The sequence below is a fragment of the Herpailurus yagouaroundi genome, unplaced genomic scaffold (genome assembly GCF_014898765.1).
Source record: "Herpailurus yagouaroundi ecotype Mexico unplaced genomic scaffold, PumYag 142, whole genome shotgun sequence".
Lineage (NCBI taxonomy): Eukaryota > Metazoa > Chordata > Mammalia > Carnivora > Felidae > Herpailurus > Herpailurus yagouaroundi.
This window is the reverse complement of record NW_024412397.1, coordinates 45,228,466-45,300,554: the sequence shown is the minus strand read 5'-3', so window position 1 is coordinate 45,300,554 and position 72,089 is coordinate 45,228,466. Positions and strand designations below refer to the sequence as shown.

Genomic DNA, 72,089 nt, shown 5'->3' with positions numbered 1-72,089 from the left:
GAATCCTTATTAAAGTGAGAAACATTGTCGTTCTATGACAAAAGCCAACCTTATTTGTGAAGGTGACTTATAATTAAGTCCTTTGGTACTGATGCTAAGAAGAGGAAATTCAGGGATGTATGGAAATAAATGAACTACACAAATGAGAACAAACAAAAGCTATGTACTCTGAACTTGTTAAAAAGGGGTTCAGCCATCATTTGTGCTTGGCAGAAACTCAAAAGCAGAAAGGGGTGTGGCATGGGGAAGTCATACAAAAAAGTGGAAGGTTTCATGTATGCTCTGACAGGAGGCTATTGGCATGGGGAAGCTGGAGGTGAATTAGCTGGAAACAGAGCATCTTATGTGATCAATTTTGGGAACATCTTTGGCTTTTTCTTACTGGCCATGAGTTAGAAGCAAGGACAAAAAGATAAGGAAGCTGGCAGTCATGCCCAAGTCCTGATTGTTTGGCGCCCATTGTTGAGAGATTAAGGTTTGGCTTCCTGGGCTGGTGGGTTAGAGTTTTGTTGTCATGTATGTTCTAGCCACTGTCTATTTTTATATTTGTCTCCAAGATGGCATTCTGAGGAAAAGACAATGGAAATTCTCTGGACATATGAGTAGTCCTCAGCCAGCTAAACACAAAAGGAAAGAATATTCTAGGCATAAGGTACAGCATATGCAAAAAGAGAATCCTGTTTTATGTCTTGAAAGATTGATTATAAGTTCTTCACACCATATAAATGGTGCAGTGTTACACAGCATATATATTATAAAAATTTAACCAATTAAATATTTTATCAGTATAAAGCACTCATTTTTTTACATTTTCCTTTGTATTTTCTTATTTTGAGATTGAGATTGCTGCTAGGGACTTCTAAATTCTACTTTTAATCCCCTCCACACATGGACGATACTTTTCTATTCGAACAATACTGTCAGTCATTTGAATTTATGAAGGTCCCTGCTCCTCTCCCCACACAGGAGTTGTTTAGTCCACACAAAAGCTAGCTCAACTGTCAAGTTCTAAAAGAGCTATCAAATGGTCATCAGGTTCTCTGTGGCTTTACTTCATAGAATTAGGCAGACAATAATCAGTTCTATTGTATATTATCAAAGGCAAAATTTGATACTGGATTATGTGCCATTCTCCATAATGAGGAATAGTTATGAAGGCTGCTGGTTAGAAGAATTATTTATAGTAAAAAGACAGACTGCTCATCACTTGGAGAGCTTGACAGTTGCTATTTCTTCTGTTCAATAGCTTTTGAGATATTTCTACTTTGATTTCTTCTCATGGCTTGTTAACCTTTTATTTTGAATCTCTTATGACCCTTAAAAATTTTTCTGCAGATTCTCATGATCTATTTAAAATATGAGATAAGTAAGTTAATAATGTGGCTTTCATCTTAAGGAGGTGAGTAAATTCTCTATCATTACATGAAAATTGAAAGATACTTGATGATTTTTTTTTTTTCTTACAGGACCTGTGTTAGCCAAAGAGAGTGGAAGCTCTTCTGTCTCCTTTGGCCCAGTTTATTGACTTACCTTGTTTTCCAGCAACACCTTCCAGGTTAACTTTTCAGTAACTGCCTCCCTCCCCACCACAGAGGTATATAGCATCTAGCTCATGCTTAGACCATTTCATTTAGGAAATCAACCTGGAAGTGAAGTGACATCCTGGCCTTGGGTAACCAGGGTTTGCACCTTACTTTTTCATGCTGCCAAAACATCAATCAGACACATATGCTGATTATCTACAATCCTTATAATCAAAGCCACAGTTGAGGTTTTCCAATGCATACATTGGGAATAACAGGAGAGTAGAACTTTGACGTGCTGTTAGATGTGGCTATAGTCAGACACTCAGCCATACCCATGTTCAGGCTCCTCTGTAGTGCATTTCAATGCCTGGGTCCTTCCGTGCTTCTAGAGTTGAGGCCAAGCCACTTCCATAAATGAGCAACTTCTGTGTATGCCCCTGGCTCAGATTTCATGTCCAACTCCTGGGAATTCTCCATGTCTCCAGTCTGAGGTCCTTGCTTCATGTCCAGGTGTAGCATCTTCCCAGGGTGTCTGACAACCCCAGCATCGAGTCCGTTCAGGGAAATGAGAAGCTTGTGCTGTGGACATGCAGTTTTCCCTTATGGCCCTCACTAGGACAATAACCGAAGAACATCATTCATCGTCAGTGCGTCTTGGGATATTCACTTTTCAGTACACATGTGGAACACCAGCAAAACACTCTGGGTTGAGTTTGACAAAATCCTACAGAGTTCTACTTTATGGTGCTTCTGGTAGCAATGACTGAAAGTCAAATTTCCTGTCATCTTCCAGGTCTTGTTAACTGATCTCCATGCACAGGTGCTTTAATGAGATCACACCTGTCTCCACATTAACAGAAAATAACTTATAGTTTCCTCATAATCTAAATCTATACTTAGATAAAAACACATTTTTTTGTTTCTCATGGAAAGTTTAAAGGAATATAACTTTGCCTAAAATAGGGACCAAGTTGTATGTCATTTGTCATATCAAGCAGCTCTCATGAATCACAGTGCTCTAAACATCTGTGTTTCAGAAGAGGACTCAGGCTTTTATATATAGGATTATAAATCTTGGTCTGATCTTTTCCCTCAAACAATAGAGCAGTTTGTCTTAGAAATGAATTGATGACTCCAATCTGAAATAAGAGCTATTGTACCTTTTAAACTCTTAGCTATGGAGGTTAAAACAGCAGCAACAACAAAAACAACATCAACAACTTATGCCACCAACATCACCACCACCACCACCAACAGCAACAACTTAAACTAGGGCATATTCACACTATAATTATTTGCTTATGTCTGTGGCACAATCATATTCTAAAGGGCAAGACTGTGTTGAATTTACAGTTGTGTCCCCTGAATCCAGTCACAGTACAGAAGAGACTCTTAATAAATGCTTATGGAATAAATGAATAAGTTAAAGTTCTTTCCCTCAACATTGGATCCTTCCTTTCCTTTATCCAATCATTACTTATCTTAGTAAGCCCACAGTCTTTTTCCTAGTTGATCTTTTCTTTTCCCAAATGCTCTCTCTGGTGGAAACCCTCAATGTTTTGTGCCTGTGCTACAGTGACAGTCTCCTACCCAGCTTCTTGGCATCTTCTCATTTGAGGGTGTCCTGCCCTGTTATCTCGCTCTAATGGAAACCCGACCTTCTTACCTCTGGTCTTAAAAACCTTCCAAAATTTCCCCACGGTCCAGACGCTAATTTCAAACCTGTTTTTTGTTTGGTTTCATTTTGTTTTTCAGAACACTAGTACTTCATAGTAATGATTTCAGCCTTCCATATTTGATTCAAATTTAATCATTTTAAACATATGTGGTATTTTTTAAAGTGATGCTGGAATTACCCACTCTTGGAAGATATTTATTCTAAGAACAACTAAAAACCCTATACATATATCTAAAACAAACATAAGAAGACTCAGAAGAGAAAGAAAAGAAGTAGGACAGACTAGAAGCCTTAAGACACTCTAATTAGCATTGTGGTGAGTTCCCTGGGCTTCCCTTTTGCCTTGTATATCTCACACTTGGGGCTAAAGAAGTTGGCAACCTTGAAATGTCAAAATGCACAGGCAAAAAAATTCTCAAACAAAGCCTGCTCTGTCTAGCCATAGGACCAGGAAAGGGAAAACCTAGATAGATGAGATAAAACAAACAAACAAACAAAACTTTTGGAAAATAATATATCTGCTTTAGCAAGATGTCACAGAGAAAGACATGGTCCCTCTCCAATCCATGCCAGCAAAGGCCAAATGGGAGCTCAAATGTCAATCCTCATAAGCCTGTAATGAAGCACCCCAAATACCAAAGACTGTGATGGGTGATGTCAGAGGGTAAAGTAGGATGCCGGGACTTTAATATCCACTGGGCAACAATGACTTCCTCCAAGACGTCAGTGGAGTCCACATGGGGAGCCTGGAATTTTTTCTCCATTTGGTAGTAAGGATGCAACTCTCCCAGTCACCACTAGGGGGTTAACACCTACTGGAGAGTTAGAGCTTTCAGCACCACGCAGCTGTAATGAAGCTAATGCCCTTTCTCCAGGAGTCAGCGTGGGCAATGTGGGCAGCAGCACCAAAGCATTCTGACGTCTCCCAGTCCGGAAACTATCAGTGGAATTCCCACTTCCACCAGGCAGTCCCAAAGGAATCCTCACCTCGGGTGCCAATGGGTACAGAGCAGGGAATCTGGACTTCTGCTTTGACCTGGCAGTAATGAGGCAGAGCCACCCCCAACCATTTCCATGCCAAGGCAGTGTCAAAGGAGGTAAGTTCAAACATTAGTTTAAATAAGAACCAGAAATCATTATGTAATAACCAAAAAGTTCAGGTTTCAGTTGAAAGCCACTTTTTATACTGTGAACCAGGAAGACATCAAAAATGAATGAAAAAAAAAAAAAGCCAATATAGATAACATAGAAATGACAGAGAAATTAGAATTTCTGATGAAGCAGCCATCATAAAAATACCTCCGTAAGCAATTCCAAGCATTCTTGAAAGGTGAAAAAAATAAAAGGTTTCAGCAAAGAAATAGAAAATATAAGGAACCAAATGGAGATTTTAGAACTGAAAATACAATAAGAAAAATAAAACACTCAATGGATGGTCTTAATAACAGAGTGTACTGGACAAAAGAAAAAAATAATAAGCTTGAAGATAAAACAATGGAAAGTACACAGTCTTAATGAAAGAGAGAAAATAGGCTGAGAAAAAAAAAAATCCCAAAATAACAAAAGAAGAGAGCTCCAGGGCTCATGAGACTACAACAAAAGATGTAACATGTGTGTAATCAAGGTATGAAAAAAGATGAAAAGAAAGAAGGTGGGGCCCCAAAAGCACTCATAGAAATAATGGTAAGAATTCCACAAATTTGGCAAAATACATAACCTACAGATTCTTGAATCTAAGCAAATGCTAAACAGGATAAGCCCAAAAATCTATACTAAGAAACATTATAGTGAAACTTCTGAAAACTAAAGAGATAAAAAACAATTCTTGAAAGCAGCAAGAGAAAAAAAAGCATCTCACCTACAGGGGAGAAACAATTTCATTAGTTGTGGATTTCTGTCTTGGAGCCATGAAAGCCAGAAGGAAGTGACAGACATTTATCAAGTGCTTCAAGAAAGGAACTTTCAATCCAGATTCCTATATCCAGCAAAAATGTCATTTAGGAATGAAGTAGTACTCAAGACATTTTCAAGCGAAGAAAAACTAAGAGGATTTGCCACCAATAAACTTTCCCTAAAGGAATAGGTAAAGGAAATTCCAAAAAAGGAAACAAGACAACAAAGGAATTTTGGACCATAAATAAAGGTGAAAGAAAATGGTCAACAAAAATAAGGGTAAATATAATACTCTCTCATTTTCTTCTTCCTTCTCTTGAGTTCTAAGGCAACTATATTACAAACAAGGGAGTTAAGGGAATATAAAGGAAGATATGCTTTCCTTTCTTAATTTGAACTGTAAAATGATAAAACCATATGTATTTTCTATGTATATGTTTTACATACATATATTATCTAGAGCAACTAGTAAAAAAAAAAGAGACACATTCATTATAGAATATAGATAAACATTATAGACAAATCAAAATAGAATTCTCAAAATGGTACAAGCAACCCACAAGAAGGCAAGAAAGAAAACCAGAGACACTAATTGTACACCAGCAGATAAAATAATCTGGGTTATTAAAGACTTGAATTAAGACCCCAAACCATGAAACTCCTAAAATAAAACACTGAAGGTAAACTCTTTGACATTGTGCTTGGCAATTATTATTTTGGATTTGACACCAAAAGCAAAGGCAACCAAACCAAAAAGAAACAAGAGGGACTATATCAAACTGAAAAGCTTTTATACAACAAAGTAAACCATCAACAAAAGAAAATCTGTGTAATGTGGGAAAATATTTGCAAATCAGGGGCATCTGGTTGACTCAACTAGTTAAGCCTCTGTCTCTTCATTTTGGCTCAGGTCATGATCTGGCAGTTGGTGAGTTTGAGCCCTGCATTGGGCTCCTCTCTGGCAGTGCAGAGCCTACTTGGGATTCTCTCTCTCCCTCTCTCTTTCACCCATTCCTGCTCGCTCTCTCTCTCTCTGCCCTTTCCCTTCTCTCTCTCTCTCTCAAAATAAATAAATAAACTTTAATAATAAACCATTTAAGCAGAGTGAAAGTAAGAAGATGAAGAAAGGCACATCATAGGAAAATTTATCGAAAGAAAGTAGAAAGTGGCTTTCTACTTTTATATTATCACTCTTACTACTATTATTATGATATTAATAATAATAAAGTGGACTTCAGAGGAAAGAGAATTACCAGAGAAACAAAAGGACATTATGTAGTAATACAGGATCAATCCATCAAGAAGACAAGCAATCCTGAATGTGTCTGCAGCAAACAACAGACTCACAAAATATGTGAAGCAAAAACTGATAGAACTGGAAAGACCAATAGACAAATCCACAATTATAGTTGGAGACTTCAATCTCTCTCTCTCTCTCTTTCAGTTTTGATAGCACTATATCAAAAACCAACAAGGATATAAAATAACTCATCAACCTATGGGATTTCATTGGCATTTATAGAACATTCCACCCAATGACAGCAGACTACACATTCTTTTCAACTGTCCAGAGAACATGTATCAATGTAGATCACATCCTGAGCAATAAACAAACTGAAAATTAAAATAATTGAAATTATACACTGTGTTCTGTAATCACATGGAATCAGACTAGAAATTGGTAACAGAAAGATAACAGGAATATCTCCAAGCACTTGGAAACTAAACAGCACATGTAAATGATCCATGAGTCAAAGAGGAAATCTCAAGGGAAGGTAAAAAAGGCATTAGATTGAATGAAAATGAAAATATACTATATCAAAATTTGTGGGACACAGCAAAAGCAGTCCTGAGAAGGAAATTTATAGCACTAAATGGATACACTAGGAAAGAAGAAGAGTCTCTAATAAATAATCCCAGCTCCTATCTCAAGAACCTAGAAAAAGAAGATCAAAATAAGCTCAAAACAAGCAGAGGGAAATGTTGGCTCAAAAGTTCCCTAGCAGCTTCCTATGTAATCTGAAACTGGTCCCCATATGCAGAGGGAAGGGAGAGACCTAAGAAAGAGGCAGGTCATTCCAGATTGGTAGGTGGCAGTTTAATAAGTAAGAGAACTTACATACAAGGCTTGGGTAGCCACAGAGTGAGTAGATTTCTTTACCCACTGGCCACATCTTAAAAGTTCATATAAAGGCTTTTCCATGGGTTCAGTCATGTATACCATTCAGATGTTCTCAATATTGCATCATTAATTATCTCAAGGGTATGTCCTTGGAGCAGCCTCTGAGAAGGGAAAAAGCAGAGGGAACCCACATCCCAAAGGGAGGGAGGAAGGAGTCTCTGATTGCCAGGGTCCAACTGGCAAGTCAAGCAGAGCTTACATCTCCTAAGTGGCCTCCTCTAGAAGGAAGGGAATAATAAAGATAACAGTAGAAATCAATGAAACTAAAAAAAAAATTAAAATGGAGAAAACAATGAAGCTAAAAGCTGGTTCTTTGAAAAGATTCATAAAATTGACAAATCTCCAGACTGACCAAGGGAAAAGAAAGAAGGCACAAACTATTAATGTCAAGAAGAGTAACAAAGAAGGTATCACTAGACACTATTCAGACATCAAAGGAATAATAAGAGAATACTACATACAACTGTATATGCATAAATTTTACAATGTAGATGAAATGGACCAATTCTTCAAAACCACAAAGCACCACAATTCATCCAGTAATAAACTGATCATATAAATAGACCTCTACTATTAAGGAAATTGAGTTTGTTATTTTAAAACTCCCAAAAAAGAAATCTTTAGGCTCAGATTGTTTCACTAAAGGATTCTATCAAACATTTAAAGAATTAACACAAATTTGACAATATCTTTTCCAGGAAGTAGAAGAAGAGAACTACTTGTATTAAGCTAGTATTAACCTGATATCAAAACCAGATAAAGCAGTATTATAAGCAAATAAACAAAGAAAAAAGAAAACTAAAGGCTTCAAACACAGAATTCAGTGATATAAAAAAAAGTCATCGTATAGATGACTAAGTGGGGGTCATCGCAGAGCTGGTTTGATATGTGAAAATCAGTTAATATAATCCATCATATTAACAGATTAAAGGAAAAAAGTCATATCAATTGACATAGAAAAGCATTGGACAAAATTCAACAGGCTTTCATGGTATAAAAAAAATTCTCTGGAAACTAAGAATAGAGGAGACAGTCCTCAACTTGATAAAAACATTACTAAAAACCTACAGCTAACATTATAGTCAATGGCAAAAGGCTGAATAATTTCCTTCTGAAGTTGAGAACAAAGCAAAGGTGTTCACTCTCATCACATTATTCATGAAAGTACTAGGAATCTTAGAATAATAGGCCAAAAAAAAAAAAAAGGAGATATAAAACCATCTAGATTGAAAGGAAAGAAATACAACTGTCCCTATTTGAAAATGTCATGATTGTCATGAAAAAAACCCAAATAATCTATTTAAAAAAAAAAAAAAAAACCTCTTAGAACTAATAAACTAGCGCAAAAAAAGGTCACAGGAGACAAACACATGAAAATAAAGCAATCACATTTCTATATACTAACAGGAACACGTAGAACCTGGAATTCAACACACAATACCATTTATAATTGCTCCAAAGAAAATGAAACACATAAGCATACATCTAACAAAACACGTACAGTTTCTGTGCCCTAGAAACAAGATGCTGATGGAAAAAATCAAAGATCTAAATAAATGGAAAGATATACTGTGTTCATGGATTGGAAGACTCAGTATTATAAAGATGTCAGTTAACCCCAATTGATCTGTAGGTTGAATGCAATTCCTACAAAAATCCTAGGAACATTTTGTTTAGGCATAGACAGGTTTATTCTAAAATCTATAGGGAAAGCAGAGAGTTTAGAAGAATGGAAACAAATTTGAGTAACACAAATAAAGTAGGAGGACTCAATCTAATTGATTTCAAGACTATATAATCAAGACAGTGTGATATTAGTGAATAGGTACATAGATCAATGGAACAGCATAGAGAACCAAGAAATAGACCCCACAAAAATTTCCCTAATTGGTTTTTGACCGAGATGCAAAAGCAATTCAATGGAGTAAAGACAGCTTTTTCAACTAATGATGCTGGAGCACTTGGACAGTCATAGGCAAAAATTAACTTGAACTGAATCACAGATTACTGAATTAAGTGTAAAATGCAAAACTATAAAAGTATTGTGGGAAAAAATGGGAGAAAACTTCAGGAGCTAGGACAAGGCAACGAGTTCTCACACTTGATGCCAAAAGCACAATCCTTAAAAGAAAAAATGATGAATTAGACCTCATCAGAATTGAAATTTTGCTTGTGCAAAAGACTCCGTGAAGTGAATGAGAACATGAGTTATAGGTTGAAAGAAAAATATTTGAAACCCATATATCTGAGAAAGGAATAAGATCTAGAATATATAAATAACTCTCAAAATTGAGCAGTGAAACCCCTGACCATCCAATGAGAAAATGGGCAAAAGACATGAAGGGACATTACCCTGAAGAGGATATACTTCAGGTGTACTTGAAAAGATGTTCAACACTATCATCCATTAGGGAACTGCAAGCTACTTTGACTACAAGTCTTTGGGAGGATATGAGGTTTCATTACATACCTATCAGAACAACTGACTGTGATAACACCAGAAACTGCTAAGGATGAGAAAAAAACTGGATCAGTCATACATTACTAGTGGGAATGTGAAACGGTATGGATATTCTGAAAAAGAGCATGAAGGTTTCTTACAAAAATAAAGTGCTTATTATACAACCCAGCAATTGCACACTTGGGACTTTATCACAGAGAAATGAAGGTTATGTTTTCACAAAACCTCAACACTAATGTTCACAGCAGAATTATTCACAATCATCAAAACTGAAAAACCTAGGGGTCCTTTAATGGCTGCTTATGGTTAAACCAACTGTGGTACCTCCATACCGTAGAATATGACTCATCAATAAAATGGACACCTTGACAACCTGGATAAATCTCCAGAAAATTATGTGAAGTGAAAAAAAAGGGAAACCTCAAAAGTTTAGATAGTGTATGATTCCATGTATATAACATTCTCGAAATGACAAAATTATAAAAATGGAGAACTGCTCAGTGTTTGCCTAGAGTTTGGGAGAAGACTGAGGTAGGACAGACAGGGTAAGGGGATGTGTATAAAACGGATCCTTGTGGTGATGGAAAAATATTGTATCGTGACTATATTAATATTGATATCCTGGTTGTGATATTGTATTACACTGTAGCAAGATGATCTTATTGTAAGGAATTAAATAAAGGGTACGTGGGATCTCTTTGTATTATTTCTTACAACTGTGTAACAATCTACAAATATCTCAAAATAAAGATTTTAATTTAAAACCAACATACAAACAAAAAGAGTGATAGCAAACAACACTCATACTCAATATGTCACCTACCAAAGATCATAATGCTCCAGATTGCTAACGAGTTACCTAGTATTGATGGGGAAGTTAGTTTCATACAAAGGACAAAATTGGCATCTGTGTACATATTTTGATTTTTATAAATATGTAATTGTTCACACATGTTATAATTCTTTATTATTCTTCCAATAAACACTGTAAAATTAAACCAACAAAGAACAAATATCAAAACTCTAGTTTGTGCATGTCTCTTAGTGCAAAATTGTACATTTGAGACCCTGTCCACAGCATGAAGTGTATGTGGTGTGAAATTAAATACCAAGAATGCAGGCACACTTATCTGTGCATATATTTGATCACTTGTAGAGGGTATTGATCAGTGTCACATCCCAGTGTTTCAGGGATTGTTTCATGATTCTATGATGGTTTTGGTTTTGTGATAAGTAATTATAGCAGTTATTAACTATTTGTAGTAAGTAAAATCTAAAACAAAAATTACTTGTTTCTAGTCCAGGTTATTTTAATTCAATAATATCCCAACACTGCAAGACAACCTTAGGATGCGATAGACCATAGAGGTAAAAAACATAAGCTGTGGCTTCGAGAAGACCTGGATTCTAACTCAAGCTAAACCCAGGCACCAGCTCCTCCACTTGAAATGCTGACATAGTGAGTCCCGCCCTAATCATAGGTGCAGCTGGAAGACCAGGCCTCACCTCCAGATTCCATCTTTGTCCACTGACTTACCTTAGTGCCTTGTAGGAAATTAATTGAATGTATATGTGTAATACATATGTGTACATGTAAGACAATACATTAGTTGAATGTATATCTGAAATCTCTATTTGGTTTAATTGATCTATTTGTCTATCCTTAAACCAGTACAACACTGTCATAATTACTGTAGGTTTGTACTAACCCTTGAAATCCACAAGTGTTTGTTCTCCAATTTGGGTCTTTTGTTTTGGCTATCCTAAGTCTTTTGTATTTTCATGTAAATTTTAGGATCATAATTTTAATTTCTATGTAACGGCTTGCTGATACAATAATAAATTTCCATCCATAGATCAATATTTTAAGTGGACATCTTAAAAATATGGAGCAGTTCAATCCATGAACCTCTATTTACTCAGGTCTTTAATTTTTCTCTGAGCTGTGAGCACAGAGCCTGACTGACGTGGGGCTCAAACCCACAAGCCGTGAGATCATGACCTGAGCCGAAGTCAGACGCTTAACCGACTGCAGGTGCCCCTAAAATGGTATTATTTTCAATTGTTTTTTCCTACTATACAGAAATACAATTAATTTTCAGGATTAAGTAAATTCCAGCTTTATCATTGCTATCTTTGTCCATGCCTGAGATTCTCTGCCATTATTTTACTAAGAGCATCACAAAACTTTAGGGTTCTTGCAATGATTGAATGAGTTATTATCTATAAATTATTGCTCAAACATTGTCTAACCTAGAGTAAATGTTCAACAAATGTTGATCATTGTTGCTTTTATTCATCTTCCAGAATAAGTGCTTTCAGGGAAACATTCTCATTATCAAGGACTCACATCAACTGTGGTCTTCAGTTGGCTCTCTTTCTGGAGGAAAGTGATCTTTACTGAGGTAAGAGCCTCTTGCAGACTAAAGGTAGTTACAGTGTCATATCCTTTTTCAGAATGGGGTCCCTGTGTCTCTGCCTGGTCTGGAATGAAAGGACAGCTCCAAAGTTAGAGTGTTCCTTTCCCCTTAGCATGGCTTTGCCCTCAAAAGCTGAATTATTCTGTAAAGGGCTAATAGACATCAAGAAATGAATCTGCTCTGCCAAGCAAGATCAGAACATTGCCAGATGTCTATAAGGCATCTGTGATTTTACATGTCTTCTAACTATGGAGATAGGAGCTAAGAAGAGGTCCTGCTCCTCATTTGACATTTAAGACAAATCCGCAAACAGTGAACAAATTTGAAAGCCAATACAATGCTATAGAGAGAGTGTATATTAGAGATTTCCAAATATAGAAAGACTTCAGGTAAGTGACACAACTTCATCCTCACCTCTGAAGACATTTTAAAGCCCATATGAGAATTTATAGTTTTTCACAAGGGGCACCTGGGTGGCTCCGTTGCTTGAGCATTGACTCTTGGTTTCGGCTCAGGTCAGCATCTTACGGGTCTTGAATTCGAGCCCCACAGAGGGCTGTGCCCTGACAGTGTGGAGCCTGTTTGGGATTGTCTCTGTCTCCTCTCTGTCTGCTCCTCCTCTGCTCACCTACTCTCTCTCTCTCTCTCTCTCTCTCTCGCTCTCTCTCTTAAAATAAATAAACCTTCAAAGAAAAAAAGAACTTAGTTTTTCACAAAACATGAGATTTTAGGATTCCCAGGATGTTGGCTTTATTTTGAAGTAAGCTGAGTATTTGGACTCTACACTGGAATGAGTGTGGAAGAAACCTAAGACTGAGTTAGCTTTCCTCTCTCAGAAGGGATCCTTAAGTGTCACTGGAACATTTACCTACTCAATGTGCTGCTTCTTCCCGGTAGCCCTGGCTTGCTTTTCTATCTTAAGCAAAATGTGTATTTTGTGGAGCTGTGACATTTTGTCAATTAAATCTGAAATGATAATGATTAAATATTATTGTCTGCTACAGATTAGTATCCCACATGCATGATTCATGATAGAATCACTTTTCCAAACATGACTGCAAAGCATAAACTCAATGTTAAAGAAAGAAAAAGGGCTGTGATACAAACATCAAAAATAGATCATTATCTGAATTCGGCAGTTTGGTTACTTCCTTTCTTTTATGGACTGATTCACACCAGTAGAGAAAGAAGTAAAAAGAAGAAAGGCAACTGTTATCTGAGAACGTATTTAGAAGTTATATATTACTTTAACTTAGAATTCATTTTTTTCTTCTGATTGAAAAGCATGACTTCGTAATGAAATTTGGAAAAAGAAGACAACAGTGAAGAATAAAGTGAAAATAAATTGTATTTTTTTTGATCTAGAGAGATCTGCTATTGACATGTTAGTCTTTCTCTCTCTCTCTCTCTCTCTCTCTCTTTCTCACACACACACACACACACACACACACGCATGCACACAGAGTTTGTGTATCCCTATTAGTTCATGCATTGTATACCCTGGTTCAGTCATGGACATTTTCTCATGACCTTGAAGTACACTTCACTAGCATGGAGCTAAATTAATAATGTATTAAATATAACATATTAAATAATATAATAAATAATATTACTACATGAATACTATAGTCATAAGGAACACATTATTTTACTTAACCATTCTCACATTATTATCATTTAGGTCGTTCCAGTGTTTCACTATCACAAATAACTTGGCAATTATATAGAATAAATTCCTAGAAGGGGAATTAGTGGGCCAAAATTGTAATTTCTAAAGGCTTTTGGTCCTAATTTGCTTTCTTTAAGGTTTATCAATTTGGGCCAGCATCAACCATAAACGAAAGTAAACACTGCACTTTGCCCTCATTAGCACTGAGAGTTATCATTAAGGAAAGCAAAAACAGGCCAGTTTTAGACCTGAAAAATGATCTCTCATTATTCGTTAAATCGCCAATTTTTATTACATTAGTGAGATTGGACATATGCTGTTAATGTGGGCCAGCAACATTTAAATTTCTTCTTTCATTCATATATAACGGTGCTCTTCTCCTATTTTCCCTAAGTTTTAATCATTTTAAAAACAGATTTTAAGATCTCTTTAAATATTAAAGAAATTAACCTGGCTATATTTACAAAAAATACTTGTCTCCCTTTTTGTCTTTTAATTTAAAATGTGCATGTACACACATAGACATATATACATATAGATGTTTATATATATAAACATGGATGTTTTTAATGCAGACAAGCTACTGATATTTGTATTTGCTATGTCTGTCGGTACTCTAATGTTTTAGGAAGTATGTACATGATATAAATTAAATATTTACCAACTTCAAGTTGTTTTTTAGTTTCATCTTTTACATTTAACTAGAATTTACTTGGATTACTATATGGGATAGAAATCTTTACCTTTTTTGAATGACTAAACAATTTTCCAGCACTGCTTACTGAATAATCATTTATTTTACCACTGATTTGTTAACTCACTTTTATCTTAAAATACACTCTTATATAGGCCAGCATAGAGTTCAGGGCTCTTTTGTTCTATTGTTCTGTCTAGCTATTCTCGGATCAGCATGTCCTGGTTCTCAAAGTAATTGGAGAGGTAAAAATACATCCTAATCTTGTAATCTCAGTGTCGCTTATAAATGCAGTGTTTCATAATAAAAATATACATGGCTAGAGGTTGGCTTAACTGGAAATATCTAAATCTGATTATCAGTGACCACAGGTCTCCTAAACTGTTCACTTCCTCCCATCCTGCCCTAGGTGAGGCTGCCTGGATGAATGGGTCTCAGCCCTGGGTGCACATTGAAATTACCTGGAGTTTCATGGAATTACCTGGAATCATGGAATGTCCTCATGAATGAGCCAAGCAAGTCAAGAAAGTATATTATGAAAAGTCAATCCTCTACTCTTCTTTTTCTTGTTGTGTTTAAGTAAAAGTTGATGTTAGTTTTATAACACATTGGGTAGACTTCCTATGCTCTGGAACTTTTGTAAAAGGCTGAGAACTAAAAAAGTTGAGAAAAATCACTTAATCATTGGCCTAGGACTCTTTTATGAATGTATTTATTTGAGGAGCTGAAATTTGTTCCCTGATTCATTTATTTGTTTATTCATTCTTTAGTTTGTTAGCTCATTCAGGAAATAATTATTGAGCACCTCTTATATACCAGACAAGACGCTAGGCACTCAGGACAAAATTTTAAACAGACCAGCAATGTCTTCTGCCTCCAAGGGTGTATAGCCTAGGGGAGAGATGCACAATGATCCAGTTACAACAAATGGGGATAAAATTGCAGCTCACACAATGTAGTGCTAGGTAGGAATAGCCAGGGGTTTTGTAATAGGCAGGTAAATCAGAGAATGATTAGCTGAGAAAGTGAAATGTGAGCTGGGATATGAGTGATGAGATCTTAATTAGGGAAAAGAGGAGTAGGGGCATCCAGGCCAAGACACAAGCACATTCAAAAGTCCTGTAGTGGTAGGTGTCTGGGTTGCTCAGTCAGTTGAGCGTCCGACATCGGCTCAGGTCATGATCTCATGGTCTGTGGGTTCGAGCCCCATGTCGGGCTCTGTGCTAACAGCTCAGAGCCTAGAGCCTGATTCAGATTCTGTGTCCCCCTGTTTCTCTGCCCCTCCCCCATTCACATTCTCTCTCTCTCTCTCTCTCTCTCTCTCTCTCAAAAAACAAACAAACAAACAAAACATTAAAAAAAAAAAAGTCCTGTAGTGGAAGGAAACAGGGTGGTAGAAGGGACTGAATGGAAGCCCATGTCTGGAGCAGGTAAGGACAGACAATTCAGGGCCTTGTGGACTGCCTTATGAACTTCTGCTTTTATCTTATGTGCAAGTATATTTTAAAATATTAAAGGCAAATCAGGGGCTTTGTTACTTAATTAGATTTGCCTTTCTGAAGTGTGAAGGACAGATAGGGTGGGGTGGCTGGTTTGCAGAGTAAATGCAAGTGAATTAGTTGGAAGGCTACTGACATAATCCAGGAGAGAGATGCTAGTCATTTGCACTAGATTGAGAATTTGCAAACTGTGGCCAGCAGGCCAACTTTGGCCCCCAACATGTTTTTGTAAGTAGTTGCAACACAGACTATATGTCTATGCAATATAGACAACAAAGCCAATATATTTTTTATTTGACCCTTTGCAGAAAAAAATTGCCATCATAAATATTGAGAGAACTATATAGATTTGAGATAGTTTTTGGATTAGTCACATTTTCCGCTTCTTGTATCAGCTTTGGGATTCTACATCTTTCTAGAGAATCATTTGTATCAATGATATGTTATAATTTAATGCTAAATATTCTAGTCTCTCATAATTGCTTTAATTTCGTCAGATTCTACTTATGTGACCTTTTATATTTTGATATACACTTAGATTTTCTGAACTGATTGATGAAACTTGAAAGTCTTAAAGTATTAAAATGGAAACTGCAATCATTTTATAATTTTTCTGTTTTCTCTTCAATGGTTTCTATCTACTTTTCTATTGAACTTTTATGCTTACTATAGTTTTATTTTTCTAACTTTTTTAGTTTAATGCTTACTTCATTTATTTTCATTCTATATTGCTTACTATTAATACTGATATATGTACAAGGCTATATATTGTCCTTTGAATATTCCTTTGACTAATATATGTGTATAATAATATAAATAATAGTTCAAAATAATATTTGTGTATGGTTTCAAATTATTGTTTCATAGTCTATTTTATTTTAGTAATTGCTACTTTATTAAGATTTTACTCTTTATCAAGTGGTGTACTGTTTCATCTCATTTAATTTTTACCATAATGCTGCATAAAAGTCTTACTATTCTCTCCATTTTACAGAACAGGGAATTTAGAAAGGTTGGTACCCAAATTAACACAGTTTATAATTAAAATTTTGCTTTTATGCTTGTCCCAAGCATCCAGTTCACTTTAAGCCAGGTGGAAAAATTATAGTAATCATACTCAGGATTTTGAGAGTCTAGCAAAAATGTGTTAAAAGAAGAGCATGATATTCTACTAGTTGTAGTAAATCCAGTGAGCCAAAGGCTCTTGTTCCTGCCTGGAGTGTTAACTGTAATTGGACAGGAGAAAATGATCTGAAAATATTTAGGGGCTTCATGTCAGAAATGGAGTTGAAATGAGATCAGGGAAGAGAGGCTGGTCAAGAGGGATTTTCATGAGTGCCTGAAAGGTTTTCACATAGCAGAGCTCCACCTGAATTGAGGCGGGTTTTCCTAAATCTCCTGGGGATGATTTTTCTGGTAATCTGAGCTAATGAAGCCCACAAACATTTACAACCTCTGACATTCACTGCTACCAAAAATCCTATCATTTCTAGCACTGACTGTGGGATTTTACACATTCAAAATACACTTCTCAGGAATAAATGGGTGACTTCCTGTTTTCTTCTACTTTCTGCCTTTTAGTTTCTGTGCCTTTTGATGCATGAGGAGAAACAGAATGAAGTCATCATGCGTTTGGCAAAGGAATGGGCACCTTTTGGGTCCCTTCAAAATACATCACCTGTATGTAACAGGACGCTATAGTCTGCCATGTTTCTACCTGGTCCAAATACTGATAGGGTGGTGGCTGGGGAAGGAAGATGTGGCATAGAGGTTCTGTCTACCTTCCTCCAGACTGTTAAATTTGCTACAGTAGAAAAAGATACATTAGCCACTGACATGATCTTCGTAGTTCAAATTGTTTAGTTCCCTATTCAGAAAGTAGCCTTTCTATTTTTCCTTATTGTTACCATATTCTTCCTCTTCTGATTGTTTTCTTTTTTCCTCCCTACAGAGTAAGGCAGGGATTATCTGCCAGCCACAAGCTTACAATGAAAGCCAGACAATGGTTTTCTTCACTGGTAGACTCCAAAATGACTAACAGTTGCCCCTTAAAGGTCTACTTGCTTCAGGGCGCCTGGCTCAGTTGGTTAAGTGTTCGACTTTGGCTCAGACCATGATCTTACGGGTTGGTGAGTTCGAGCCCAGCATGGGGCTCTGTGCTGGCAGCTTGGAGCCTGGAGCCTGCTTTGGATTATGTGTCTCCCTCTCTCTCTGCTCCTCCTCCCCCTGACACTCTGTCTCTCAAAATAAGTAAACATTAAGAAAAAAAGAACAAAGATCTACTTGCTTCATTTTTATTTCTGTGAATATTACACATCTTGCTGATCATAAGCCAGGAATGCATGGCCAAATGCCATAGTATAAAATATCTAAATGCCCCAAAGTGGCAAATTGAATTATATCTTAAGACCCTGTAGTTTACTCTCTTTTAAAAATCAGGACACTACAATTATGAAGATAAGCTCCACAGAGGAGTTGGAATGAAACCCTTGCTCGTTTTTACTCAGCGGCGACATTTTTATGTTTCCCCTGTCTACCCGCAAAGCAGTAACTCTACAATCCGTGAGCTCTCTAAGTTCATTCTTTCCCAATTACAGTGGCTAATGGTACGTAAATGGGAGATCATTTTTACCTTCTTCTTTTTAAAATTGGCAGAGTTGTATAGTTGATCAAAATTAGTCCCCAAAAGTTTCCCCAGCATCTTAAAAATTTTTTTTTCAACGTTTATTTATTTTTGGGACAGAGAGAGACAGAGCATGAACGGGCGAGGGGCAGAGAGAGAGGGAGACAAAGAATCGGAAACAGGCTCCAGGCTCTGAGCCATCAGCCCAGAGCCCGACGCGGGGCTCGAACTCACGGACCGCGAGATCGTGACCTGGCTGAAGTCGGACGCTTAACCGACTGCGCCACCCAGGCGCCCCTCCCCAGCATCTTTAAATACCAGTATTATATGATTGTCCAGTAAGTTAATAATATCATTTCACAGTATTGGCACATTAGAGATTTACCTCCTAAATCATTAGATGCTTCCTTTCTGAGAGAAAATGAGATCATTTCCCCAATGTATGAGCGTGGGGAAGGCATTGGTATCTTTAATATTTACTGTTATCTTAGGAACTTTAAAGCTGTGTCTACTCCATGCATTAGAAAGATAGTTCCCAGCCTGGAAGGACTGTTTTTCTGTCTCTGGTTTTCATTTGATGCCAAAAATAATTGTCTTTTTGCTGTCTTACCAAAATGGAACCTACTTGCTTTGAAATATCTATTAAAGTCATTCTTTTGTGAGAGAAAGCCACAGGGAGAGTTGCCTTCAGAAGACCACTGCTCGAATTCATTTTTGACTTGGAAGGGAAGGACTGATGGCCTGTGGGCTGTGGTCCCTTGGGCTTCTCCCTTCAGTCCATTTGCAGAAGTCAGCCTCTCTGGGCTGGGTGGCTCAGTTGGTTAAGCGTCTAAGTTCGGCCTAGGTCATTATCTCACAGTTCTGAGTTCTAGCCCCCCGTCGGGCTCTGTGCTGACAGCTCAGAGCCTGGAGCCCGTTTCAGATTCTGTTTCTCCCTCTCTCTCTGCCCCTCTCCCACTCACTCTTTCTCTCTCTCTCAAAAATAAATAAACATTAAAAAAAATTTTTTTTTAAAAACAAAGAAGTCAGCCTGTCTGGCTGTGTAATGTTACCTGATCAAACAAAATGTACAAAGCTGTGGGGAGAGAAGGGCCAAGTGAATTGTAGGAGGAGCTAGAAAGGGAGCCAGAAAAGATAGGGCATGACTGTCTAGAGGCAGCAGACAACCTTCTGGGAGGATGGAAATGTCAAGATCATGCTCCAGTGGGCCTCGAGAGCATCAGAAGAGTTTCATAGAGATTTCTGTACTGAAAGTTTGGATTTGGGGCGTTTAGAAGAGAAGTTAGTTTTGCCATGAGTAAAGAAGAGATTTCCTGCCAGAGAGAGAAATGAAAGTGTGGATTATGAAAACAAACTTCTCTTGTTTCCCAGCTGTGCTGAGGGCCAGCTCAAGGTTAAAGAAATGTTGCTGTTAATTGAAGAGACTGTTCCCTTTTGCTACACTTTCTCACTTTTTGCTCTCTGACTTGCTCAACTGCCTGTCTATTACTGGATTTTGTACACATGACCTCTGGAAAAAACTCCGGAGGGCTTTTATGGGTTTCAACCTTCTAATAGGGCCTTTTCTCCTTCTGTGACTGATGCCATTCTTCTTAAATTGACTAAGTTTATAGGCAGCAAACAGGACGAGAATATAGCACGTCAGAAGCTTATTTCCATTGCCTGGGCTCCCCTTCTTCCTTAGTTGATCTCTCTGACCCTGTTGGAAAAGTTGTGGTTCTCCTTCACATTATATTCTTAATGAGGCTATTTACCCTGCATACTAAATGAGATCATGACTATGTAATAAATTCTCCACTCTGAGCTAAGCTTGAAGTCAGCCTTACAATTCAGCTGCTTACAATTGAACCTTTTCACTGGCAAGAACCTTATTGCTGTACAGATTGCATATTTTAATATTGTCATGATTAAAGAATCAGAGCCACCTAGAGCTTTTTTACATATGGTTAAAAACAATTTTTTTTTTAATTAAAAAAAAAATAAGGCTGGTTGCAACTGCTTTTTTTTTTTTTTTTTTTTTTTTTTTTTTTTTTTCCATTCTGGGAAACAATCTGGGCAAACCATTGGAACTGGTAAATATCCATGAAGAGTCTCTCTTGATGTGACATGTACACACAAACACATATACAATCAAGAGTTTTACATACACAAAGAAGCCCAAATTTCTAGTTCTTAGCTCACAGTTTGGCCTATTTTATGTGTAACAGAAAGCCCTCATTGTCTTCTGCATGAATCCGGGGTATTTGGAAATTTTTGTTGTCAGGGCAGAGGGGTGAAGGTGTGCAAGTTTGGAGATTTACAGAAGGGACCGAGGTGTATTTGCGGAGGATTGAGAACAGATGTCAGATGTGGACTTTTGAAGTAAACATTGCCCACTGGGTAATGTGAAAACCTGCCTCCACATTTTGCACATTGTTTAGGAGCACCTAGTGAAGGGATTATTTATGGTAAATGAGAAGAAGTGTGCTATCAACTGAAAATGTGTGACCCCTCAAGATCTTACATTGAAAAGTAACGTGATAGTACTGAAAGATGAGGCTTTTAGGGGGTGATCAGATGGTGACGATGGACCCCTCATGAATGGGATTATTGCCCTTATAAATGAGACCCAGAGAGCTTATCCCTTCTACCACATGAAGACACAGCACAAAGATGGCTGCCTTTGAACCAGGAAGTGGGCCTTCACTGGACACCAAATCTGTCAGTGCCCCAATTTTGGACTTTCCAGCCCCCTGAACTGTGAGAAGTACATTTCTGTTGTTTATAAGCCACCCAGTCTATGGTATTTCTTCTACAGCAGCCTGAGTGGACTAAGGCAAAGTGCTAACCCTGCTTCACATTTGAAATGGGTTAAAGCAGAGGTGGTACCTGGGTACCTCTGTTTTCTCACCCTCGGGGATGGTCTTGACTTCTTAAAATGCCTTCTCCACTAAAGCTGGAAATCCTATCATCAGCATGGTTACCTCTTGCAGCAATCCTTTTTCCTTTTACAATGAAAGACAATCAGAGGGAGTCCTCTGCACTTTCGGTCGGAATGGATTTGTGTTTCCCCTGAGCACTGCTGAGCAGACTGGCCACAGGAAAACACAAGGTGGATAGGGAGGCGAGGGCCAGGCAGGCAGGCACCTCACTCACTCCTGGTCCTGCCCTGCCAACTGAGCCAGAGGCTGTCCATGAGCCGGAAGGTGGGGGGAGGAGGGTGTTAGATGAGAAAAGAACCTCTGGTTTTGTTTCCTATCAGATTCTATCCTTCCCTACAATTTCCCTAAACAGTGAGGCTTCTGAGTCTTGGTCTCGGGCAAGCTGCAGAGAGCCTGGTTGAGACCCACAGGAGTGATAGCTGTGCAAGAATGAGGAGGCAGCAGAATGAGCAAGGACTCTAGCAGAAACAGAGTTGATGGCAGTGAGAGAGATGGCTGAATAGGTCTCTAGGGAGAAATGTAGGGGTAGGGTGTGTGTGTGTGTGTGTGTGTGTGTGTGTACATACAGAGAGGGAGAGAGGGATGGAGTGGACATTCATTCGCTTGTTCATTCATTACTAATGCATGTGATAATCACAAGATTACTATGTGTCCAGCATCACCCTCAGTCTCATCAAATCCTCTATCTCTGGCAAGAGCAGTCAAGTATGGAGAGCTACAGTGCCAGAAGAAATGAGTTCTAATGCAGTAGAGCCGAAACGTACACATGACAATGGGACCGCAAAACAAGGGGGTGGTCAGCAAGCAGCAGCAGGAGGCATGGCTCCCTTCTGTGGCTGACACGGGGGCATCCGTCCTGGTGGCTGCAGCCTGCAGCTCACATTGTGTCTCCCTCATTGACAGACTAGATCTCCTCACCCTCCCCTCCCCGGCCCATGTCTTAACAGGCTGGTTCAGCCTTCTCTCCATTGCTTCACTTTGAAAGATGGAAGCAATTTCCATCTTGCAGAGAAAATTTTCCATGACTGAAGACACACCCAAGGTAACTGTCACTTCAGCTGCCACATTTTGCAGTATTTATTCACAAGGAAGATGCATTTTTTAAAAAGGCTTATTTATTTTTGAGAGAGAGAGAGACAGAGAGACAGAGAGACAGAGCACAAGCCGGGGAGGGACAGAGAAACAGGGAGACACAGAATCCAAAGAGGATCCAGGCTCTGAGCTGTCAGCACAGAGCCCGATGCAGGCTCAAACTCACAAGCCATGAGATCATGATCTGAGCTGATGTCGGATGCTTAACCAACTGAGCCACCCAGGCACCCCAAGGGAGATGTATTTTTAAAAGGGAAACCTTGAAATGCATCTTTAAAAATTAACCCTGAAGGCCAAATAGCTCTTAGAAAACTTGCTTATTAAGAACAGTTAAGGAGAGAAATGAAATAGCTATAGAGAAATTTCATTGAGATAACTTTCTCTCTCATACATATATAATGTATACTTATAATAATATACAATAAAATACATTATATTTTAAATAAAGTGGCTATATATAATTGTATACACATATCTATACCTATCTATTGACCTAAGCTATAAAACTAGCATCATGTTGAGAGGCTAAAAAACTCATTTCTCCTGCTAAACATAAAACAATGTTAAAGATAGAGAAATTCTGCTGCTTTATGAAATTTTTACCTAATGGCCACCAATCACCTCCTCTACCTCTCCCAGAAGTCTCTATTCCTCCTTATGTTCTCTCCCTTCCTCGCTCCCTAAGGATCAGGTGTGCAAAATTTTATTTATCCAATACTCCTTAGTTCATGAATCACTATTGTCATCATCTATCAGAGTGTCTTTTAAAAAAAAAAATCTGATGATTTTGGGGCACCCGGGTGGCTCAGTAGGTTAAGCGTCTGACTTCAGCTCAGGTCATGATCTCACGGCTCATGAGGTGAAGCTCCATATTGGGCTATCTGCTGAAGCCTGCTTCAGATCCTCTGTCCCCCTCTCTGTCTCTCTGCCCCTCCCCTGCTCATGCTCTCTCTCTCTCTCTCTCTCTCTCTCTCTCTCTCTCAAAAATAAACATTTAAAAAAATCTGATGATTTTCCCTATTGTCTAATTTTCTCAATCCCATTTCCTACTGCCTATAAGCACCTCTTAGTGTATCTACTACATATCTCTTCAAATCCATCTGCTACATACTTATTTAGATAATTACAGATGCTTCAAAACTACACAGTCCTGGGTGGGCATTTAATATTGCATAGCTGGTATTGTGCTATGGGATCTCCTATTCCTTCCCTCTCTTCCCCACCCAACATATGTTTCTGTAATCTATCCATGTTTCTGTATGCAGATTTAACTCACTGCTTTTGATGCTGCCCAGTATTCCATAATACACCTGTCACATTTTATGTTTCATTCTCCTAACAATGGCAGTACCAGTTTATATGGCCCTAGGCTATTCATTTGCATACTTCCCACGTAGCATGTAAAATTATCCAACTTTCATGATTGGCCTATATGATGTGTTTAAAATTGTACCTCATTGTAAAGAATGGAATGCCTGAGTGCTTTTTTTTTTTTTACTTATGTTTCCACTTGATTGAGATATAATTGCATTACATTACATATATGCAATAGATATTATATATAATACATTGTATAAACTGCACATACATATATTATATACATCACAATTATATATTATATGTATATATTATATTAATGTATATATTATATATGATAGCATATATTTATATACATTAAATATATGCAATTATATCTCAATCAAGCGGAAACATAAGTAAAAAAATTCAGGCATTATATGTGTATATATAATATTATAAAATATGTAATAATATAATATAGTAATATACAGCATTTTTAATATAATACATACTAACATGATTTGATCCACATATATATTGTGAGGCAATTACTATAAGGTTAGTTAACACATCCATCACCTTACACAGTTATCATTTTTTGTGTATGTGTGTACATCTAAGATTTACTCTCTTAGCAACTTTCAAGTATATGATATTCACAACTATAGTCACCATGCAGTACAGTAGATGCCCAGAGCTTATTCATGTTACAGCTGGACGTCTATACCCTTGACCAACATCTCCCCATTTCCCCAACCCCTCTGTACCTGGCAACCATCAGTCTACTCTGTTTCTGCAAGCTTAACTCCTTGAGATTCCACTTATAAGTGAGATCATATAGTACTTGACTTTCTCTGTCTGATTTACTTCTCTTAGCATAATGCTCTGAAAGTCAATCCATGTTGTTGCAAAGGACAGGATTTCCTTCTTTTTATGGCTGAATAATAAGGAATGCCTGAATTCTAATTCAATATGTGGAGCACTCAATGGTTGATCTCCTTTTATAAGAGTTACTTATGGATTCGTGTTACTGCAGTAAGATGTCCTCTATAGGAAATGGCGTTACTGTGCCCAAGACTTCACCCCTCCCTGAATCCACACCTTTTCCTTTATGACTTTGAAGCTCCCTCCACAAGACCTAATGTGCAGAAGGAACAGGGTGCAGTGCAAGGCTGAGGCCTTAAGAACATTGAGCATTTCTGCTCACTCTCTAGTACTTCGGTCCTTACCACAAAGGTGATAAGCCTTGGGTAGTATATTATGTTTCTATTACACTATAATTGCCTTATCAATTATCACAAATGTAATGGCTTAACATGATATCAATTGACTGTTGACAGTTTTGTACATCAGAATTCCAAACTGGTCATACTGGGCTAAAGTCAAGGTGTTGGCAGGCTTCCTTTCTTCTGGAAGCTCTAGGAAGAATTTGTTTCCATGCCCTTCCCTGCTTCTGGAGGGTGCACACATCCCTTGGTTTGTAGCTCTCTTTTCTGCCTGCAAAACCAGTAACATTGGGCCAAGTTCTCCTCATGATGCTTTCTCTCTGGTTCTCCTTCTTGTTCTCTGTCTCTCCTGCTCTATCTTCCACTTTCCAAGATCCCGTGATGCTGGTGGACTTTCCCAGGTAACATAGGAGAATTCTACATAATCTCCCCATCATTGAGTTGGTTGATTAGCAACTTGATATCTTCTGCAACCTTAATTACCCTGTGCCATACAACGTAACATATTCATAGGTTTTGGGGAGTAAGATGTTGACATCTTCGGGGGACCATTAGTCTACCTACCATAGGTAGTTCTTAACAATGAATGATATGTGATTCATTCCACCAACCCAATGGCATGTTCCCTTCTTCGTTACCCTCAGGCATCACCCAGACAGCTCGTGGTCCCTTCCGCAACAACCCAGGAAAATACCAAAGAAATCCCAGTTTCTTTCCTTCCAAAAATTCCACATTTTAGACTATTCATATTTAAGTTCCAATTTTGACCAAGGAGCCAAGATGGAGGAACAGCATGGAAGCTTTTTGTGTGTCTTGTGTACATGAAATACAGCCAGACCAACACTAAACCATCCTACACACCTAGAAAACTGATTGGAGGATTAACACAAGAATCTACACAATAACCTACACAACAATCCACAGATTCAGCAGGTATGCGGCACGGAGAGCTGAACTTGGGGAGCAAGAAGCTGTGAAAGGTAGGGAACCCTTTTCGCAGGCAGAGAGAGGGGGAGCATACGGGAAAAGCACCCCACCCCAAAAGCAGCTGGAGAGAAAGTGGAAAATTGGAAACAGCCGCAGGGACTAAACTAAAAAGGGAGAAAGGAGAAAGGAGAGGGTTTAAATTCCATTAAGACCATAAACAAGGGGAGCTCAAAGGCTGCAGCTCTGCAGCTCCATACCTGGCGGTGCTCTGGTGGGAAGGGCAAATCCCCAGGAACAGAGTGGGAGTCGGGAGGTTCTCGGGCCACACAGGGAAAAGCGGTCCCACTGCTGGAAGGACATTTGGTAGAGACTTTTGAAGCCACCTGGTCCCAGCAGACCCCAGAAAATGGCCACAATCACTGGTGCTGGAACAAGGTCGTTGAGGGTGAAGCCTGGTGTCAGACGTGTGTTGTGATTTTCCATAATCCCTGAGGCGCTGCTGCTACAGTGTCTCGCAAACTCTTTCTGGAACAGGCTTGCACCTGGCCGCAGTCTCAGGGCACCAGCAGCAGCAGGGTCCAGCCAACATTCAGCCATTGCTCATTCGGCCGTTGCTCGGTGAGACCCTCCCGCAGCGGAGTGGAAAGGGTCAAAGACGCAGTCCTTCAGAAGTGAGGGGCTGGGGAAAACAGCCGCATCTGAGACAAAACTCGGGAGAGAGGTACTGCCTGGGGCCTGGTCACGGTGAGTGAAAAAGCTGTGAGTGGACGAGAGCCGAAGACAGAGGACGGGTGCGTGATTGCTGATCCGGGAGAACAGACTGGGTAGAGGGCTGACGCCATTTTCACCACTCCCGCGCATGCGCATACACACCTGCAAGCACCGCAGTAGGCTAGCAGCGCCATCTAGTGGAGAGCGGAGCTGTTACACTAAACCCCGCCCAACTGGGCCAACTTCGCTCTTCAAGAACACAAGTCTCACCGCCATCTTAATTTGTGGACTATAAAGAGCTACGTAGTCTGACTTCTAGGGGAAAACGAAGCAATTTCAGTCCTACTTCAATCTGTTAGCAGGTTCATCTATTCAATTTTCTTTCTTTTTTTCTTTTCATTTTTCTCTTTTACAATTCTTTTCTTTTTCTTGAATACAGAAAGAGAAAAAATTCATTTCTATTTTCAATTTTTATTAAAAATATCTTTCTTTAATTTTTATTACTATATTTTTTACTTTTGTGTAAATTTTTAAAAATTCTACTTTACTTCTACCATTTTATTTTAGTCTACTTCAGTGTACTCACCTTTTCAAGTTTTCAAACAATTTCCTTTTTTTTCTTTTTTTCTTTCTTTTCTTTTTTGTAAATGCAGAAAGAGAAAAACTTCATTTTTACTTTCAATTTCTATTAAAAATATTTTTGTTTAATTTGTATTACTATATTTTTTGTTTTTATGTAAATTTTTCCAATTCTATTTTACTTCCATCATTTTATTTTAGTATACACAGTGTATTCCTTTTTCAAATTTTCAAATGAATTCTTTTTTTTCTTTTCTTTTTTCCTTTTTTTAATCTTTTTTCTCTTTCATTTATTTTCTTTTTTCTTAATTACAGAAAGTGAAAAAATTCATATTTATTTTTAATTTTTATTAAAAATATTTTTCAATTTTTTTCTACTATATTCTTTACTTTTGTGTATATTTTTTCAAATTCTATTTTGCCCCTTTCATCTCATTTTAGTCTACCTCAGTGTATTCATTTTTTTCAAATTCTCAAATGATTTCCTTTTTTTTCCTCTCCCCACCTTTTTTTTTCTCTAATGTGTCAAAACACTTTCAACACCCAGACCAAAACACACCTAGGATCTAGCATCATCTATTCGATATTTGTGTGTGTGTGTTTAATTTTTAACTTTAATATTTTTTTAATTTTAATTTTTTTATTTCAACTTTTCTACCTCATCAATTCCTTTTCTCCTTTCAAAATGACAAAACGAAGGAATTCACCCCAAAAGAAAGAGCACAAAGAAACGACAGCCAGGGATTTAACCAACACAGATACAAGAAAGATGTCTGAACCAGAATTTAGAATCACAATAATAAGAATACTAGCTGGAGTCAAAAATAGATTACAATCCCTTTCTGCAGAGATAAAAGAAGTAAAAAACAGCCAGAATGAAATAAAAAAGTGCTATAACAGCTGCAATCACGGATGGATGCAGCAGTGGCAAGGATGGATGAGGCAGAACAGAGAATCAGCAATACAGAGGACAAACTTATAGAGAATAACAAAGCAGAAAAACAGAGGGAGATTAAGGCAAAAGAGCATGATTTAAGAATTAGAGAAATCAGTGATTCATTAAAAAGGAACAACATCAGAATCATAGGGGTCCCAGAAGAGGAAGAGGGTAGGGAATAGGGGTGGAAGGGTTATATGAGCAAATCATAGCGGAAAACTTTCCTAACCTGGGGAAAGACACAGACATCAAAATCCAGGAAGCACAGAGGACTCCCATTAGAGTCAACAAAAACTGACCATCAACAAGGCATATCATAGTCAAATTCACAAAATACTCAGACAAGGAGAGAATCATGAAAGCAGCAAGGGGAAAAAAGTCCCTAACCTACAAGGGAAGACAGATCAGGTTTACAGCAGACCAATCCACAGAAACTTGGCAGGCCAGAAAGAAGTGGCAGGATATTTTCAGTGTGCTGAATCAGAAAAATATGCAGCCAAGATTTCTTTATCCAGTGGGGCACCTGGGTGGCTCAGTTGGTTAAGTGTCCGACTTCGGCTCAGGTCATGATCTTACGGTTCGTGAGTTCGAGCCCCACATCGGGCTCTGTGCTGACAACTTAGAGCCTGGAGCCTGCTTCAAATTCTATGTCTCCCTGTCTCTCTGCTCCTCCCCTGCTCATGCTCTGTCTCTCTCTCCTTCAAAAATAAATAAAAACATTTAAAAAAAAGAATTCTTTATCCAGCAAGGCTGTCATTCAAAATAGAAGGAGAGAGAGAAAGTTTCCCAGACACACAAAAATTAAAGGAGTTTGTGACCACTAAACCAGCCCTGCAAGAAATTTTAAGAGGGTAGGGAGAAAAGATGGAAATATATATATATATATATGTATATATATATATATATATGTATATATATATATATATGTATATATATATATATATATATATATACCAAAAGCAAGAAAAGATTAGAAACAACCAGAGAATACCACCATAAACTCCAACTCTACAAGCATCATAATGGCAATAAATTCATATCTTTCAGTATTCACTCTAAACGTCAATGGACTCAATGCTCCAATCAAAAGACATAAGGTAACAGAATGGATAAGAAAACAAGATCCATCTATATGCTGTTTACAAGAGACCCACTATAGACCTAAAGACACCTTCTGATTGAAAATAAGGGGATGGAGAACCATATGTCATGCTAATGGTCAACAAAAGAAAGCCGGAGTAACCATACTTATATCAGACAATCTAGACTTTAAAATAAACACTGCATCAAAAGATGCAGAAGGCCATTATATCATAATCAAGGGGTCTATCCACCAAGAAGACCTAACAATTGTAAACATTTATGTGCCAAATGTGGAAGAACCCAAATATACAAATCAATTAATCACAAACATAAAGAAACTCATCGATAGCAATACCATAATAGTAGGAGACTTCAACACCCCACTCACAGCAATGGACAGATCATCTAATCAAAAAATCAACAAGGAAACAATGGCTTTGAATGACACACTGGACCAGATGGACTTAACAGATATATTCAGAAAATTGCATCCTAAAGCAGAAGAATATACACTCTTCTCCAGTGCACATGGAATGTTCTCCAGAATAGACCATATACTGGGACACAAATCAGCCCTAAGTAAGTACAAAAAGATAGAAATCATACCGTGAATATTTTCAGACCACAAGGCTATGAAACTCGAAATCAACCACAAGAAAAAATTTGGAAAGGTAATAAACACTTGGAGACTGAAGAACATCTTACTGAAGAATGAATGGGCTAACCAAACAGTTAAAGAGGAAATTAAAAAGTATATGGAAATCATTGAAAATGATAACACCACAATCCAAAACCTCTGGGATGCAGCAAAGGCAGTCATAAAAGGAAAGCATATAGCAATCGAGGCCTTCCTAAAGAAGGAAGAAAGATCTCAGATACACAACCTAACCTTATGTCTTAAAGATCTGGAAAAAGAACAGCAAATAAAACCCAAAACCAGAAGAAGACAGGAAATAATAAAGATTAGAGCAGAAATTAATGCTATCGAAACCAAAAATAAATGGTAGAACAGATCAATGAAACCAGAAGCTGGTTCTTTGAAAGAATTAATAAATTTGATAAACCACTAGCCAGTTTGATCAAGAAGAAAAAGGAAAGGACCCAAATAAATAAAATCAAGAATGAAAGAGGAGAGATCACAACCAACACAACAGAAATAAAAACAATAATAAGAGAATATTATGAGCAATTATATGCCAATAAAATGGGCCATCTGGAAGAAATGGGCAAATTCCTAGAAACATATACATTACCAAAACTGAAACAGGAAGAAATAGAAAATTTGAGCAGACCCATAACTAGTAAGGAAATAGAATTAGTAATCAAACATCTGCCAAAAACCAAGAGTCCAGGGCCAGATGGCTTTTGAGGGGAATTCTACCAAACATTTAAGGAAGAGTTAGCACCTATTCTCTTGAAGGTGTTTCAAAAAATAGAAATGGAAGGAAAACTTCCAAACTCTTTCTATGAAGCCAGCATTACCTTGATTCCAAAACCAGACAGAGACCTTATTAAAAAGAAGAACTATAGACGAATTTCCCTGATTAACATGGATGCAAAAATCCTCAACAAGATATTAGCCAACCGGATCCAACAATACATTAAAAAAATTATTCACCACGACCAAGTGGGATTTATACCTGGGATGCAGGGCTGGTTCATTATCCACAAAACAATTAATGTGATCCATCACATCAATAAAAGAAAGGACAAGAACCATATGATCCTCTCAATAGATGCAGAGAAAGCATTTGACAAAATACAGCATCCTGTTTTGATAAAAACCCTCAAGAAAGTAGGGATAGAAGGAGCATACCTCGAGATCATAAAAGCCATATATGAACGACCCAACGCTAATATCATCCTCAATGGGGAAAAACTGAGAGGTTTCCCCCTAAGGTCAGGAACAAGACAGGAATGTCCACTCTTGCCACTGTTATTCAACATAGTATTGGAAGTGTTAGCCCCTGCAATCAGACAACACAAAGAAATAAAAGGCATCCAAATTGGCCAGGAGGAGGTCAAACTTTCACTCTTCGCAGATGACATGATACTCTATATGGAAAACCCAAAAGATTCCACCAAAAAACTGCTAGAATTGATTCATGAATTCAGCAAAGTTGCAGGATATAAAATCAATGCACAGAAATCGGTTGCATTCCTATAAACCAACAATGAAGCGACAGAAAGAGAAATCAAGGAATCAATTCCATTTACAGTTGCACAAAAAAAACATAAAATACCTAGGAATAAATCTAATCAAAGGGGTGAAAAATCTATACACTGAAAACTATAGAAAGGTTATGAAAGAAATTGAAGAAGATACCAAAAAATGGAAAAAGATTCCATGCTCCTGGATCTGAAGAACAAATATTGTTAAAATGTCGATACTACCCAAAGCAATCTACATACTCAATGCAATCCCTATCAAAGTAACACCAGCATTCTTCACAGAGCTAGAACAATAATCCTAAAATTTGTATGGAACCAGAAAAGACCCCAAATAGCCAAAGCAATCTTGAAAAGGAAAACCAAAGCAGGAGGCATCACAATCCCAAACTTCAAGCTATACTACAAAGCTGTAATCATCAAGACAGTGTGGTATTGGCACAAAAACAGACAGATCAATGGAACACAATAGAGAACCCAGAAATGGACCCACAAACGTATGGCCAACTAATCTTTGACAAAGCAGGAAAGACTATCCAATGGAATAAAGACAGTCTCTTCAGCAAGTGGTGCTGGGAAACCTGGACAGTGACATGCAGAAGAATGAACTTGGACCACTTTCTTACACCATACACAAAAATAAACTCCAAATGGATGAAAGACCTCAATGTAAGACAGGAAGCCATCAAAATCCTCAAGGAGAAAGCAGGAAAAAACCTCTTTGATCTTGGCCACAGAAACTTCTTACTCAACACGTCTCCGGAGGCAAGGGAAACAAAAGCAAAAATGAACTACTGGGACCTCATCAAAATGAAAAGCTTCTGCACAGTGAAGGAAACAATCAGCAAAACTAAAAGGCAACCGACAGAATGGGAGAATATATTTACAAATGACAAATCAGATGAAGGGTTAGTATTCAAAATCTGTAAAGAACTTATCAAACTCAACACCCAAAAAACAAATAATCCAGTGAAGAAATTGGCGAAAGACATAAATAGACACTTCTCCAAAGAAGACATCAAGATGGCCAACCTACACATGAAAAAATGCTCAACATTACTCATCATCAGGGAAATACAAATCAAAACCACAATGAGATACCACCTTACACCTGTCAGAATGGCTAACATTAACAACTCAGGCAACAACAGATGTTGGAGAGGATGTGGAGAAAGAGGATCTCTTTTGCATTGTTGGTGGGAATGCAAGCTGGTGCAGCCACTCTGGAAAACAGTATGGAGGTTTCTCAAAAAACTAAAAAGAGAACTACCCTATGACCCAGCAATGGCAATACTAGGCATTTACCCAAGGGATATGGGTGTGCTGTTTCGAAGGGACACATGCACCCCCATGTTTATAGCAGCACTATCAACAATAACCAAAGTATGGAAAGAGCCCGAATGCCCATCAATGGATGAATGGATAAAGAGGTGGTATATATATACAATGGAGTATTACTTGGCAATCGAAATGAATGAAATCTTGCCATTTGCAACTATGTGGATGGAACTAGAGGGTATCATGCTAAGTGAAATTAGTCAGAGAAAGACAAAAATCATAGGACTTCACTCATATGAGGACTTTAAGAGACAAAACAGATGAACATAAGGGAAGGGAAATAAAAATAATATAAAAACAGGGAGGGGGACAAAACAGAAGACCCTCATAAATACGGAGAACAAACTGAGGGTTACTGGAGGGGTTGTGGAAGGGGGGATGGGCTAAATGGGTAAGGGGCACTAAGGAATCTACTCCTGAAATCACTGTTGCACTATATGCTAACTAATTTGGATGTAAATTTTAAAAAATTAAATAAAATAAATGAATGATATGGGGGGCTCAGTCGGTTAAGCATCTGACTTTGGCTCAGGTTATGATCTCATGGTTCACAAATTGGAGCCCTGTGTTGGGCTGTGTGCTGATAGCCCAGAGCCTGGAGCCTGCTTCGAATTCTGTGTCTCCTTCTCTCTCTGACCCTCCCCTGCTTGTGCTCTGTCTTTCTCTCTCCCTCTCTCTCTCTCAAAAATAAATAAAAACATTAAAAAAACGAGTGACTTGTGGAGCAGACTCGATTCTGAACCTTGACCTGGAAATAATTCCCAAGCCCCAGATGAGATCAGCATGGTTGCCCAAGCTGACATGCTGACACATAGGCAAGACATATGGCTGGTTATTGTAGCCCGGAAACAATTGAGATTGTTTGCTACTATTGTGGCAATTGTTGACCTAATCATCTACAAACTGATTTGGCTAAGAATTTTAACCTGGCTTCCCAAGAGGTCAAAAATTTTGTGAAAATCTGTCATATTCTGTCTCCTCTAGGCTAAACATACAAATTGCTTTATTCTTTGCTCAAAGGATCTTCATTTATATAATTGTGCTGGGTTGCTGTCAGCTCTGTATCATGTCATCACCTTCATCTACAGTGAGAATTATCTTCCCCAGAATCCCTTTTTTTCATATGGCTCTGGCAGAGCTTGACAACGAGAAGTACTCCAATAAGATTTGGAAGGTGGAAGAGAAGGAATTAGCCATCAATCTCTGAAGACAGTTGTAGGCAAATGGATGGGCACATGAGAGGTTCAGTGCATCTGCCTAGCTAGTGTGGAGAACCATTCTCTTCAGTGCTTCAGGCCAAGATCACCAGTGGTGGCTTCCCTGGCCTTGCCCTTCCCAACTATTCCAAAAGTTGTTTAAGCCCACATTTCCTATATTAAAATCCTTTACACCAGGGGTATATGGAGTGGCCTCTGTCTTCCTGACCAAATCCTGACAGATGATACATCAGTAGACACCAATGGAAAATATACTATGTGCCAATGAGGACACTGTCAGATAGGTCTTACTTCTCACCCCTTTAAGGTAGTCTCTTTTATATGGATTATATGTTTGACCACTTTCTCTTCAAAGTCTGCTCATAATAAATTTTCAGAGGCCTCTTATGAGAGATCTTGAGATTATTTTTATAAGTTAGTCATATGAATACATCTTGGCATTATGTTGACATGGATAATTTTTCCATACATATGATTATTATTTCAACACCGTATATTCCTTCTCAGATTCTTTTCCTTACCCGAATCTGCCTGTGTATGTTTTTATTGAATTTCATTGTGGTTTTGCAAATGCAGTATATTCTTTATGAAAATCATATTGGGCCTTATTTCCTAGTTCCAAAATCTTAGTAACCCTCATAACACAAGCTCTCCAGTAATATGGATAGTATACTATAAACTTTTAGATTAGGTCATCAATAAATTAGTGATTAGGAGAGACCCTAGGATCAATCCATGCCAAAAGCTACCCAGTATATCTCCTCAGGCTAACACAAAGCCCTTGCAATGACCAATTAAGCGCAGCTTTTAATCCCCAGAAAAGGTAACATGGCCAGTGTTACACTTTCTTAATTTGTGTTAATAGGGATCTGTGGGTTAGGATCAAGGCTTTACTAAAATAAATATACTAAAATAAAAATAAAATGAAAATTAAATAAAAATAAAAAAACATAAAGCATCACTCAATTCATTGCAATCATTTATAGTACATTTATCAGTATATGATAAATTCTTGACATTTTACATTTAATTCTTTTGTATGATAATGTAAGCTCAAATTTTGGTTCTTCATACTTATTGAAAGTTGTCTTTGCTCGCATTGGCTTTTATGAATATGTTAATACTTGTCATCTCTGATAAAAGACACATAAATGACAGGCATATTGGTCAGTTCATTGATATGGGTATTTCTATCACATAACTCATTGTTTTGTAAATGAGAAAAGGTGAAAACAGAATTATGATCATAAAGTAGTAAAGAAGATTTCTACAAAATTGATGGTTTGATTGTAATAATTGGTCAAATCCTTCTTCCTCCAAACTCAGGTGAACATGAGGATGATTCCTGCCCTTACCTTCATCTGGTTTTTCCTCCTCTATCCAGATGAACCACTGAACAGCTACAGCCCAAGACTTTGGAATAGCCCCCACCCAACAATGTCATCTGTCCTAAGAGGCAGAGTTTTGGGTTTTTTGGTAAGTTATTTATTATAGCAGACATTCACAGTAAGGTCTTTTTCATCAGTGTTCATACCTCCTCTCCAGTCTGTTTGCTTATGTTTCTGCACCCTTGCTCCTGTATGTCTTTTCTCCCACTTTGTCTAATCTTTCGGTATTTGTGCTTTTCCGGGATCCTGGAATTTGCTCTATTGCCTTAACTGCTTTCTAGTGACTGCATTCTTCTGGGTCCTGACTCCCTTTCAATCCATCCATTGCCTTGCATTACCCTTGGGTTTCATGGGTCAACACTTCACTATCTTCCTCTGAGCACAGAGGTCTGTGCAACTCAATTCTATGTGGTTCACCTGCTCCTGACTTACCTGGATCTATCTATTACTTGGATCTCTTACCTTACAGAAGGTTGACGGCTTATATAATGACAGTGATGTCCATACAAATTAATTTTAATGGTGCCACAATTTTCAAACTTTAGTTTCTCAGGTTGCACAAGGACCACTAGAAGTTCTGAATTTAGTACGTAAAAACTTTTTCTCAATTAAAAATATTTTTATGCTTCTGAATTTTGTATGATTTTGTCCTAAATGGAAATAGATTTTGTCTCTATAGGAAGAGATGTGTGGAATCAAATATCTGAATAAATTATGTCATGTGAATACAGCAGCCTTTTCAGATGTGCGCCATGTGATAGTCATTGATATTAGATGAATAAAGCCAAGATTGTGTTTGCAAAGTTTGAGAAATAGTGGGTTTATCAAAGTTAGACAGGTTTCTTTCATGTAGGTTTCCTCTGAACCTTTTATATGTTAATTGAATTCTGAATCTTTATGATAAGAGGTAAAGTTTGCAGAATATTGCTGAGTAGTTTGAGTACGGATTCCTTTTATCTGTGCAACACCTTTTTACGTCTCACTAGATACCAGGATTCTATGGAACATGATTTGGGAAATGCTGCAAGATAGGCTTTCAGGGAACGTTTTAATGATAAAGTGCACAGATCAAAATGCTCCCTCTCTACAAGAGAAATCGGCCTCATTGCAGCTTGAGTTAATATTAATACGTGAGCCTGAGACAGGAACTCAGCAGGAGAGTTAGACACAGTCAGGAACTATCAAAAGCATGAGAACCAACTGGGCATTGTGACTGCTCTCTGGTGGAAATGCCTATTAGAGGCAACCTTCCCTTTTCATTTCAAAAGCACAATGCACCCAGACTATGGAACTCTCTCCTGTCTTACTGCTTTATTGTAACAAGAACCACGTGACGGAACTAGTTCCATCCAACTCGCTCTGACATAATGTCCACATGAGAATGCATATACGTTTGAAGCAATATGTTAACACACACTACTTTTGAAGTAGAGTCTGTTAGAAGATCATAATTAAACTGGATGGGCCCATCGTCTACTATTTTCTCTAAGTTTTAGTTGCAAATATTCTCTCAAATGCTTAAGATGGTGTAGAGCAGGATATTAGCCATTGTGTTTTCTAATCCTGGTAGTTTTCTGTTTCTTGTGACATTCCTGGCCCCATTCTATCCCATAAATTTCATATCTTGTAACTACTGCCTTAGGGAAAAAATGGGAGAAATAAAAACTTAAACAATCAAATTCTTGCCCTTTAGATCTAGTACTTAAGTCAGGACATAAAGAACAGGTCTTGAGGAATAGCTGAAATGCTAGCTATCATGACAATAGTCCAAATGAGAAGTCTGTATGAGAAAGGAAGAAGACAAAAGATTATACTGTGACCAAGGGTTAGTGGTACCAGAACTAGAGAATCAAACCTGAATGATCACACTGATGGGAGGGGCATCATCATCCAGGACCTGCCTCAGCTCAGGATGAATGATTATACTCTGTCAACCATTTCTGAAAGCCACGTAGAAGCCAAGAACCCACAAACCATCATATTTCCATTCCAGGGAGCTTCGTGCATTGCTTGTATCAAGCTGGCCGTTAAGCATTGTTCCATTGGTATCAAGGGAATACCTTCCAACAGTCGTTGACAGCTTATCATCCAATAAGAATGATTTCCATCTGTTCTCAGACCTTGCCCCCAGACCAACTTCTGTGAACCACACTTCTTTCAGCAGTCCCAAACACCAATGATCCCCTCAGAGACAGAAGGTCCCTGATCACCTAAAGGAGTATACATGATGTAGAGGGGAAAGCATCTGACGTACTCGTGTGCTTGTATACACAGAACAGAACTAGTTCAAGATCTCCCTAGGCCAGGTCAACATTGAGACTCCTCATTTTGTGCTATCTTACAGGTATTCCTGCCTCTGGGCAAACTCAGGCTGATGTTTGGGCCAAAGAAATGTATTTCTAAAATATATTTTACATTCCTTGACTGAAGGACTTCAAGTTTTTTATTGTTTAAAATGTACTTCCAATAACATTTTGAATTTTCAAAATCTCTAGCTGTAGTTGTAAAATCCACAAGGCAGGACACTCTTCCAGGGTGATGTATGGTAATGGCCCATAATGTAGGTGTGCTTCTGTCTACAAAGATATTCTGAGAACCATATGGCACCTACTGTGGTGGTTCCTCGTTTTAATGGCTTATGCCATATATTGCCTCACCTTCCAAATACTTAAATAGCTGTGTCTCTCTCTAGTGCAGAGCCACAGGGCTGTCCTCCTAAAATTATTGTGAAAAAAATCTTTAGTGTCTGTGTGCGGTTTCAGAAGTGATGAACTTGCTATTAGTCTCATCTGATTTAGGCTCCCAATCTTGCCTCTGAAACTAAAATGCTTTGCATCTGTAAACCTTGAAGTAATCTCTCTAAGCATGTGTGTCTGGAAGCATTTCCATTTTCTTAGAGCAACTGAAGTCCCTAGGATATTTGAAATGCTTAAACTTTCATCTGGCTTGCTGATAATGGCCTATATGCGAGGCATTTCCATTTTTATTTATACGTTAGCTCTTTCTACATGATCAAATTTCATTGTTAAATTTTCTTTCATGTCACAGGTAACTTTCCCTGAATAGCAGATGAAAAGCTATGAAAATACTGTTGCATATTCCAACATGATATTTTTGGAAAATATCTTTTTCCCTTTGTATTCAAATATCCTGTTTCTTGGAGTTATTAGTCTGCATGAAGTTTGGCTGAATAGATTTGTGCACAGTAAACAATTGTCTTTTTCTTTGTACGAAGACTGGGCTCTTGTTTTAGGCAGTATCCAGGAGCTGAATGGAACATAATGCTACAAAATGCCTTTTAAGAGAGTTTACAACCATTGTCTCTTCTTTTCACCACCCTCATGGCCAGAAAGATTACAGGTCTTTGTCCGTTAGTTAACATGTCAATTTGGAATACATTTGAAAAGCTCCATCCCCCTCCCCCCCAGTTGAATTTGCTTCCAAATCAATCAGTCCTGCTAGCGCATTTTTTTTCATAAACCGTAGAAGGTCTCTCCTTTTGGTCTCAACATGCAGCCACTAAAAAGCAGACGGGTAAGGGGATACGTGTGTTTATTTTTGATATTCTGGACCAAGAATTGATTCTTTTTTTTTTTTTTTTAATTTTTTTTTTTCAACGTTTATTTATTTTTGGGATAGAGAGAGACAGAGCATGAACGGGGGAGGGGCAGAGAGAGAGGAAGACACAGAATGGGAAACAGGCTCCAGGCTCTGAGCCATCAGCCCAGAGCCCGACGCGGGGCTCGAACTCACGGACCGCGAGATCGTGACCTGGCTGAAGTCGGACGCTTAACCGACTGCGCCACCCAGGCGCCCCAAGAATTGATTCTTTAAATCTTTCTTGTTGTCTGACTGTAATGAATTTGAGAAAATTTGCTGAGCCTCAGCTTCTTAATCTGTAAAATGAAAATATTAAGATCCACCATACCCACTTCAGAAGGATGTAGGTGGCATAAGATGAAAGAACGTTTAACAATAAACATGGTGGTTTATGTTCTAGGCAAAGAAAATGTAAACGTATGTCCTCAGCCTCAAAACATAGTGTGAGGAGCATATTGTGATCCCCCATTTTCAGATGCATAAATTAATTAGAGGCTAATCAAATTTCATTTACTTGCTCAAGACTCTACAGTTTGTAAGGGGAGAATTCCTGCATGGCAAACAACAACGGAAAAATTCAACAGCCTAGGACAAATGAGGGAAAAGTGGCAATACCTGACAACTTAGGATAAAGTTTGTCATATTTTACAAGTCAGTAAGCAAGACTTTAAAAAGCCATCTAACAGAAAAATTGTCATGGAATATGAGTTAGCTGTTGACAGAAAAATAAAAACGGCCAAAGTACCTGTAAATGTTAAACTTAACCCATAATTAAAGATGTGAAAAAAAATAGCAAAATCCAATTTCATTATTAATCAGTAGTGAAATTTGTTTTTGTGTGTATTTTATGTGGTTCAAAAGGAGAAAACACTGCATTGTCTGGAGTGCATGAGAAAGGTCCCTCCCCCCCCATCTTGATGAGAATGTAAATTGAAACAAATTTAGGAATGCCTTGTGGTAATGCTATTAAAATTTATGACATCTTACCCTTTGACCCAGCAATCTCACTTTTAGAACTTTACCCTGGAGATATTTGTACAAATATGTTCTTTACAAACCCATTTTCAGTTAAAAAAAATTAGAAACAGTAAAAATAACTCCCCATATGGGATTGGTTAAGTGAATTATCATCTGAGCATACAGTAGGATATATGTACTCATTAAATGTAATGGCAAAATTATATATGTGATATGGAAAGAGGTCAAAGATCTACTGTGAAGTAGGAAAAAGTTTCAGAACAATATATTTAGCATTCTGGTTTTTTTTTTTTATAATAAGGTGTATGTCTCTGTATTTTTCAATAGGGTGTATGTCTCTGTATACATATCTGCTTGTATATATTTCAACAACTTCTGCAAGTCTTTCACCAGTTTGGTAACAGGGATACAGATTTGGGGAGAAGAGTAGAAAGAAGAGCATGTGAAACTTGCTCTCTACTTCGATGTCCCTTCGTGTTTAGGTTTGCACACCACAGCTGTCTCCTTCCAAGCCTGCTTTCTTTCCATTACACCAGATTACCCTCTGCAGGTGCTTTGTGTATCTCAAAGAGTAAAATTACTATTATTTGTAATGTGTCCTGAGCTGGTCTCATGTAATTCCACCAGAGCACGGCAGTTCTGTTTAGGTCAAGTTAAACGAACTCACTTTTGGTTTCCCTTCATGCCAGTCATTTGCCTGTTTTCACTCAGATCCGTCTTCTGCTTTTCCCTTCTCTGCTTTCAGTCGCAGAGGTCCGCCTGGGCAAGTGATATTTCCCTGGAGGCGCCGTGCAGTCTCCAGCGGGAGATGTTGGCAGGAAGCTGGAAGGAGGGAGGACGAGGGATGTCAGAATACTCCTCCACTTCTCTCTACTTTGAGTGGCACCTTCAGTGGGCAGCAGCTAGTTCCCCTCTGACAAGGTTCCAGGGGTTCCACTCTCTGGTTCCCTGGGTTGAAGGATGCCAGCAGCTTCCTGTCCCCGTCAATGTGTTGATCATCTCACCTTCTGTGTTGACATTTTCAGCTCTCTCTCTTAGCACTATTGTAACTAGTATCTTGGATAAAATACCCTCCTGAATTACGTGGCACGATTCATGTATTCCCATGGGACCCTGACTGATACACAATTTACATTAAGTTTATGGGCCACGAATTTTACTGCTTGATAAACTGAATGTAAAATAAACTGTAAGTGGAGCACGTGTCCTCCTGGAGCTAGAGAAGAAGGAGGAAAGTAACAATTCAGACTCTTGTTATGTGTCAAAAATTTGCATGCTCTTTAAAAAGAAGTCGTCCTCACACTCTTTCTTTGCTGTATTATTATTCTAAATCACAGTAAAGAAATGGAGACCCAGACAGATTAGTTAATTGGTTTGTAAACGGCAGAGCTGGGATTGAGCTCCAGGTCTTTCTCACTCTAAAGCCCAAGTTATTGCCAAGATGATATAAAGCTGTTTTCTCTATGCCTTCCTTCCCCTTAGCGCTCTATTTTGCAGGGTCCACCATCCACAGGCCTCCTTTTAGCACAAGTGTCTTATATTTGCAACATTTACCTTCTGCTCTACCACACACACACACACACACACACACACACACACACACACAAATCCTACTTTTCTGTTGTGTTACTTTTCTTTGACACCTTGCTTTCTCCTAATCTGATAAACAAATTTGAACTGAGCCATTATTTGATGACAATTGTTACTCTGCCAGAAGAAAAATACTAGATTTGAAATGTTAACTCAAGCCTGCAATAGTTTCCTAAAACCATTTATTTGTTTAGCCACTTTTCTTTGCTGAAAATGTGCTGGTTGCTAGATACACAGCGCTGAACAAGACAGATTGCAGCCTAGTAGGGAAGAGAGTCATCAAACAATTTTATTGAGTTCTATGTAGGAGAAATGTTCTGTGCAAGCACATGAGAGGAAATTGTATTGTAGAGTCCAGAAATACTTCCCTAAGGAAATGAAATTTGTGTTGACCATAAAGAAGGCACTAGATAAGTAAAGGCAGAGCAAGTGGGAAAAAGAGAAAAATTATATGACAGCATATATATTGGTCCTGGGGCAAAAAAGAGAATGGCCCATCAGAGAAATTTTTTTTTAGAGACCAATAATGTTGGAGTGTAGAGAGAAGAGCAAACCAAGGCAGGAAAGATAGGAGGCAGCCTGATCATGCAGAACCTCAAAGGACATATTAAGGATTATGGACTGTATCTTTTCTATCCAAGGAGGAATAGAAAACCACTGAAAGGTATTTAGCAAGGAAGAGGAACAAATCTCTTATTCTAAAATGAATTATCTGGCTATATGATAGAGAATGAACTGGAAGAGGGTGATAATGGATGCAGGTAAACCAGTTAAGAGGCTTTTTAAATATTCTTGGTGAGAAAAGATGGTAGCTGGAACCATGGGCTGCTGGAGAGAGAGAGAGAGAGAGAGAGAGAGAGAGAGAGAGATTTAGGAGGAAGAACCAATAGGATTTGGGGAGTCAAGTGGAAAGGGGAATCAAGAATAACTCCTAATCTGGGGTTACCTCCTGAAATGGGGAAAAGTGGACAGAGAGTAGGTTTGGCACCAGGAAATCCATGAATTCCATTGTTTTGGATATGTTGAATTTGTGGGTCTTTGAGACATATAAGTGCAGGTGCTGAGTAGGCATTTCTATCTACCTTTTCTCAGCAATCAGGACTAGATACAGAAACATGAGGTTGTTGGTCCCTGAATGATAATTGAAGGCCTGGGGGGGGGGGGGTAGATGTGATTGTCCAAGGAGAGAGAATAGAGCAAGAAGAGGGCCTAGGAGTGAATTCCAAAGAATAAGAAAATTTCTGACCTCAGAGAGTAGACTACAAGGAGGAGAAACAATAAATGAGTTCAACAAGATATTTTAGTTCCATTAGGAACTAAACAGGAGCTCAGAACTACTGTTCAATTTTAGTATTGGGAAGGGGCAGGTTCAAGAGGAAGGGTTTTATATTGGGCAACATGAACCATGTCAGACACCCAGCTAGACCTTATGTGCATTTAAGTACCCGAGCACATGAACACATGTCTCTCATTCTGAACCACTGGAATGGCACACTCACATTGCTCTTTTTCCTAACTTGGCTTTAGTTCCCAGACTGAAAAGATGTTGCAGAAATGTCTTAGCAGAGATGAAAGGCATGTTTAATCTTACCTTCAAAGTTGCTCATGGTGGCCTGGACAGACCGTCAGTGTTTTGCTAACTTCAATCTTAACAAACGAATTTCAATTCCAGGATTTTGCAGTAAATGTAGGCAGTAGACAAATTCTCCACCTCCTCTTTATTTGCTATCACCTGCGGGACCAATTTTATTAACTACATACTTATGAGTCTTTTTGAATTGCAACTTGCTCATTCTGTGGAAACTGAAAGGCTGACTGAAGAAAGCAAATTGTTTGGGGTCCTTCTTTTTACCTCTCTATCAGCACATTAGTGCTAAATTCTCTCGCCTCTCCTCGCCTCGCCTCGCCCCGCCCCGCCCCTTCTCTTCCCTTCCTCAGGGCTGCATGGTGACCTACTACAGCTGTTCACCAAAGGTAGAAGAGAGAGTAGTGTCCCCAGACACTGAAAGTCTGTCCAAGTCTCTGCCAGCTGGGACCCATCAACATCAACCTTTTTCACTGTGCTTTTCATAACAAAGATTCTTTCAGATTAAAACTAGTAAGTCAGTATCTTTAGCCTGAAATTTTCTCCTGTTTTAAAGTTCATATTTCCAATGGTTAATGGCTATGCCCTCCTTCCAGCACCTCAAATACATAATGACTCCAACAGTACTTTCCATATCCGCTCCGTCAAACAGCTCCCTGCTTCTAACTGCCTTTCTTCAGTTAATGGACTACATCTTGAGTTGTCACCTGGCTTAAAATCTGGGCTTTTTAATTTACTTCTCTTCACATTTCATAATCAGTTGCCAAGTCTGAAAGATGGTTCCTTTCCAACATTTTGCCCACCCATCATTGTCCTACCATTTTGATGCCATCATACTAATTGCAGGAAGAGGAGTGCTGTGTTCTTCTCTTCACTGCTCCTGTCCTGACCTCCTCTGACATTATAACCAAATGAATTTTCCTAATGTAAGATTTAAATAAATCTTTTTCTTATTTTTTAAGTTTTTAAAAATGTTTACCTATTTATTTTTGAGAGAGGCAGAGCATGTGTGCACACACACAAGTGGGGGGAGGGGCAGAAAGAGAGGAGAGAGAGAACCCCAAGCATTGTCCATGCTGCCAGCCCAGACCCTGATGCAGGGCTCAATCCCATGAACCATGAGATCATGACCTGAGCCAAAATCAAATTTGGGAGCTCAACCAACTGAGCCATCCAGGTGCCCCAAGATTTAAATGAATTCTATTCCCTAAAAGCACAATTGTTAGCCTGGCATTATTTTCTGTAAACAGCCTTAATCTACTTGTCTTGATTTCCTTTGTCTTTCATGTCTCTCTAGCCAAACTAGATCACTTTGGTTCTCTCAAATGCCCTTCTTTGAGCTTCTGTTAGTTCAGTCTATTCCCAAAACATTCCATTTTTTCCCTTTCTAATATCAGCTATTGACCCAAATTTCACATTATTTTGCCCGTAAAGTTACCCTTTTTCACACCCTAAAATTATTATTTTTTCTCTTCTATATCCTATAAGACTCAGTTTGTATGACATTTATAGCCCATTTATTCATTTGTATATGTTATTTTCCCTAGTAGATTGAAGGAATCGTGGGAGCAAGGGCTGGACCTTATCTATATTTTATCATCTATAGGTACTACATCTATAGTACTTTGTTTTATTGCATTAGCTTGTACTAGATATGGCTATGTGTTTTAGAATACCCTCAGTAATAGTGCTTTAAATAAGATAAAATTTACTTTTCTTTTGCTTAAGCAAATTTAGGCCTGGTAATATAGCTCTGTTGCACAAAGTCTTCAAAGATCCAGGTTCCTTCTATGTTGTTGCTCTGCCATGCATGGCTTTGATCCTGGGGACCATGATGGTTTCTGCACTCCAGAGGAAACACAAAGATGGGCTGAAGAATAAAAGAGTTAAGGGTACACTTGTTATGCCTTTTAAAGAAGGCTCCTGGAAGCTGATACAAGTCACATTCTTTTCTATTTTTTTTGGCCATATTTGAGTCACATGGCCACACCTACAGGAGAGGCTGAAAAATGTGATGTAGAATATCATATATCATATCATATAGTATAGTATAACATACTATAACATAATATATAATAACTGATGGCTAATTATAGTCCAAAAATTTATTACTGTAGGAAAAACGAAGATGAAGATAAAGGTATAATTTGGGTGATGATGATGTGTCAATGGAAGTTCATCAATTGTAACAAATGTACCACTGTGATATGGGATGCCTACAGTGGGGTAGGTTGGCTATGTGTAGGGACAAGGTGGGCATGGGAACCTTCTATACTCTCTGCTTAGTTTTTCTGTGAATCTAAAATACTCTAAAAAATAATGTCTATTCAAAAAACTTAAGACATAAATAGGAGTCTCAGCTCTATTTCTCCAGAATAGATTGAAACAAGTATTATGGAATAAATGAATGAATGACAATAGCAGGTGAAAGATAGCAGGTGAAGGTTGAAATAATTTTCCAAGGGAGCTATATTTAGAAGTTTTTTTTTTTTTACTTAGTGAACTTCATGCTTAATAATCCTATTATCCTTAATATAATATTCTGTTTTCTGGGTTAGTGATTATAGTCTTATTAACTTGAGAAAAAAAATTTAATCAAGGATAGCTTTACTGGATTTGTATCTAAATCATTTCTTTTAAAAGAGAGAAGGTTTTTCTTCCTATAGTGTATTTTTAAAACTTGACAATTATCATTACATTTGCATGAACTTCTAAAATAGCTATTTCAGCTATTTTACTGTAACATAAATTCCTTCAGAATATGCACCTACAACTCTAGTACAGAATTTGAGCATTTACAAATAGCTCTATTTAATTGTATATTTTCCTTATGTTTCTGTTGTGAAGTGAGCATTAGAAGGTAATTTGCCTTTTAATATTGGCCAATTTCTTTAGTTTTGACATATTTATTTTCATTTTCTCTCATTCTGCCCCAACTTTACTGATACTCCAAGAAAATAATTGGATGCATGCCTGAGGAAACTAATTTGTTCACTTATTTTAAAAAAAACCCAACAACACCCATTAATTACCTGGGGTCTTATTCAGGTAAGCTACCTTACTGAAAGACTACTCATCTACCAGGAGAAGGGGGATGGAGCTGGATAAAATTAGGTCCTGTTAGAGTTGGAATTTTCTGGATATTGATCAGAGCTAAGTCCTGATAATGACTGATGGGAAAGATTGGCATTCAGACTGCTGGGTCTAGGAGTAATCAGAAAGGAGGCAATCTTGTTTTTCCATGCAGGACACTCACTGTAAAACATCCACTCAGACTTTTCTGTCCACTAGCCCTTTCGTCAGGACCTTCCTGGGGATTACTCTCCAATCTGTGGATCTAGTTGGCCTTGAGAGAAAGCGTTGTACTTTGTGGGAACCCAGAATTGCTCTAAACTGTCATCAGAGGCTGACCACAGGGTTAAATTAAATAGGTTTTCAATGACGCCAGTTTTGTGTGGGATTGTCATTTCGATTTTGCACTGACAGGAAAGAGTTTTGAGGCCCCTCCCTGAAATCCATGTGCCAAAGTTAAAGAAACACTTTGGAATTTGTTTTGTACCCTCTGCCCCTCTGCAACACTTTATGATTTAATTCTCTGAATAGAGAGTTTTCTTTAGCAATCTCTTTAAATTCCCTTGATCTTGAGTTCTTTTTCTTCTTAAATGCACCATTGATCAATTGATGTTCTTGTTCTTTTGTACTCTTTGAGGAGAGTTATTATGAATCCATTGTTAAACTTCTAAACGGGTCGAATCAATTTTCCAATTGCCTCAGAATAAATATCAAATTCTTGTCTTCCAGGAGCCATAAGCAAATAAACCTCTCCCCACTAATGAAATAAAGTCTCTTTTAAGTGTTATTGCTGGTAGGAGGGAATGGTTATTTGTCAAATCAAATGAAATATTCTGACTATCTCTTTGAACCTACTCAAAATATGACTTCACAGGTGCCTGTCAAATTTCATTGATCTAAATTGTCTTCTCTTGAAAACTAAAAAAATAATGATAAGCTATGAACATCTTTATTTTTGTATCATTCATTCATTTGATACCTGTTTTTGGAGCATCTAGTATGCTCCATATACAGCTATTTTAAAAATGTTTTTTAAATTCTAGTTGAATAAATCCAGGAGATTATGGAATGCAGCTTGCAGGGGTCAAGATGCTGGAGAATGATGGGGGAAAGAACCAGTTGTGTCAATGGGCAAGTACAGAGAAAGAGAACAAGGTGAGAACTTGGCTGAATGCAGGACAAGTGAAAGCCTCAGCAAAGACAGATAGGAAGTCAGGTATTACAATCAGAAAGTTCAGAACAGTGGACAAAGCTAGTAAGAATGAGATGACAGGGGTGCCTGGCTGGTTCAGTCAGTAGAGCATGTGACTCTTGGTCTCAGAGTTGTGAGCTCAAGCCCCACATTGGGTGCGGAGCCTATTGAAAGTAAAATTAAATTAAAAAATATATTACAAATTAAAAATAAAGAACACAATGACAGCAGATTGCAGGGAACAACAGCATGGAAAATGAGATAAGGACTGATAATGGATAGGAAACATCTTAGGAGTTAAATATTATCATCAGAGATGTTACAAGGGTCTATATATAGCTGAATAATAGTAGCTAACATGTATTCAATGTGCCAGGCAGTTTCCAACCTATATTTTAATCTTAAGCTATCAAGGCATTAGTTAATTTAATCAGTCTGGCATCTATTCCATGAGTTCACTATTCTTATCCCTATTTCATGGATGAGACAGAACTTCCCAGAGTTTTCAGAACAGGGCTATGAGTACTGCAACTTGATTGCAGATCCTCTGTTACCAACCACTAAAAGGTACTGCCTAGATACCAAATAAGAGGTGTTGGGAGCAGGCATACAGGAGCACACACAGGAGGAATGGAAGGATCACAGGGAGGGAGCAGGGAAGGAGCAAAAGCTTCTTGGAGACTGGTTCATCTCCCTAAAGATATAGAATTTTCCTAAGTGGAGAGGTGGCGCTGGTGGAGACCAGACAAAGCAGAAGCAAGAACAGGGTCCCGGTTAGCAAGTTCCATGCTGTGTTGGCAAGGTATATTTGGAGAAGAATATTTGACATGGGAAACTGAGGCATAAGTTTGGAACCAGAAGATAGAGCACTTTGAATGGGAAGCTCTCCAAGGCAGAGAATGTAAAGAGATAAAAACACAAAACCAGGAACCCAGTCTGGGGTGATTTTAGCGATGAAAGTCCAGGAGGAGGTGATAGAAAGCTATTTTTCAAACATGAGCACGTGAAGGGGAGGGCTTGGCAAGAGTGGTGGCAGTGCACTTGGAAAAGAATATGCTTGCTGAATACACGAATGGATGTAGGATTCAAGAGCCAACAACGTGAGGAAGACCAGCATGGTAAGTGAACCAGCATAGGGTAGTGGTCAAGAGTGTAGACTCTGGATCCAGACTGCCTAGATTCAAAAGTGGGTTCTGCCTCTTCCCTTGCCTAGTATCATCGTCTGCAAGATGGAGGATCCTACCAGCAGCACTGGGTTTTTGTGAGCCTTAAATGAGCTTACACTCTGCACTGTGTGGAATAGTGCATAGCATGACATAAGCTTTATATAAACATTTGTTAAATAATTCAAGAAAAAATATCAAGTCATTCTGGGTAAATCACTTCCATACCTTTTATTAACAAATTGGATAGGGTGCCTAGGTGGCTCAGTCTGTTAAGTGTCTGACTTCAGCACAGGTCATGATCTCACAGTCGTGAGTTTGAGCTCCATGTCGTCCTCTGCCTGACAGCCCAGAGCCTGCCTGGAGCCTGCTTTGGATTCTCTCTCTCTCTCTCTCTCTCTCTCTCTCTCTCTGCCCCGCCCCTGCTTGCACTCTCTCTCTCCCTCAAAATAAATAAACATTAAACCCTTTTTTAAAATAAAAAACAAATAGGGTAATTGAGAGGCATCATTCAAATATGTCTAGATACTGACTGTATCAAAAGGCTTGTATTTCACTTAATAAACATTATATGTACTGAGTATGCACCATAAGCAATCTTTGTTTTTTTTAAATTATTTTTAATGTTGATTTATTTTTGAGAGAGAGAGCGAGAGAGACAGAGCATGAGTGGGGGGGGGGGGGGCAGAGAGGGAGACACAGAATCTGAAGCATGCCCCAGGCTCTGAGCTGTCAGCACAGAGCCTGATGTGGGGTTCAAACCCATAAGCTGTGAGATCATGATCTGAGCCAAAATAGGATGCTCAACTGACTGAGCCACCCAGGCACCCCAACACTCTTTGTTTTTGAGATGTGGAGTGAGGGTGGAACAGTATGACTGTAAGCTCTAGTGTCATCACTATTCTGTGTGCCTATCTTGTGCCTAGCACAGTCTTGGAACAAACATTTTTTAGAGGGAATGGGCACGTGAACAAAGAATCAGATGGCTGAATGGGCATTTTGGGGATGTATAATAAATGATGCAACCAAGCCTGAAATAATATCTGTAGACCACCCACCAGCTCAGTTCACCACTATCACAACACCTTTCCCCACCTTCTGTGTGTAAGTAGGAGTTGCACTTTGTCTCAGCCCTGGTAAGCCTCTCCATGACAGTGTGCCACTGTTGAGGGCAAGAGCTATGTCATATCAAGTTTTGCCATCCATGCAAGGTGAAATATCCCTTACATGTTTACACTCAATACTGAGTAAATAAATGAAGAACCCTGGTCTTGGATGGAAAGAATTCTTGTCATCTAGAATACCAAATAGGAATAGACAAGTTAACATAGAGCCTCTAGTGGAATCACATTTAATTAGCAGAATAAGAAAAATAAGCTAATAAATGACCAGATGGTAATGTGCTATTAGAATCTGCATAACTGTGACTGTGTTTGTGTGCACATGTGTGTGTGTGTGAGTGTGTGTGTGTGTGTTTAGAAAGCAGCAGCAATTATTGGAATGCTACATCTAAACCGAACTATGAGCAGAAGGTATGGTTGTGTTCCTAAACATTACAAAATAATGTATGATGTAAAATCAAAAGAAAGAGCAAAACCAAAAACTAGACTTTGTTTCCTTAAATGAAGTTCAACTTGAGCCCCACAGAAAAAAAACATAGAAATTCAAAACACAGTTTTGATGTTGTATGGGAGTTTTTGTTAGCTCTTTGGCAAAGTTGTTGGAGGTATTTCTCATTATGTTTCCAGCCGTGGACATTTTCAGGAAAATAAACAATCATTGGCCTGCCCTTCAAATACCCAATACATGGTGCCCAGAGACAGAGAGGGTTTATCTTTTTCAGTCTTAAATCATGTAAGGTGACACCTCAAGTGACTTGATGTATGAGACTAGAACTATAATAGTGTAAAGTCCCAAAAGAGAGTAGAATTTCATGATGTAGCTTTTCCAAGTCCACCAACTTGTCATTCTTAAGGGTTCATTTCTTAAGGGCATTCTTCACATGCAACTGATGTACCCAAGGGAAGAAATCATTAGTATCAATGTTGCAGAATAGGGTATGTTCATAATGTAGGCTATATTCTTTATGAATGTTAGCTTTTGTCATGTAGGGGTCCTACCTTCCTAGATAGATGGTAAATTACATGAGGTCATCTTGATCCGAATATTTACCCCTTATATCTATTATCTATATGGTAATCACAGTGTTCTGCAATAAAATGAAATCTTTATCATCTATCATCTATCTATCTATCTATCTATCTACATCTATGCAACTATATTCCAAATTTCATGCCATCATTTGTGTCTTACAAAATATCATGGACTGGTGGCTTAAATAACAGATAGCTATTTCTGACAGTGTCAGATGCTGAGAAGTCCAAGGTCAAGGTGCTGGAAGATTCAGTGTCTGGTGAGAGCCTGCTTCCAGGCTTGTATACCGCTGACTTCTTGCTGTGTCCTCACATGGGTTTTCCTTGGTATATGCTGGTGAAGACAGAGAGATCTCTTGCTCTTCCTCTTCTGATATGGGCACTAATCCCATCATGGGGGCCCATGCTCAAGATCTGGTCTAAACTTAATTACCTCCCCAGACACCTCTAACTACCATCAAATTGGGGCTAAGTTTTCAACATACGAATTTTGGGGGAGACACAAACATTGAGGCCGTAACAACCTGTGAGATCTCATTCCAGTCTTTCCCTCAGACCTGGTCTTCTTCTCCTCTCCTGCCACATGGGTCCTTTTTCTGTTCCTTAAATACACCAAAATTATTCTTACCTCTAGGACTTTGTGCTTACCAGGACCTCATTTTTTGCCATGTCTTCATGTGCTTTCTCATTCAGCTCTCAGTTCAAGTGTCATCTCCTCACAGAGGTTGTCCCTGGATACCTTAGCAGAAGTTTGTTTCCTTATCCCTCTAACATCACTCTAGCACATTATCTCACCTTGTTTTTCCTTCTTGGTACTTATGAATATCCAAAATTATCTTTGTTATTGTTGTTATTATAGTTACTATCTGTGTATTGTAGTAGTATATGACCTGCATAAGGAAAGACCTCTTACTTATACTGTTTATTACTTTAGCTCCAGATTCTAGAACCTAGCATATGATATATAAATATATATGCATATACATATATCTTATGCATTAACATATATATAATATATATCAAATATATATAAAATGTTTCAGTACTGAGCAGAGTGCCCAACATCCTTGATATTTAACAATGTTTGCAGAAAGGGGCACATGGGTGGCTCAGTCGGTTAAATGGCCATCTTCGGCTCAGGTCATGATTTCACAGTCTGTGAGTTTGAACCCCACGTCTGATTCTGTGCTGACAGCTCGGAGCCTGGAGCCTGCTTCGGATTCTGTGTCTCCCTCTCTCTCTGCCCCTCCCCCGTTCGTGCTCTGTCTCTCTCAAAAATAAATTAGCATTAAAGAAATTTAAAAAAAATGTTTGCTGAACAAAAGTGAAAGTAGCTACATGGTTTCATGACTTATCTTTGGCAAAATTGTGCAGTATGTTTTTGAATTTAAATTTAATCTAGCATTCTCTGTCTTCACCTTCATCACGACTCTTTCCTCCCCCAGAGTCACTTTTGCTTCACCACTGTCAACCAGAGATCAACTGCTGACTCATCCCCAGTATTGTTTAGCTTATAATACCATACCAAGATTTTGGTGGTTCAAGGGACAGAAGTTCTTATAACAGTGGTATAATAGGAATGATAGGTAGATGGAAAATACTTTGGTTGGGCATGGAGAGGCTTCCTGGCACTATCACTATTATTCCACAAAGGTAACGGGACTGAGAGCTGAGATTTTCTTTCTGTACTACAGCAAGAAAGGAGAGACTAAGACTTGTCCATCTAACTGAAGTGACAAGCCTTGCTACATTTGCCTGAGGGGCTCACTGTGTTTCAGGATCTGACCTAAGTTATGGAAAATCTTAGAACCAAAGTATTAATAACAAGGAGCCTTATTTATGTCTTTTTTCATTGTGTGAAGAGACCTCACCTCTGTCTCCCATGTCACCTACTAGTTCCTAATGAGTGGACTAAGCCAATATGCCACAACTTTTTGGCATTCATATCTGCTTATGAATAATAAAAATGCAATTCAAGCATATGCCTTCTCATTCTGTGATCCTCTCGTTCTCTGCTCGTGCTCTTAATGCACAGTGTTAATGTCAAATCTGTTTGCTTTAATTATGTTAAGAGGTTACGTTGGAAGGTTATCCATTTTGTCTTTAACAGCACGAAATAGCACTTATATTATCACTGTCACTTTCCGCACATAAACAGGAACTTGATTAACAGTAGCTAACCATGAGAAAATAAATGTTCTCTTAAGCACAGACATTTTTAGTGGATAAGCACTAGGTGTCACTAGTATACTCTCAACCACAATTATCTATATCTTCAGAGGAATCAACACTGAGTGAGGCAGGCTGATGAAGAAATATAGGCATGCTGGGAAACAGTGGGAAGTCATACCTTTAACAAATACTATTTATTTGTTTATAACCAGACAAGTGTCTTTAAAAATATTTTAATGGATTATGGTAAAAAAAAAAGTAGGTAAGTGACTTTGAGATATGTGGGAGACCATCATTATATACACCAGAAACACACCTGAAAAAATTGTGTGTGAATCAAATATTTATAAAGTGAATTATGATTTCCTACTGATTATTTTTTAAAAATTTGGATGTGTAATCCCCCCTCATCTTCCCAATGTTCACAGTGCAGCTTCATTTTAAAATAGAAATTATTTTGGAGCTGGCGGAAATGTTCTATATTTTTAAGTAGGTGGTGATTCCACAGAAGTGTACACATGAAAAAATTTATTGAGCTGAACACTTAGGACTTGACATTTTACTGTATCAAAATTATACTCCCATAAAACACTAGTAAAAATCATAATTATTCATCTTAATGTTGCTTCCAATAGCTTTTCACTTTTGTAAGCAGATATTCTGTGCTTAAGTAATTATTCTACATAACATTTGCAAGTACTTAGTCAAATGAATGCTGAATGCACCTGGTCTTTGAATGTCTTAAGATATGCCTCAGGGCTAATTCCCACATCTTGGAACTGCTCCTTACTCAAGAAGGACTGAATTTTTAATTTAAGGCACCACATTGGTGATTTTCACATTGGTATGGAACCATTTTGTTGGTTGCATAATTGACCCTTTCAGTGTGAAGAGATTTAATGGATGTGAACAGGTATACTATTGCTTCAGTAACAGTTGTTTTAAATTGTGTCCATTACTTTGTGTTAAAGCAAAAATATCAGCATGCTCCAAAAGTATTGTTTAAATTAAATTATGTATGTGAAGTTCTCTTAAAGCTCAGGTATAAATGCAATCTGCCGAATACTTTTGCCTCAACATAGTTTATCAGCGTAATTATATCAGCCTTACCTTTTGGACTTTTTAAAATAAACTGGGTCATTAACCATTTTATTAAATATTTGAAACTAGAATTGAAAGTCTGGATAAAATTCTTTCAAGGAAATTCTTTACGTGTGCTTAAAACAACAACAACAACACACGATATACTCAATCATTCTATGCTTTACTTTGTTCTTTTTAACCAAACCATTTACATCTTGTCGCCCAAAATGGCGTATCTCTTTCTTGATTTTCAGTTTCCTTCTTTGGGAGAAGAAAAAGGAATGGATTCCTCACCTCCTATTGCTCAACCCATGTGTTGGATCTATATTGGTCTTTGAGAGTGACTGTAATGTCTTCATCTTGCCTATTGACTCAAATTCCAGCTCACTGATCCTCAGACTCTAGAGTCTTGAAACTTCCCTTTCACTTTACACTTTTCCCAAATGGTTCTATACCTCTAACTATGCTCGCAACAACAGTTTAGACCTTCTCCATTCTTCTTAGCCTTGGCTCTCCACAGTTTTCATACTATATTTATAATCTACCAGTTCTATGAACTGGTGTCTTGCTTCTCATCTGAAACTTGATTCCCAACTACTTTGGAGTGAATACCACCATGATACAGAATTCTGTATGCTCCTCCTTCACTCTAGAAGACAGAAATGCCTCACCTATCAGGAAACAATTCGGGGGGGGGGGGGGAAATATATACGTGTACATACACATACACACACACACACATATATATATGTGTGTATATATATATATACACATATATATATATATGTATGTGTATATATATAGTACCTAGTATGTGCCAAGTACAAAGCTAAGGAATGGGATACCAATATAGGTTTAGACATGAGTCCTAATCTTAGAGACCTTACAATATTCTGGTGGTTTATACACATAAACCAATCATTTTAATATTGTAATGGATGCCTCCAATACGCTAATCTTGTCAATTCCAATAGAAGAGATAGAAGATAATATATTTGCTGCAATCATCTAAAAGTAAGCAATCTTCTTCATTTGTGAGACAAAAGATTGAGAAAGGACAGTTATACAACCATGATGATTAATTCTCATGTGGACATTCCTATTGGAGTGGATAAAGAGATCATGCCAAATTGGGGATAATAAGCCAATCACAAATGAATACACACATGCTCACACACACACACGCGTGATGACAATGAAGACAGAAGTCAGGTGGTACCCACCCTGTGTACTGAAACCACTTCAGTGGACAGGGCTGTGAAGGACAAGCTTTCTTTCTGTTTCCCAGGTGCCTCATTACTTTTGACCAGCATTTCCAATCCCATTCTGTTTGGTCATATACTACGGGAGAGAAAAATGTTAAAGAGTATTTCTTTTCTTTTCCTCCTTCTGAATTTTTTTCTCAGAGAATTTCATTTCCTACAGGATTCCATTGGTAGTCCACGGTGAAGACACAAAAGAAAGAGAAAAATGTAGAAGAACAGCTTACAGGAATGATGAACAAGATGTATTGTGGAGTTAGGGGTCATTGTTGTCTGGTACGGCTATAGATGGAGGCCCCACTGGTGTGTTTTGGAAGGTTGCCGCCATTACTCAGGGCACTCTGTCAGCTCTGGGCATGATGCGGATCCCTGATGCTCCCACGGTGCTGTGTGCCACACGTTCTTGTGTCTCAAGGGCAGACCCAGGCAGGAGAGAGAAGTGTCTGGAGTTGGCAATATGAAAGATAAGTTTGTACTTGATGACACAGACCAAGGAATGATAGTTTAATATCAATCATCACAGACAATTGCAAAAGAACTGGATGTTCACACACAGAAGATATATTACCCATTAGGAGGCAAATCTATCACAAACAGTACCCCAACACTTACTGACTGAAAACTGAATAAGCATCATATCTCCAAGAGCAAATAAGTTCAAATAGATGTGTTTGTCAAGATGAAATTGGATTGACCTTCAAGTGCCTTGTACTTTTGGGGTAGCAGCAATAGAATAGCATCATTTAGGGCTTCATTATCATAAATAGGAGGGAAACTTTTGGTATTGTTATGAAGTGCTAGTAGTCCTCAACCTTATTTCATCATTGACATGCATATATATCTTTTTGTTCTTTTCTTTTTACTGTTTGCAACACATATGCATCCACACATTGTAGAATCTGGGATGTTAACAGAACCTCAGAGATCATCCATCCGGTGCCCCAAACCTTGCTCATAGGAGAATCACCACCAGGGAGGGTGGGGTTTTCAAAATACAGATTCCCTTGGTTTATTCTTAAAGATCTTTGGTAATGATACTAGTTTCCTTGGGCTGCCAAAACAAAGTGCCACAAACAGAGTAGTTTAAAAGAGCGAAAGTTTACTGTCTCACAGTTGTGGAGGCTGGATCTGAATCTTATAAAGAAATCTTTCCATGATAAAGAAATTGTGGTTTATATACACAATGGAGTACAACGTGGCAATGAGAAAGAATGAAATATGGCCCTTTGTAGCAACATGGATGGAACTGGAGAGTGTGATGCTAAGTGAAATAAGCCATACAGAGAAAGACAGATACCATATGGTTTCACTCTTATGTGGATCCTGAGAAACTTAACAGAAACCCATGGGGGAGGGGAAGAAAAAAAAAAGAGGTTAGAGTGGAAGACAACCAAAGCATAAGAGACTCTTAAAAACTGAGAACAAACTGAGGGTTGATGGGGGGTGGGAGGGAGGGGAGGGTGGGTGATGGGTATTGAGGAGGGCACCTTTTGGGCTGAGCACTGGGTGTTGTATGGAAACCAATTTGACAATAAACTTCATATATTGAAAAAAAATCTTTCCATGACTTTCCCTACGTCTGGTGGTCACCAGCCATCTCTTGTAGTCCTTAGCTTGCAGGGGCATCACTCCACTCTGCCTCAGGTACCACATGGCCTATTTTCCTGTATGTGTGTGCCTCTGTGGCTCTTTTGATAAGGACACCAGTTACATTGGATTGGGCCCCGCCATATGCCAGTATGACATCATCTTACCTAATTACATGAGCAATGAACCTATTTTCAAATCAGGCCACATTGTCAGTCACTTTAACATACCTTTTGTGAAGGACACGATTCAACCCATAGCAAAAATATTGGAATGGGATTGAGAATCATTCAGGTGATTTGGTCATGGCCATATTTGAGACCTGCCGGACAATCAGTTCAATTCTCTTCTTTTACAGAAGAGCAAACTGAGGGCTAGATATATCTGGCAACTTTTAAATGAGAGTCAGAACATGCACAAACCATTCACATACTTATGTAAACTGTCACCCTCTAGATTCCCACCTTGATTACTTTGATAACAACAATGCTTCCTTGAATCTGGATTAAGATTACTTAGTATTTGTCAACTTTAATAAAAAGCTCTGTAGCTTTTTTTATTTTATATTTTGATTTTGAAACCTACTACATAATACTTAACCCTAGAGTCTTACATTAAAAAAACAATTCTGGTAGCAAACTTATTCAGGTATTCAAGCAAGGCTGGTATGAAGGTCAAATGGATCAATAATGGTAGAGAAATATACAAATGTGTAGACATATGTATTTTATCTAAAGCAGTAAAACATTTTTTTCAGACTTGATGGATTCTTTTCCAGATGTGGATACTACTGGAGGCAACACGAATGGTGGCTTAAATGTCACTGATTTAAACAACATGGTTCTTAGGCACATAGAGCGTATGTATATAAAAACTGAACAATGCATGTGATGTGGGCCTTGTACATTTCCTAATGTATCTGTCTCTCAAAGTTCCCCTCTTCAGCTATGCTCTGGGTCAGGAAGTTTTATTAGGTAGTAATAAAATGGATTCAGAAACAGGGTTTATAGTTCAGAGGGTAAGGGTGTAAGACTGCTTTCTGTTCCTTTGGAATTATGCATGACCACTGTCATGAAAAGGAGTAAAAATTTGGGGAATATGTCACAAAACTTGGGACACGGGGTGCCTGGGTGGCTCAGACCGTTAAGCATCTGCTTTTGGCTCAAGTCATGATCTCATGGTTAGGGAGTTCAAGACCCGCATTGGGCTATCCGCTGACAGCTCAGAGCCAGAAGCCTGATTCAGATTCTGTGTTTCCCTCTCTCTCTGCTTCTCTCTCTATCTCTCTCAAAAATAAATAAACAGTAAAAATAAAAAAACCTTGGGACAGAAGAACCAATAGAATGAAGAATTAATATGGAAATCGTGACGACTGCCCCCAAATATGCTGAAATTCCAGTGTCATCTATAAGAGAAAAGGAAGGCAAGATTGAGATCTGTGTTAAATGATGTACGATCAAGGATATTGATTCAGAACATAATCTCACATCCTGTTTACTCTCTGCTCCATTCCCTCCAATAAACAACAACAACAGCAAAAACCTTAAAGACTTGACCACTTTTCTTAGTATAACAATAAAGATGTTGAATAGACAGGATTTTCAATTGCAGGAGCATAAGCAGGGACAGTGTACTCTCTGAGGACAAATATTTACAACCAGCCTGCAAAATTATTGGGATTGAAGGGCACTGATTTGTATGTGCATACTAATAGTTCTGAATGCATTTAATGAAGAGAAATGGCCCTGAAAAAAAAACGGGCAATTTACACACGGGAAAACTTGAAATTTGTGACATGTAAATTGGAAGTTACCATCTTTTCTGATCGTGAGGTTGCCTCAGATTCATTTCCGGAAAGCTGAAAAATTAGAGTGTGGTATGAGCAACTTGTTTATAGAACGGGATGGCATGCAAAGCATAATACAAATATTAATCAAGTCACTTTCAGAATACCAGCGGTTGGCCTTCAGATGATAGTATGGAGAAAATTCTGAAGGGGACGAACAAAATTAAATATTTTGAGAGACATTTCCAACTTCAGACTGAATTGAGAGTAAGTGGGAAAAACAATGAAAGGTAAATAGCGAATATAACCAGGCAGAGGAGGCAGTTTTATGGAGCGTAGATCAAGGAGGAAGGAGAGGAGATAATGTGGACTCGGTTCAAGAACACTGTCAGGCAGCACATCTCAGAGGGAGGTCTGTGGACCACAGAGGCCAGCATCAGAATCTCCGCCACGTTTGTTAAAATGAAAATTTCTGAACCCTACCCTAAACCTACTGAATCAGAATATTGGTGATCCGTAGGTTTCATCGAGTTCCCTCCCCCAAGTTCCTGGATGGTTTGTATGTACCCTTAAGTTTGAGAGAGAGCATCTTAGATTTTATAAAACATAAAGAGAGGTTCAGAGGTGACAGCTATAGAGAATATAAAGAAGCTGTATGGGCTGGGACGGAATGAGGAATTATAGTGTATAATTGAAAAGGTTTATATGAACTTCTTTAAAGAAAGAGAAAAGAGAAAGAGCAAAGAGCAAGTTCATGGACTGACACTTGATTCCCGGAAAGGAAAATGAAATCAATGATTTAGAGGCGGGTGCTCACAGTTCAGGAAAGAGGGTGGTTTGATCAAACTTGTAAAGAATGGCAGTGGCTTGCGATGTGCCCTAATCACAGAATTCCACACAACTTCAGAATATTGCTTGAGCAAACTTTGGGGGGGGGGGGTAGCTTTGAGTGGCATACAAAGAAAATAATATGAAAAAGCCAGCATATGAAGGGAGCAGTTTCTGTTACTGCCATGGGCCTCGTCAGCTAGTGAACAGCCATGTGTCCTCTCCTATGTGTGACCACTGTTGTCTACCTGCATTCAGACTTCTGTGAAGGCTTTCGGCGACCTTTGCCCTCCAATCTTAGCAGTCACTACTTTATAATTTAAATAATCTCCTATAATAATAGAATAATCGCATTGAAAGAAATAGAATTTCTTGAAATTCTATTCTATTGAAAGAATAATAGAATTGAAAGAATAGAATGATAGAATTGAAATCCTCATTAAACAGCACTGCTAGGACTAAGGCTACAGGTCGGTTCTGAAATAATGTTTGAACATCTGAAACTTTGAAACAAGACTTAAATGCAATAAAATGTGACAAAGAAGTCCCCGAATCCACTATCTGTAAATTTAACAGGAAGTCTGTTGTGAAACAATTGTGGAGGCATTGCTGAGTAGAAAAATATGAATGGGAAAATGTACCACAACTGTCAAACCTTACGTGCTCCTATACACTCCCTCAAGTTTACAGTTATTCACGTGAGAGATTTTTTATTACATAAAAACTTAAATTTTAAATTTCAGAGGCCTTCGGGGATTCAGCCCTTGTGATGCAACTCTCCAGTGTTGCTGGGACAAAAAGTATCTGATAGGAAGTTTTTTAGACAATTTGCTGAGGAGGAGGACCCACCATGGGGCTTCGTGTGTCATATAAAGCCTCTGAGTGAGGGAGAGAGCGTTGTACTTTTTAAAGTAGCATGGCACTTTTAGGGGCACCTGGGTGGCTCAGTCGGTTGAGCGGCCGACTTCAGCTCAGGTCATGATCTCGTGGTCTGTGAGTTCGAGCCCCATGTCTGGCTCTGTGCTGACAGCTCAGAGCCTGGAGCCTGTTTCGGATTCTGTGTCTCCCTCTCTCTCTTCCGCACATGCTCTGTCTCTCTCTCTCTCTCTCTCTCTCTCTCTGTCAAAAATAAATAAACATTAAAAAAAAAATAAATAGCATGGCACTTTTAGAGAGATCTTTATGACAGCTGAATGGAGGAGGGCATGACTAAAGGGAGAATAACCTGTTAGGGGACTCTAGTTTTGGGATTAGCTCAAAGATCGGGATGTGACTGGGTCAGTGGTGGCAGTTTTGGGGAAGAAGGCATAACTTGCAAAGTACTGAGCCAGTCAGCCAACAAATATTGAGTGAATGCCTGCTGCGTGCCAACACTCATTCTCTGCCTTAAAATCCACAGGACTTAGAGTTTGACTGGATGCGTTTGGTGCCAGAGTAGCTAACAATCCACTTAGGGGAATACGAGAAAAAGCGAACTTTCTTCTAAATGAGAAGTCGTGCAAAGGCTATTTAGACCAGTGGGTGTTTGAATTGGGCCAGAAATGAAGGGGAAACTTTTAAGAGGAAGACATGGAAGACAGGGGTGAAGCTGGCCGAGCCGACCAAACCAACAAACCAAGGCCTGGATGTGGGACATAGAGTTCAGTTCATAGGATGTGAAGCCAGCCTGTCTAATGGAAGCTTTGGGGTCTTACTGGTTTTAATGGAAGATTAAGCTGAATATTTATATAAGGAATATATTGGAAAATTTTTTGAAGGACTTTGGATTTTATTCTGAATGCAGTGAACGGTTACTGCAACATTTCATAACAAATTCTAGATCACACTGAATAGGAAAATTAAAAGTTGAGATTAGAATTGTGCTATAGTTTGAGTCCATCCTTGGTATATAGAGCTTCTTGGTTTAAAGACAAACTTCATCTTTTATCAGTTATTCAATGATGGTTCTCTTGCATATTTAGTGTTTCTTGTAGACTGTGTATCTTTTTTATAACTTACACAGTATTATTATCTAGGATAAGAATTTTATACTGTCCCAACACCCACCCATTTTCTCCTGTGTAAAAGACTTTGCTTGGATATGTCAGATTACATTATAATACAGTTTGATAGAAATCTACTTTTACTTGTTCTGAACCACCACATCATGCTATTTTCTCTCTCATTGCAAATGTGTATTCCATATCAAGTGCTAGTTACATTTCAAAGAAAGAAATCATTTGCATTAAATCAAATATTACATTATTCTTCCTCTTTCAAAAACATAAAGCAGGTATTTAATCAAAAGGAAGACATTGCCAATTTCAGATCTTTCCTGTCTTTTAATTTGCAGCTTATACATTCCTACCAAGAGCTCATTCTGTTTTATTCTAATATAACTAATAATTTAAAAACATTTGAAAATCATCTTTAAGACTAAGACTGAAAACTCTTGTTTACCTATTTCTATTCAATTTTTGCCTAATAGTGTCTGAATTGGTCTCCTGCACATTGTAGTGGGCTGTGCCTTAAAGCAAGAGCATAAATTATCTTTTTCTAAAACCTTATTCAGAACTTACTGCCTTTAGAAAACCTTCAAGGATTGATTTTGGGCTACAAGTTTTTTGTTCTGCCCAGGGCCACCTCAGAACGTAGTCATTTTGTGCATTTCCAAATCCCACCTCCTAGTCAGCAGCACCCAGCAGCACCGGCAAGACTCATCAAGCTTCTGAAACAAACCCCTCCCACTATGACAAAAATGCAAACACACAGAAGAGTCAATCACTAATAACTCCAAGGGACAATAGCTAAAATAAACTGAATTTTGGACAAAAATGACAACTGAATAGATTGTAAGTTCCTTCTAGGTAAAAATATCTTTTCATTTATATTGAGTCCATTATAGAACGTAAGCAGGTAACATTTTATACACTTCTCATGTACTCCACCAAGTTCAAGACAATCCTGAGCTGTATGATGAAAATAGGTTTTAGTGGAGACGTGGCGGAGGAGAAATACTCTGGTTACCAGGGAACAAAGCTTTTGTAACCCTCTCTGAGAGAGAAAGAGAACTCGTGAGGTTGGCCAGAAGAACTGCCCACTATAATGAGCTCGAGGTCACGGCCACTACTTGGAATCCCCCATCCCCCCAACCCACGGCTGAATTTTCACTATTCCTGATGGTGGCAGCACTTCTCAGCTGTTTGTAAAATAGCTGGGGATCCTGGAGCTGCAGACTGATTCTCTATTGCCAGGAGGACTGACTGAAAGCATGAACAGGTAGGCAGACATCACAGGGAGGGCAGGCTGCTAGGACATCTACGGTCCCCACTCACCTCTGAGCTCCTCAGATACACAGATAAAACTAGATAGGTTGTTTTGTTCGTTCTCTTATTTGTGGCATTTGGCTCTTTTTCTGGATTTATCAGAGGAGCATTCTCTTTAGCCAAGTGTTCACAGGTCAGTAACTACATAGCCTTATTGATCACTTTCTCTTTTTCTATACGTATGTGATGAAAAACTCCCTGCTGTATGTGTTTTCTTTGGTATTCTCCACACAAAATGTCAATCTTTCTGTGATCTATATATACAAAGAATTTGTATTTTTCCCTTTGTTAATCTTTTCATAAGATATTGATCCTTCTGTGATCCACATAGGCAAAGTAATATTTAATGGGTGATGGAAAACTAAAAGAGTGCAGTAGTAATGCAGCTGCAAAATGAATGTTAAGCTGTTCATAGACAAGCCAAGCTTCCTATATTCTAATCAGGCATTTGACTTGAACTTGTACCCATAGTTATTGGAGCCACATTTTTATCAACCACCACTCTAGTGGCCGTTGTGACATTTTCAAGCTGAGAAAATGCCCTTCCATAGGCTAACACAAAAAAAGCATCAGTGGTCAGGGTGGAGTGTTAACCATATATAGAGAGACCACAATGATCTTACCTGGTAGGGATCAGCCTACAAACAGAATCCCTAGTGGTGAGCTACAGTGTCCTAGAACTACTGACATGGTAGTAGAGGGACCTCATTATTACCCTAGATCGCCACTGAAAGCAATGTCTTGGAGATCAAGAATCCATAGAGAGAAATGAAGATTTTTTAACTAAACAAAGGAGCAAAAAAGAAAGGAGATGAGTGTGAAGGGCCAGACTCTGTTACTGCAGGGACCTGTAGTCTCTGCAAAAATATGCCCAGATACCTGACTCAGAGGAGAGATTAGAAAACCAGAGAAAACCAGTAAAAGAGCTGCCTGCTAAGCCAGTGATTAAAGAATACAGAAGTCTTCAAAATAGGTTGGTGATTAGCCATCACTGAAATACGACCTGGCCAGATACTAAGTAGCTTGGGACACACATAGTTCTTAGGAATTACCAAGGAGGAGAGAGGCATAGCCAATACCCACTCCCTTTCTCTAGCAATTACTTGTCCCATCACATGAATCAACCTGCCGTTCAGCAATCAGCCCCCCCTCTTCCCTGACCCACCAGGAGCACTGTGACCCTTGACTTTCACCAGGGAATCAAAAGTAACCTGTAAAGAAACACTTGATTTATAACTCTTCAGTGTGGGATGCTTATATAAACAGGGAAGACTTCCTCGCCTCTCAAGCCTCAGGGAACTGGATCCTGGAAAGAGAAATGGCCTGGCAAGGCTCATCGAGTCCTCCAGGATTGCTCAGGATCAGATAACGGACCTATGAAAGCCTGAGAACATCTGCACCCACCAAAAAGCTGTTTGTGTTACATGCAGGCTAAATGAAAAAATATAAAACAAATGGTGAGAGAATTGGCCCAGAGGTATATCCCAGGAAGGAACATCCCTACCCAAAAGTTGGGTGAGTGAGAGAAACCTGAATGAGGCGGGAGCTAGATGGAGTTTGGGACTTCATTGTAGCTCACAAATACACTTTCAACAGACTCAGTTTTCCAATAAAACCCGAAGAGGAAATAAATAAAGTGCATGAGAGAGAGCAAATGAAAATGAATCAGAGGACACACATAACCTTCTCTCATGTTATCTCTACCAAGTGAACCAGGAGAGGGGATAATTTAACCATCACGAGCAACTGTGATTTCAGCAGTGTTTACTGTAAAATATGTAGCCAGTAACTGAAGCTGACACTGACCTTGGCAGAATTACTGAACAATTTTCTACCTTCTGTCAATGAGCCTCCTCCATGAAAGAGTCTCACTTCTTCACCCAAGAAGCTGAATCCCTTTGTTCCCTCAAATCCTTCTCAAAGCTTACAAAAAGATATTTTTGAACATTAAAGATCTATTTGTAATTAAATATAGCACACCTAATCAGTATTCCAAAAAGGAACTTATGGTATATTTTAACTCTTTATATAATTGTATATATGTAAAATATATTACAGAAAAAATCCTCATTGTATGTATACATTTTTACAAAGTTATTTTTTATAAAAAATTGAACTCATAGATTGAAGGGCTAGAATTATTTAAAAACATTCTTTTTAACATGAGAAAGAATGAATAGTATAGAAGAGTTAATTGAAATATTCCTAGCTATTATTTACTACATGGCCCCTTGTAAAAGTACAATATTCTTGTACACTAGATTTATGGGAACTATAACCCCAAAGCAAAGTATTTCTTTTGAATGATCAGGTATAGGAGACAGAAAAATCTTCCCATAAATTGTTGATTGACACCTCCTGCTAAATCAGCTTTACAAACAACCCCTAGAGAATCATACATGTTGTTGAAACATCCTCAAATTCAGAATCTGCTAACCCCACAGTAGTGAGCTACTTTGAGGAGTGGTGACAGAATATTGCAGTGAGGTAGAAATGCTCAGGTGGACACATTTGCTACAGGCAGGCCAGGAGCCAACATTCCTGAGAAACTGAACTCCAGGTCAAATGCATTGTCTTCAGCTAAGTTTTTGTGGTCTAACCGAAGGGTATTTATGACTCAGCCAACTCCCTGTATTGAGCATATTTACAGCATACTCTTTAGGGTCTTTGAGCAATGAAATGGTATTACCCACTGCTGTAAAAAAATGTGTTAAAGCAGCTCTTGTTGAGAAGAAAAACTTTAATTTCTTTTCTTTTTTTTTTTTTTGGGGTCATAAGGAATCTAGAATTGAGGTTTTTAACTTGTCATGGTAAGGGAAGATGAATGCAGGTTAAGAACATAGGCAAAAGGAATCTCTGCAGGTGTTCCCAAGATAAAAATGAATATTTTCTATCTAGTTATATATTTATCTTTGGGTTTCTTCCCACATTCTTATCAATAAGACTTTAAGTAAAAGTCTTCTTTAACTATCCAACCTCTTTTCAATTTTGCTACAAAAAAAGATGCACTGGAAGAAATGGCGCCCCCAGAGTCCAGGAGATTGTTGACAGCACAAAGAGTGAGGAGTGCACGAAGGGGACAGTACAGTCAGAGGGATACAGCGGGGACTGGAAGCTTCTCTTTCCCCTTTTCATAGTCTTTAGCCATGGTTAGGTTTCATAGCTAGGGTTTGATTGGACTGAGTGTGGTGGCGATTTTCCTCATTGATCTTATTTAATGTGAAATACTGTACTAGATCCTTGGAACACAAAATAAATAAGACATAGTCATCGTCTCAAAAGAGGTCGTATTTTTTTGGCTCACCTTTTTCCTCAAGAGAATTTTGACTTGAAGGATATTTGTCATGTAGCTGCATCAAAATACAAAGTAATTATTTTAAAGCAGCAATAATATTTGAAATCAAACCTTATCTAATCTCCAACCTTCTTCCCACTTCTTACTCCACATACACATAGGTAAGAATAAGGATGGGGTCAAAAAGGGGAGGAGAAACTCTCATTTTTCATCCTAAAAAGCTTAAAGTCCAAGAGCTAATTTTTAAGGCCAAACAAAAACAACTGTTTCATCTAAATGACTGCATCAAATTGTCTGCATGGAAACCTCTTGGCCTCTTCAGATTCACAGGCTTCAGTAGAAATAAGCAGATTCCAACTGGGTGGTGTGGTTTATTCAGGAGAGATTATTCAGAGCAGTGGTTTCAAGCTAGTGGAGGTACAGGGCCATTGCCTACTTTTGCAAATACTTAGTGTTGAGAGAATTAATGGGAGAATCTTCTTTAGATCTAGAACAACCTTGGAGAAGCAAGGGGTCCTCCATGATTTCTCTTGCTTGATTTGATCAGAATCCTGAGTGAGACCAACAACTGATTTGTCAGCATGTTGATCATTCCTTCAGGGTTTTGAGACAGATGGCCATGTGCATCTCTGATTTTCGAAGCCAAGAGGGATTTGCCCCTCTTTTGAATCCATAGCACCAATGCATGCACTCTGGCCATACATTGGATTATAACCAGCTACCTGGGCAGCTCTTTTCACTTGTGTGAGATCTGATCTCCCTGCCAAACTCCTCATCTTCCTAGTGCAGGATTCCCCAAAGTATATGCTGTAGAACATTAGTGTCTTGGGTTTTAGAAAGTTTCCCATTGAAAACATGTTTACTGGTCAAATAACTATGGCGGAGCTTGTTCTAAACAATGTGAAATGTATTTATTTACTCCCGGATTTCTCAAAATCCTGAATAAGAGAGTGAGGAAAGTGAATTCACTTTCAGACTTACTTGAATCCTACCTCTACTTCTTACTAACTTTGACCTTTGGCGAGTTATTTAATCTAAGGTTTAATATACTCATCTGTGAAGTTAGGATACAAATACTACCATCACAGAATTGGTCAGTGGATTAAACAAGATAAAATACCAAAATTGGTAACATTTTCTATTCAGGGATATAATTTGTATTATCATTTCCACATAATCATGCAATTTAGATTATATCCATACCAAAAATATAGATTTATTTTTAATGTACAAACAAAGCAGAGGAGTTGTTGACAGTTTTGAATTCTACTTAATCACTCCTTCAGTAGATGCCCCATTGGAAATCACATAGTAAATCACTAGGAATTAGCTGACCATTTTGTGTGTGTGTGTGTGTGTGTGTGTGTGTGTGACCTTAGTGTTACACTATACTGATCATTGGTTTTTCTATTGGAATTCTATAGACCTTTAAATGGCCCTGCACTAATGATGCCAATGTATTTTAAAATACTGAAAAGGTAAACCAGTGCTTTCTGAACACAATGTATTCCCTTGCTAAGAAGCTAACTCTCATCAGAGGTACTGTCCTTTGTTCTCATATTACAGAAAGTTGAGGTACCTGGCTTGTATCTCAAGAGTCACCAGGATATCTGAGCTTTGAATTCCCAGCCACTTACCTTATTTATTGTCACACCATTCATCTTCATCAAGGTGCAATAAATATCTCTGCAGAGATCACAATCTTGGAGATAGTTCAAATGTCGGCTTCAGCCTCAAAAGAACTCAGAATAAAACGTACTCTTTTGCTCTTTAGCATTTTTCCAGGCTGCTTCATAAGAGATTACATTCCAAGGACAGACGGGACTTTTCAAATTTTTCATCTAATACTTCGTAAGCACGCCTTTGGAAAGAAGAGAGAATCATGACTATTGATAAGAAACCTGGTGACATAGTATGGTTTATATCATCTTATTATCTCCCTTTAAATGATAGACATTGCATTGTAAAAGTTACCATAGATAGGTTCTAAAGGATGGCAGCATGTAAGTATCATTATCTTTTTTGCATGAGAGATGGTATCAGATAGGAAACATATGTAAGAGCTGAACAAATATTGTTTGTTGTTTCCTATTAGACATATATAATATCAAAGGTGGGAAATTCCAAACATCTGTAGGAAAAACAGACTGTGATAAAGGTTATCAGGAAGGTACAAGCTTTATGTGACAGAATGATTGTCACTTCAAACTACACAGTTTATGGCAGTCAACTAACCTAAAAGAAGGAATTACACACATACAATGTGCCAACTTCATATGCCAAGTTCCAAAATGTAGAACAGAGGGCCCCCATCCTCATCAGTTTACTGTCTAATATTGGAGGCTCAAATAAGAGGCACTAGATAAAGGTGGGAAGCACACTGAAAAACTGCAGGAACTGTGAGAAGAAAAGACGTTAGTGGGCTGTAGGCAGACAAGATGGCTTCCCTGGAAAAAAAAGAACTTTGTTGGGAACTTTGACCCAGGGTAAGATCACATTGGCTAAGAAGAGGAGGAAAGATTTCTGGAAGTAGAAAAGGAATGACAAAGAGCAACGCTAGTGAAGAGCCCAGTGAACTGACTGTTGTGAGTGAAATGAATTAATAAATAAGGATCATCTTGGAATGTAGTTTAGAGGAAGTTGAAGGAAAACTCGGAATCTATCATTTGACCTTGACAGATAGATCATGGGTGAGGTGATAGATTCTTTTGCCAAGAAATGACAGTAGGAGAGCAGGGCCACAGGAAAATAAATTGGGTAGTTATGTGCAGCATGAGTTGGAAATGAAAAGTGGGGAGGGAGATAACCAGAGTGATCTCAAGTTGAGGTACTGAGGACTTGAGTGAGAGTCATGGCAGGGAGGTGAGTAGGAGATAAACAGAGAAACACTGAAAGGAAACTTTGGTGATACGTGGGTGATAATCTCAAATGCCAGTCAATGATATGGAGAAAGTATTACAGCCTAAACTTACCACATAAATTACTATAAAGTTATAGGTTTTAGAATTGCACTTGAGTTTTTATTCCATTTTGCTTCCTATCAACAGTGTCATCTCAGGAAAATTATTAAACTACTTGTTCCTAACTTTCCCCAAATCTAAAATGAGATTAAATTGTTTATGTGGAGGCTTAAACAAAATAACATGTAAAACATTGACTAAGTACCAGGCAATTAGTCGGCATTCAAGAGATATTTGCTCCTTGTTCCACTTAATTAACCCTAAAATATCCTAGAGGCAGCTGGAAACTGGAAGGTAGATTTAAGTTTTGTGGCTATAATAGGGTCTGAATGTTTGTATTCTCCCCAAACTCAAATGTTGAAATTCTAATCCCTAATGTGATGGTACTTTTGAGTTGAGGCCTTTGATAGAGGATAAGCTCATGAGAGCCGAATCCTCACAAATGGAGTTAGTGACCTCATAAAAAGTCCAAATGAGACCTCCCTCACCCATTTTGCCATGTGAGGTTAGATGGCCATCAAGGAGAAGGCAGGTCCTCTCCTGCACCATGATCTTGGACTTTCCAGCTCCAGAACTATGAGAAATAAATTTGTTATTTATAAGCCATCTAGTTTATGCTATTTTATTATCGCTGCCAGAATGAACTAAGACAGGCTGGAGATGCAGTTAGACACCGCCCACAAAGAGGTGGTATTTTGAACCATATGGGAAGTGTTCTCATTGAGGAAATAACTGAGTAAGCAGAAGGAAAAAAAAACCTTGAGTAAGTTTTGGAGAAAGCCTAAAATGAGAAAAAAGAGGAGCTGAATAAAGATGAGTAGTAGATTTGAAGTGTGCTTAGTATAGCATTTAGAACCTAGTAACCACTGGAGGTATCTGGGTGGCCCAGTCAGATAAGTGTCCAAACTCTTGATTTTGGCTCAGGTCATGATCTCATGGTTTGTGAGACTGAGCCTTGCCTTGAGCTCTGTGCTGACAGCGCAAAGCCTGTTTGTATTCTTTCTCTTCCTCTCTCTCTGTCCCTACCCTGCTCTCTCGCTCTCTCTCAAAATAAATACATAAACTTAAAAAAAACTCACAAACTCTCAATAAATACGAGCTGTTATTGTTGTTGCCATTTCTATTATTATTATTATTATTATTATTATTATTAGAGATGGTCAAAGATGTGGCGGTGAACTTTAGAGAGAATAAAGGCATAATAATCAAATGAAGGAGAAAAGTCAAAGTAACCTCCAGTGGTCTATGTTGCAATAAACTGAGGATGAGGACTATAAAACCATTCCATTCAAATGGAAGCAGTTGGTGACCAAATGCCTGACTTTTATAATTCTTGTCTGTAGTTGACATGACTTCATGATTTAGGAGGAAGACTATGCTCACATAGCTACCTGAACTGTGAATGATATATTATTCATTCACCATCACCAAAAATATCTCTTCAGCAGATATTCTACCTGCCACAGAAGGAAGAGAGACTCAGGGTCTTTAAAATAAAGGACACCAGCAAGCGATTTTAACATAGGGGAAAATATGAAACTATGAATTAACAAAAAATACAATTTCCTGTGATGATTTTTAATAGAGCCAAACACCAAATATTGGCTTCCATTGTGTTAGAAAATGAATAAACACTATTGCAATGACCTGAAGGCTTGGATAGAGAGAATAAATAAATTATTGACACATGAGGAGTAGACAATTCTCCATCCACAGTTGAGCTTTTCATTCTTTGTGAAGCAGATGGTCTAAATAAAGCAGCCAAAAATAACAGGTGGGTTTTATTGCATTAAGCCACTGAAAACTCTAAGCATCTACAGTTTAAATCATGTTTAAAATAGTAAGCCTTAAAAACCACCTTTGAAAATAATCTTTCATATTTATGCAACACCTTTGTCCACCTTATATGATATCAAAACACAAAGACCAATGAGTGTATGAACACATATTTAGGGACAACAAGGGAGAGACAGATTGGAAGAAACAGCTGCTCTTTATGGAAATGGTTTAATGCAGCGTCATTAAACCATGTTGATAGACTCTAACTGATATGGATAACATCACCTCTTCTGGGACCAAACAAAAGCTAAGTCATTTCTACCATTAATATAGTTATCTCACATGTCCGACTTATCTCTATCGACCATGTGGAAGGTAACTACAAAGAATTCAAATACAATGTTTCTTCTATAATTCGCCAAACTCATACGTCTAATTTGGGAAGCTGAACTGCATTTTACTAACATCTATCCTACATCATACTATGTATTTGTCTTACATGTTTTTGTAAGTTAGATGTGATGTTGGAAGAGATTGATGAATGGGTCATCAATGGAGGAAGTAGCGTAGCTCTGCTCGGAGATGATTGCTTTTTACATAGTATTCCTTATTAATTACATGCATTTGATGACTAGAGTTTTAAAAGTAAAAATCACGTCTCCTATCTCTCTTCCCCAATCTCCCACTTCCCTAGGATAACCACCATTAGAGTAACCTTCAGAATCTGTGCATGTACATTGGCAGTTGAAGAAATGCTCAAACCATTAAACCCACAATGAATTTTAAGAATCTTTTACATTTATAAAACATCTTCATCCTTCTTGAATAATTTAAAACCATAGACACCTTCCTGAGTATGAAGCATGAATTATAAAAAATGAGATTATGTTTCTACTTACTGTTTGCAACTTGCTTTAAAAAAAAATCAACACTGCCTCATGGATATTTGTCACTTTCCTACATGGAGATCTATTTCATACTATTTAATAGCTATGCCCTTTCTTTAGAATATATCGTAGTTTATAATCATTCCCAAATGGATAGGTATTTGTTATTTCCACTTGCCACCAAAATAAATTGCAATTAATACCTTTATTTATATATACTTACTTGTGCAAGTTTCTGTAGTATTTATTGCTAGAGAGAGATTTGACACATCAAAAGTTT

At 38.2% G+C, this 72,089-nt stretch overlaps 1 long non-coding RNA gene across 1 annotated transcript; it reads right to left on the bottom strand.

The window, feature by feature from the left end:
- Window positions 1–35,231: 35,231 nt before the first annotated feature.
- LOC121033054 (uncharacterized) lies at window positions 35,232–68,035 on the bottom strand. Its single transcript, XR_005791672.1, has 5 exons — window positions 67,821–68,035; window positions 55,610–55,825; window positions 55,344–55,461; window positions 40,778–40,932; window positions 35,232–35,277 (listed from the first exon to the last, which is right to left on the bottom strand). It is a non-coding gene; the product is annotated as an uncharacterized LOC121033054 (long non-coding RNA).
- Between the last annotated feature and the right edge of the window lie 4,054 nt (window positions 68,036–72,089).